The 72089-nt window shown below is 40.0% G+C and overlaps 1 long non-coding RNA gene across 1 annotated transcript; it reads left to right on the top strand.

Annotated features, from left to right (window-relative positions):
* Positions 1–35105: 35105 nt before the first annotated feature.
* Positions 35106–62560, top strand: LOC122559387. The gene is made up of 3 exons (XR_006314416.1): positions 35106–35615; positions 49934–50041; positions 62527–62560. It is a non-coding gene; the product is annotated as an uncharacterized LOC122559387 (long non-coding RNA).
* The last annotated feature ends 9529 nt before the right edge of the window (positions 62561–72089 follow it).

The following is a 72089-nucleotide window of genomic DNA, read 5'->3' as shown; positions in this document are numbered from 1 at the left end:
CTTACATGATAACGGCCTCCCATCCAAAAACCCCTCAAAATAGCTGTGTTCTACCAATTTTAGCTCTTTGTGCATTACCAATTATAACTAATCTGTCATTGATAGCTGTATTTACGCTTGCTTACTTACCTCTTTGAAGATACTCCTTGAAAACCTTTTCCATTTTATCAAACCTTTGCTCATCTGGATCAACAGATTGAATTTTACTGGTTGCTGGGTGGCAGGAAGTGGGGAGGGGGTGCGGAAGAGGGAAAGGCAACAATTTAAATCAGTGAGGAGTTGTATCATGACATTCCCTATTATTGTCTCATCATTGGAGGAGTTTTCAAGCAGTGGGTAGAAAGCAGATTTGCTGACCATTCCATGGAGACAAATAGTTGGCTTGTAGAGTTAAGGGCTTGTAGAGTTAAGAGTAGCCTGCACTGTATGGGCAGACTAATTAACCCAGAAGAGGGCTGAAGAAATGTAGGATAGCCCTTGGAGCTTTGATGAAGACTTTCTCCTCTGCTTTGGCCTACTGCCCTTATTTAGAATTTTTGTGTACATGCTGGAGAGCACTTCCATTGGGGTCCTGCAGTAAAAAAAACTAAGCCCAATGTTTTCTTAAATGCCTAATCATGATTAAAATCCTGCAAAGTAGGATAATGAGGCAAGACGAGAGCAATTGGTCTAAGACCTTGCCATTTACCCCGTTGGTGGGAGTCCAAGGATTTAAACCTGGGACAATGGACTCCGCTTTAAGGCCTGGGACAATAAGGACATTTTCTGCCTGGGAGACTTATTTGAGGGGGAGGTCCTGATGTCATTTAGTCAGTTAAGTCAGAAATATGGATTGTCTAATAGGGACCTTTTCCGATATTTCCAGGTAAGGGACTATATATAGAGGAAGTCCACGCTCCTGGCTTAGTGTTACAAATCAGATATGGAGAAAAGAATATTCCGGTGTACAGGTGCTCTTTCACTCAGTACTTTATATCATTTACAGAAAGGCCGCGCCCTGGGGGGACAAGGAAGGACTCTGTAGGATGTGGAATCAAGACTTAGGAGAGGATATTTCATCTGAGGTATGGGAAGACATCTGGGGGAATGTAAGGAAAATTTCAGTATGTAACAGAGTGCAGGCCATGCAATTGAAGATCTTACACAGGTGCGAGAGAGGCTAGCTAAGTTCAAGAAAGGAGTATCACCATGATGTCCCAAATGTAAAATTAGTATAGGCACTCTTACATACTGGTCCTGTTTTAAGATCCAGAGATACTGGAATGCTATAGTAAGTGAGCTAAAGGTAGATGAGAGTCAAGTGAGGGAAGATGGTGCATGCAATAGTGAGAGTCTTGTCAGGATCTGGCTAAAGTAGCAGAAATAGGGTGACTGTGAGGAAATTAGATGGTAGCACTTATCCTTATCAAATGCAAAACGTCATTAACTTTTTCCCTTCACTGCTTGGTGTTCCTGTGGACTATGGAAATGACACTGACCCAAGTGGTTACTTCAAAGCAGGCTGGCAGCATCTGGTATCATGGTCTCGTCTGCAGAGATAAAAGGATGGCTCTCCACCCAACCATCAGGACCTCCAGAACCCTTTGAACAAAGAGCAAAGCAGTACACGGTGCACTCATAATGAGGTGAGCTGCATAGAATTGTGTGACTAAACTTGCCAGGCCTCACAGAGAGAAAAGCCCTCCATGAAGGTTATACAAATTGCTTCTTGGGCTGAACTTTACCAGCAATCAGATAACAGATTGGCAATAGCGATGTAACAGTGTTGAGAATTCTTAATCACGCACTCCCTTAGAGAAGTAAAAACTTCTTAGGCACTTTGCAGGATTATTCCCCCTTCAGAATTATTCTCCTACCTGCCTTGCAGCATGTTGCCTGCAATTACCATAACTGACCTCCTCATTGACCCCAGCATTGCAATGGCCTCTGCTAAATCCCCTTGACTTTCATTGACCAGATACCCTAGTCTGATCCTGGCCCACACTGACTGACTGAATAGACAGCCCCAACCAATGAATGGCTAGGCCCCTGACTGATCCCTGTACCGCTCACCAAAGGAATACCAATAATTCGTAGACTGATTGAACTAAGCCTCCACGAGTGACTGTGACACACTCTCCAGCTGGTAATGTTACACTATCCCTGATGCTGGATATCCCAAGGAGCTGACAGAACATATTTAAGCCTTTGGACTGCCGTTGGATGATGTCCTTGACTTACTGTGCCAGGACCATCCTGACAGAGTTGACTGAAAACTACTCCCATTAGACTTTGAACCAGGGCCCATGCAATGAGTTTACTGTGTGAACTGGTACAACATACTGTAGGTGTGACATTAACATGACAAAGTGGCATACAGCAATATGTCCATCCCCCGACTAATTTTTTTTTGCCTCTTGGTAGTAACTGAAGCCCACAGTTTCCACTTTCCCATTGCCAATGGTAGTAACTCGCCTCTTAGGCATTTATTGGTTTAGTTTTCATTAAGCAGCATTTTGAAATTATGGCATGGTGGTTCAATGGTCAATAGTACTGCCTCACAACACTAGGGACCTGGGTTTGTTTCCACCCAGGTCCCTAGTGACTGCCTGTGTGGAGTTAGTACATTATCCCTGTGTAATGTGAGTTTCCTCCAGGTGATCCGGTTTTCTCCCACAGTCCATAGATGGGCAGGCTAGGTAGATTGGTCATGGTAAATTGCCTATAGTATCCAGGGATGTACAGGCTGGGTGGATTAGTGATGGGAAATGCAGGATTACAGGAATAGTTTGGGGGGGAGGGGTGTCAGGGTGGGATCCTCTTTAGAGGGTTCATGTGGGCTCAATGGGCCTAATGGCCCACTTCCACACTGTAAGGATTCCATAATAATTGGTTTTTCATCTGCCAACTGCAGAACCAAAAATTCTCTCCAGCATAAAATAAATAGTGTCAAAATGTATAATTACAAATACATACAAAAAAGGTAAAGATAGACCCAAGCTTCGATGATTGTATATTCATGTTGCCAGCTGTAGTCATAATCCTAACTTAAGTAAAAATTGCAATAGTGAAGTGGTAAGTTGGATTCAAAGAACAACATTGTGATATCCGTTTTCAGGATTGGTGCTCATTGGTGTATTACTGAATTCTGCCATGCCATCATTAGGAGATGCTGGGAACTGTGGACGCTGGTGGTCCTTACGCTCAACTGTAATGCCTCCCATTTGGAAATAACTTACTAACGCTCATTTTGGAGGAATTGCCATTGAGAATGAAGTAATGACGAGTCTGAGAGTCCATTCCTAAGCAACTCTTTAAAAAAACGAGAAGAATTTGAAAAATAAATCAACTCTACAGTTAGAGAAACATTCTAAATAGCTGATAAATAAAACATGATTGTAAAACAAATAAAATATTTGATGGCTTTAATAATACAGTAGGAAAATGCAGAAGCAAAACATCATTGTTAATTGACCACATATTTATTGATAGGATTAATTTGCCAGCAAAATAAGCCAAAGTGTTATTAAACAACAGCAATGAAAAATGATGTTGATTTTGTTTTCAGAAGGTATTGAATGTGAGAGCATAGCTTTCACAACATTCCTTTATAAATAAGATAAATGGCAGCAAAATCTGGATTTTTGCAATAAATTTCCTCTTAATGTATTGCAAAACATAGTCTACTGAACTGTTTATGATCATTTTAGATGCAAGCAGAGATTTAATCAATGTTAAATATGTACCCAAGTATAAATCAAATAAAATAGGAGTACATGTTTATGAAAAACATCACATCAACACAGCTGTGATAAATTAATAATATCGCTGATTGTTCTTTGGTACTGTATTGCTAACTACAATACACCAATTTGATTTGAGGTAAAAATAAAATCTGGTGTCATACTATTTCTCAGGCTGAATGCCCTCTTTTTGTGATATAACAATTCTATTTGTTAATCTTCCAAATTGTACATCCATATTCACTTGTATTGATTGCTGCCAGAATCCAGATCGGTACACACCTACTTCAATTTTAATTGAACCTTTCATGGAGATCTGGATGTCACTGTAATTTGTTGCCTATCCTTAACTGCACTTGAATGTAATAGCAGGTTCAGCTATTTCAAAGTTGAGTCAATACATTAGTGTGGATCCAGAGGATCATTTAGGTCAGACCAGTTAAGGATCGCTGATTTCCTACCATGGAGCATTTTTTAAATTCTGTCACAGGATGTGGGTGTCACTGACTAGGCCAACATTTATTGCCTGTCCCCGAGTCAACCACATTGCTGTGGTTCTGGAGTCACATGTAGGACAGACCAGGTAAAGACAGCAGTTTTGTTCCCTGAAGGGCATTAGTGAATCAGATAGGTTTTTCTCATGACAGTCAGCAATGGATTCATAGTTATCAATAGACTCTTAATTCCAGATTTTTTGTTTAGAAATGAATTCAAATTCACCATCTGATGTGGCAGGATTCAAACCTGGACTGTTAATCCAGAGATTAACAGTCCAGCAATACCACTAGGCCACTGCCTCCCCCTAGTGACAAGATTGGTGAACCAATTTTTTGCCATGGTCACCATTACTGAAACTAGCTCTCAATTCCAAGTTTTATGAATCAAACTTGAACTCATACTTCCAATGCATTAGCTTGTTGTTCTGGATTACTATTCCAGTGATGTGAACATTATGCTACCATCTCCCTCAGCATATAGTGAACAATTTTCATCAATGCCACAGCAAATGAATGTTTCTGCTACTGAAATTGTTAAAAATGTGTAATTGTTATATATTTTGTAAAGAAAGCGAATCTCTCTTTAAAATAGACTCACTGAACCTCACACGTAGTTCCCAAAGCCACAGGACCACTTTTTCTAATTCAATTGCAGCCAAAAGCAGGCAACTAAACTGTGTTTTAAAAAAACCAAGATGAACTGTGGATGGTGACAATCAGAAATGAAAACAGAGATCACTGGAAAAACTCAGCAAATCTGGTGGCATCTGTGAAGAGAAAGCAGAGTTAACATTTCAGATCCAGTGACACTTCTTCAGAACTAGTTTATTTAGAAAAGTGTTGGGGTATATATGCTGAAGATGTGTGGAAGAAGACATATGCAGTCTGATAGGGGAAGATATTCCCTATTCAAAGGCACTTAATACTTGTCCAAGGGACTTAGCAATGGGAAGGAGGTGCCTGCTGAGAACAATGTCAGTGTTGCCAACACTTCTTACCAGCAACTCATTAATCCACTGTCTCCAGAGCTGTGGCCTGAGATTCAGTGGCAGTATTGACTGAATCCCAGGTAGCATTGTGGTTCAATTGACCTGACAGCCTTCAATTGGAAGCTAACTCTCAACAGGTGGGACTCCCGTCCCAGAGGTCCTTAATCTCAAGGTAAGCCAGAAGAAGAAAGTCAAACCAGAAGGAGCATGTAAAGAGAAAGGTGTTAAGACACTACACTATGGAGTTATGTTCAATACGCTGTAATATAGTGAGTGTTCTAGAGCTGAAGAGAGCAAGAGAGTCTTACTCTCCTACAAAGAGCAAGCAGCCTGAAAGAATGTATGGTTTCTTAGACATGAGTGCATATAGTTTCTCTAAGAGGCCTGCCACATTTCAGAATGAGAATGGAAGAGAATTTTGACAAGAATTTCCAACGTTATTCAGATGTTTGGTCAAATTAAAGCAAGAGAACCCCATTTCCTTGCAAAAAGACACTAAGCCCATATATCTCTATGTTCCAAGGAAAATTCCTCATTCTTTATAGTAAAAGGTGGAAAGTTAGATAACATGACAAAAAGTGGGAGTTATATTGCTAGTGACTACTTAATACAGTGGTAATTGTTCCCAAACCAAATTGGGAATAAGATTGTAGAAGGATCCCAATCAGTTAACAAAGGAACGCAAAGAGAAATCAATTTCATCAGTCTCCAGCAGCGAAGCCAAATTAGCGTGAAGCAAGTTCTTTACCAGATCACATGTAAACAATGATTTTGGCTATTACATATACATGACAAGTCATGATTGCTGCCTTCATCGCATCAATTGGATGATATTGTTTGAACTATGTCCTCTAACTATGTTTCCTTGAGAGTCCATGCCAGAACTTTTGCAGAATTCTTGAAGGCAAACAAGGACCCATTTGCCAACTGGATGATATCCTATTGCATGGCCTAACAAAAAGTGAAAGTGACCCACAGGTCAGCAAAGTGTTAAGAAAATGAAGTCCTTATACTAAACAAGAAATGCCAGTTCTCAAAAACAACAATAACATTTAGGGCCATAACAAAGAACAATGGATCAGAGACCTATCAGCTAGCTCTAAAATGCATAAATGATGTGCATTGCTTCTTAAACATGTTGAAGGTCAAGTGAGAAATCTCATCCCTATCTTAACCAGTCTCATTTGATCCATAAGAAAGCTTTTGAAAAACAGCCAGATATGGGATTGTAGACAGGAAGAGACAGCAACCTTTCAGAAAATTTAGGTGAAGTTATTCTCCACTGATTTATTAGCTTACTATAAACCAGGTTTATTTACCATAATCAACATGGATACAACATCTAGGAGAAAGTGAGGATTGCAGATGCTGGAGATTGAGAGTGTGGTTCTGGAAAAGCACAGCAGGTCAGGAAGCATCCGAGGAGCAGGAGAATCAACCCTTCAGGCATAGACCCTTCATCAGGAATGATGATTACAGGATATCAAAGCTGGGAGTTAAATATTTAGGGATATGTGACTTTTCAAAAGGACAGGAACGAAGGGGAGGTTGTTAAGTTAACATTATTGGTATGGCACAGAATAAATATGATAGCAAGAAATGATTTTGAATCAAAAGGTATAGAATCCATAAGTGTAGAGGTAAGAAATAAATGGGGAAAGAAAACACCAGAGAAGTAGACCATTGACCTGCCTAACAATAGCCATTTGATGAGAAAGAGAATAAATCAGAAGATAATGAAGGCATATAATAAAGACAGTTCATTAATCATAGGTAACTTTAATCTTCATGCAGATTGGGATAGACAGTTTGGCTTCCTAGAACAATATGTAATGGATCCAACCAGGAATAAGGCTATTTTGAATCTGCTGATGTGTAGAGAGACACATTTAATGAATAGTATTGGGCTAAAAGTCCCCTTAAAAACATTGACGATAACATGGTAGAATTTCAATTTCAGTTTGAGAGGGAGGAACTTGGGTCAGAAACATCTGTGTATTAGTTGGCAGGAGTGGAATGGGAAAACAGCAAAGATGTTTGAGGAACAGTTGCAGATGTTTCAGAAAATAATTCATGTCCCACAACAAAGACATATTCCAGTGAGCAAGGAAGATTTTAGGAAGGAGATAAATAAGCCATCATTGTCCAATGAAGTTAAGGATAGTGTCAGATTGAAAAAATATATACAATTTAGCAAAGGTTCATGGTAAGACAGAGGATTGAGAAAATTTTTAAAATTGTGATGACCAAAAAAAAGGGAGAAATAAACATTGAGGTTTAACTTGCAAACAATATCAAGACAGACAGCAGGAGTTTCTTTAAATATTTTTTTTAAAAAGGAAGACAAAAGCCAAAGTAAGCATAGGTCTTTTAGACACTGACCAGGCGATAATAATAGGGAACCAGGAAATAGCAGAGTTGTTGAACAAATACTTTGCATCAGTCTTCATAGTAGAAGACACTAATAGCATTCCAAAATTACTAAATATTCATGAGGCACTAAGGAGGAGAGGAAATAAATACAATAACTATCACAAGAGGAAAAAAAATGAGGGAACATGATGGGGGCGAAGAGCAATAAATCCCCTGGATCAATGGGATGCATCCTAGGATATTAAAGGAAGTAGCTATAGGAAGCTCTTGTAGTAATCTTTCAGGAATCCTTGGATTCTGGAAAAGTCTAAGAAAATTGAAAAACTGTCCATGTAGCACCTTTATTGAATATTGAATATCCAGACTCACCCCATCCCCTTCCTCACTCAGCATCTATTGACTGAATAAAGATATGGAACAATTGAAAAAGAAGCAAATATGGAAGTTGCTGGAAAAGCTCAGCAGGTCTGGCAGCATCTGTGAAGAGAAATCACTGGACCTGAAGCATTAACTCTGATTTCTCTTCACAGATACTGCCAGACCTGCTGAGTTTTTCCACAACTTCTGTTCTTGTTTCTGACTCCCAAAATCTGCAGTTCTTTCAGGTTTTAATTGAAGAAAAATGGTGTTGGCTGTTCCATGGGGATGTCAAATGTTTTCAGATTTCGCTGGGATTAAGATCATTAGCCACAGATAACATTATTTGGATCAAAAGGAGATCATAAAAATGCCATTTTGAATGAAAAAGATCAGGCTGAGACTAATGAGGCATTACTCTGCATCTGTTTTGTTCTAGGCAAGGCACAGGTAATGGCTGATACACTCAGCAGCATTAGTGGAACAAGCCAACAAAGATGATTTAATTCTTATTAAAGTGATATCATACGGTCGGATTGTCCAAGCAATAAGCACTCTTACTCAGATTGCCACTCCCCTTTTTTTATAGAATCTCTGCATTTCTGACAGGGGATTCCGATCAGGGTTCCATCACAACTAGAGAGCTGTACTTCCATTCTTATAACTTTCTCATGATGCAGGTCAGTTGCAGGAAAGGCAATCCATGGCCACTTTCTACAGCAAGCAGTTGTGGTTTACTGAAAATGAATGATCCAGAATCACAGCCAACCACTTTGACAGCTGCTGTTGATTGGTAAGTGCATTAGGCTGGGAGAAATCCAGTGTAGTGGGAGTGGGGGGAGGCTGGGTGTTGGGTTTGGGGAGGAATGGTTAGGTCCTGCAGGGAAGAATGAGTCCCATCATAGGCACAAGCAGAGGCAAATTAAGTTTGATACTGTGTAAGAAGGAGAGAAGGTCCAGGTGGGGGAAATGGTGGGTTTGCCTTAGGGGAGGGTGGGGGATGGTTGCTGGGGTCTGCTCGCAGACTGTGAAAGGAGTCAGCACCCAGGGGCTGAAGTGGAGTCAGGTCCTGAGTGGGGAAGGGGATGGAGTGAGTCTGGAGCACAGCAAAAGTTGGGGTATCGGGTACCAGGGATATCAGATCAAGTTTTGAGGGGTGTAAGCAGGAGGTCAAATTGGATGTGCATGTATAAGGTAAGTATGGGGTCTGTTAAATAGTTATTCAAGAGTTAGGCAATGTACTTAATAGTCTAACATCTCTTGAGTAACTACTTACAGAATTTCATCTGAACCCTTTGAATTCTTTGATTTTAATGGAAACTTTCAGCAGGTTCCAGAAAGAGGGGAATTAGATTAGATTACTTACAGTGTGGAAACAGGCCCTTCGGCCCAACAAGTCCATACCGACCCACCGAAGCGCACATACCCAGACCCATTCCCCTACATTTACTCCTTCACCTAATTGCCCAATGGAATCTTCAAATTCCAGGATATTTCCTTCAGAGTTGGCTACTGTCCAGCAGTTCAAGTATTGGAAAGTTATCATAACCAAAAATGACACTTAATTGTCATGGGAGACTTAGATTAAAGATTTCAAAATGATTTGACAGCAGAACACTTGTAAAACAGTGATATATTGGACAGTATCAGCATGGATTTATGAAAGGGAAATCATGCTCGACAAATCAATGACATTTTTTGAGGATGTAACTATTAATGCTGATAAGGAGTAGCCAAGAAATCAGACCAAGGCTAGTCATCACAGGATGTGGGGCTGTGGCACCCCTACTTCATTGAATGCTGTACAGAATGTAAAGAATGGTAAAGCATCATTAATCTCAGACAAGAACCAAGCAAATCAGATCAGGGTGCCCAGTCAAAGTTGCAGATTGTCTCGACCTGTTAGACCTCATCCTATTGGACTTTGGGGGAGTGGGGCATAGTGATATTATTGACTATGCAAATAATTTAAAACAATTTGCTTGAGAATGTTTACTGAGTAAGAGAGAAAGTGGGAGTGAAGTGGGAGAGATGGATTATATTGGGATAGGGAGAAAGTGAGGACTGCAGATACTGGAGATCAGAGTCAAGAGTGTGGTGCTGGAAAAGCACAGCAGGTCAGGCAGCATCCAAGCAGCAGGAGATTCAACACTTTGGGCATGGATTATATTGGAATAGGCAAGTGATGATGGAGTAACTAATGATGTTACCCTTAAATCAGAAGAAGCAAACACCAGAATAGAAGGAACACGTAAAGAGAGATGTCTTAGACATTGCATTGGAGAGCAATGTACAATAGCCTCTAACATATGGATACAATTAAGGTATTGCAGTACTGAAGGAATAAGAAAGCCTACTCCAGCAAAATGAGCCAGCAGCCTCTAAGACTGTATATACAAACACCCACAGATATTAAGCAGAACTATCTAATGATGCTCATAGCAGAGTTCACTTAAAACATAGAAGAAAGCATTTCAAATGACTAGCCTTTGGTAAAGAGCTCCTGCTAGTGTTCTGAATGGCAGGCAAGGCACCTGTAACTCCCATTAAATTATGTCCTCCGTTCATCTGAGCCTGGTCTCTCAGACATTCGAGCCTGTTTTTATCCCAGCAAAATATCTTCAACAATCAGCATTTGGAGATGCCGGTGTTGGACTGGGGTGTACAAAGTTAAAAATCACACAACAGGTTATAGTCCAACAGGTTTAATTGGAAGCACTAGTGTTTTGAGTGCTGCTCCTTCATCAGGGGTTGTCACAATCACCTGATGAAGGAGCGGCGCTCCGAAAGCTAGTGCTTCCAATTAAACCTGTTGGACAATAACCTGTTGTTGTGTGATTTTTAACTTTCAACAATCAATATCTCATATTCTGGAATTCTGTTTTAATGACCATCTGCCTGTCCACATTCCTGCTGGAAAGGTACCCTGTTCGATCAAGCTTAAGGTCACCACCTTTGGCTCAGCATCAGTTTTGCCTTTAGCCTCTGTGAAGTGGCTTGAGAATCATTAATATTTAAAGATATTACATAAATATTGATTGTTGTATATGTCTCTTTTTGAAAATGCCCAGACTGCCTGGCCTATGTTTCTTTGTCGAATGTTTTTTTGGCTCTGGTGCGACAACCTTAAATACAAATTTCTTTATGTCTTTTGGTCTTTCAAAGAGGGATGCACTGATCTAAAGAAGAAATAAGTTGCTTTTTAAGAAAAACAGGACCTTAATAGAGAACAGTTCTTGATGATTTAAAATGAACCATATTTTCATTATATCCAGAGTATACGTTATTCTGCATATATGAGTTTCAAGTGCTTTTCATGCCTTGGTCATTGTTGAATCTGCTAAAAGGCAATGGATCAACATGAAATAATATGGCACATTGTTACATCTAAAAACATTTGTAGAAATTTTACTCAGCTGTTTGGCCAGACCTACATAATTTGTGGTAGATTCCTGTCAGACTCCTGTTGTGGTATATTCTCACTGGTAGGAATACTTTTGGAGTAAGTCAGAAGGCAGAAGGGGCTGACATGGAAATCTTGGCTGCTGTTGGCAAGAATTAAGTCCATGATTAATCTAACTGAAACCCATTTTCCTTGAGCCTACATCAATGCAGTGGTGGTTACATTGGAAGTAATTCCAATCCTTGCCATCAATCCCTCTGTGCTCATCTCCCATTACCACTTTGACCCTCACCTCACCCTCACTCACCTTTGGCCTGGAGTCTTTCAATGATCCTAGGTCTCTGGTGGATGCTTTGCTCGCAACTGGCACTGTTGCCAATAAAACAGAGGGTAAAGGAGAACTGCTAGCCTTTCAGTGGAGCAGGATTTCCATCATTTTGGTCTTGGAGCCTGTGGAAGACTCAAAGGTGGCCACTCAAATACCAGTTATCCAACTGGTTAGCAAGACTCCCATCGAGTGGTTAATTGCCATTCAATTTGTTTATTGATTCATGATTCCAATAATTAATGAAATGCTCATTTGTCATTATATTTGTTATATGAACATGATCTCCTGCTATCTTTCCTTTAAAAACACTGAATCACTAAGACTACTAGATCTTTTCCTAGCTAAAATGTCGAGATGGTAACCATTTTCCTGTGTGCTCTCTTTACACTGAATTTTCCACGCTAAGTCACTTTTTGTACTTTACAACGTATGTTTTGGGGACCGAAGGGAGTTAGAGAAGTTCCTGTATAGTGGTCCATTAACCCTTAATGTGCTGAATAAAATGCTCTAGATGGTTAACAGAATAAATGCTGACACTAGTATTCTGAAATGTTCACTATCATGACTGATAAATAGAAATTTATATAATTTTGTAAGATGAAATTATTTAGAAAGTAGACATTAATTTCGAACATGATTGAAAACTAATTTGAAAGATGCATCTTGTTTTACAAGTTATTTTGGGTTAATGGCTTAAGAATTTTAAAGAAGTCAAATTCATGCTTTCAGAAAGCTTGGCAACTTTCCCAAACCCATCTGTCTAATCACTTCACAGAAGCAGCCAAACAGCTTCAGCAGCCGAAATTACATTTATTATTACCTTCTAGTTAGTCAATAAAATAGCTGCCTTACATAAAATTTTCAAAAGCTTGACTTCAATCATTTATAATTCTTTAAAGAGACAAATTCTAAATCTCCTGTCAGTGCCTTTTCACAAACAAAAATGTCATTAGCAGCGTAGAAGAAAAATAGGTTCTACTTAACTGCAACATATTTTCTTTGCTAAGCTTCCCTGGTTCTGAGCACAAACCTAACTGTATAAAGGCACACTTGTGCTTTTGTTCAAGAAATTTCTTTCTATTTAGAATGTATATTTCAATGACCTACTTCAACAATTAAACTGTGATAAATAGCTTTGCAAAACTGTAATTCTTCAATAGCTACATCATAAAGGACTGAAAGTACAAATAAGTGAATTGAATTTGACCATTAAATAGATTGAAATATGAACGATTTTAGATTTGGATGTAGTCACTTCTCTAATCAGTGCCAGAAAACATTTGGCCAAATGTTGCTGGAACAGGGCCTGAAGTGTCCCATTATTTAGACTTGTTCATGTATGTTTAGATTTGAAAACTTTTTGCCAACAAAGCTGCTTGAAGTGGGAGTTGGTAATAGCATAGTGAGGTAAACAGGGACCTGGGGAAATGATAAGACAAACAATATATCTCCTTAATAAGGATATTTAATGACAAGAAACAAATAAAGGACTGTGTTATGAATTTGGTCAAGACCAGAAATAAATCCAAAACGCTAGTTATTCACTGAAAGAATTAAGCCACAAAATTCCACAGTTCAAACAAAATAAATTCAACAATTGAGGAGTCAAAGGAAACAAACTATAAATCCTATCATAGCTAGCCCTTACACTCAAAACATAGAATGAATATAGTTTAAATGCATGGACAGGCAAATGTATAATTATACATTAAATAGCAAATACAAGTAGAATATCTTATAAATTGGCTCAACACTCCATCCAGTATGTCATCTATCTCATTGATAAAGTCTGTCAAAACTTTGTTTTCCTCACAAAGAATTTCAGCTACTTTTCATTTAGGATTTAACATGGATCCTCAGCAGTACACAAGCAACTCAAATTCCATAACCATGATCTTCACCAAAAATGGCACACAGGTGCAGACCCTCCTCAACTCTGCTTACATTGGCATAAGTGCACAAATGTTACTTTCAGTAACTAAATCAGCTACACCAACAATATCTTTATTTATTTTTAGCTTCTGCCTTAGCCACCTGCCCCTCAACAACACCCTCTGCTTTAACTGGGGCCCAAATGACAGGTCCCAAATTGCAGAGTCTATTCACCTGGTGGTGAGGAACCAGGTCCATCATTGTGTCCTCCTCTTCAAAGTAGCAGTCCTCAGAGTGACCACACTCCCAGTGGTGCAGTTGAGGTTGTACTAATTAATTGGTGGCCACTAACTATATACAGGCCCAAGTTCCAATGATGGTACAAGGTTCCACTAAGACCATGTTAGTAGGACTCCTGCCACCAGCCCTAAATCCGGCCCATTTTCATTTTCTGCAGCGACATTTAAAAAAAAACACTCAATCATGGAATGTGGATGTTGCTGGTGAGGTCAGCATTGACTGCCCATCCTTCCTTGCCCTTGAGGAGGTGTTGTGAAATATTTGCTTCAACATCTGAATATTTTGTGATGAAGGATAACCACAGTGCTGTTAGATTTGAAGTTGTTTGAGATAGGAAATGGTTGTAATGTATGTTGGCCAATAGATAAGATTTAGGATGCCTGTAACTGTGGCACAATCATCTTATGTTAGAGAGGTGGATTTTGTAGAGCTGACTGACCTTTGTAACATTCAAATCCAATACTGAGTGGCTGTTCTATTTTAGGTTAAATGGAAATGTTGTAGCCATTTTCTTGCTAGACCTTTTCAAAAGGCACTGAAGACTGAGCAGGGTTTCAGAAGATCTAAAGTCACATCTAACTCAGTTGTTTTCCTTCCTTAAAGGACATTAATCAACTGAATGGATTTTTATAACAACCCAATAACTTCATGGTCATCATTCCTGATACTAGTTATTATTCCAGAGTTTTTAAATTAACTGCATTTAAATCTTCAAACTGTTATAGTGAGATTTGCAGTCAAATCTCTGGATTATTAATCAAAAACTCTTATGTGATTTCAGCTGCCAATTATAATGCTCACTTTTTGTGCAAGGGAAGCTGATTAATAATCATTATCAATTATCATGTAGTTAAAACAATTCTTATCTTGTTAATTTGTAGAATTACCTTTCTTTGGGAGTTTTTGGGCAATTCTGTGCAAAGTGAAAATCAAAGTGAGATTAAATAGGACATGCCAGTTGTACCAGTATAAGTCAGTCAATGAACCTGCAGTAATTCACAATTAACATGGTATATCTTCCTTATAACAATGTGTTGGCTAATTTGTGCTCTGTTTAGGTGTTCTCATATTATCAGCAAAATCTGGCAATTAGCTCGAGGATAAACTGATTTGTCTGACATATATGTACATTTCTATTTTTGCACACTAGTATTTACCTGTCTGGAAATTAAGATTCTCAAATAAAGACAGAACAATAAAGATTTGTTTAAAAGTTTGAGTGACCATCTAATCCCTGACAGTCCAGAAAAGGAAACAAAATCTAATCACAAGTCTAGTGAGGGCCATCCAATCCCTGGTGGACATGTGGTGAAAACACCTTTGAGACATTTGACAATAAAAAGTATCAACAGGCATCCACAGCAATAGTACTGCCAATTTTCCCTGGAGGTATCCTCAGAAAGGGACCAGATACAGTCCTTTGTGGGCTGCGCCTTTCCTTTCTGTGCCGTGAGTCATTTTCTGTATCCTTTGTATAGTTTCAAACTGCTCCTGTTCTCAAGTGGTTCCAAATTCATTTAATACCTCTGTCTCCCCAGAGCACACTGCAAGTAGACACACTCCATTGGTAGCTACTTGTAGCTTTTGGATGGATTATGGCATATTCTTCAACCCATGCCCCAGAGTCTTAAACCACACTGCAAAATGGTAAACAGGATATTTCAGGGATACTTTTACAGAGGCCCAGTAAGAAAAATAAAATTATGTTCCTCACATCAATTGGAAGGAAATTGAGCACAGTTTTCTTATCCTGCTCAGAGAAAGTGTTTTTACATCATTCCAACCTTGCAGTCTGTGGATGAAGTGTTTGGCTTCAGTGTTCCATTTAGATGAATTATTTCTTTAACTTTCAAGGTCAGAAAGCATTTTTTTAATTTGGAAATCAACTTGTAGATACTTTATTTTAAATTTTGAGGTTAAATTTAATGACTCCTGAAGCACATGCAGGGAACACAATATGTGAATAGCTGATGTGAAACAACAAGGACAGTATAAAAACCTGCAGGTTTAAATGATTTGGCATCCAGCCAGCGCAAACAGTACTGCTATTTGGCTGAATGTTTGAGCAGTGTCAATACTGTGCCTGAACTAATTTTAAAGGGTAGGTGAATTGTGTCTAAAGGTGTTTGCGTTCCTGTGGGGAGTTAATAAATGTAAAGAAGTAAATAGAAGCAAAATACTGCAGATGCTGAAAATCTGAAATAAAAACAGAAAGTGCTAGTGAAATTTAGTCTAACAATATTTGTGGAGAGAGAAACAGAGTTAAAGTTTTCAGTGTAGCTTGACTTTTCATCAGAACTCAAAAAGAATGTTACCACATGGGAGACAATTAACCACTAAGTTTTCTGACACTGCTTTGGAGTTGTTATGGACAAAAGAAAGGAATATAGATGCTCTGTATCCAGAGTGAGCCAAGAAGACATCCAAGCACAAACAGAAATTGCTGGAAAAGCTCAGCAGGACTGGCAACATCTGGGGATAGAAATCAGAGTTAACATTTTGGGTGGAGGAAGGGTCACTTGACCTGAAACGTTAACTCTGATTTCTCTCTACGGATGCTGCCAGGCCTGCTGAGCTTTTCCAGCAATTTCTCTTTTTGCTTCTGATTTACAGCATCCTCAGTTCTTTCGATTTTTTATTTAAGATATCCAGATACATGTTTAGAAGTCAGTGGAAACGGATGTCCATGAAGGTTAATGCTACGAATCAAGTTGGGAGAACCTGGATGTAGTACCATAACTGTTTAACAGCGACACAAGGTCAATGAATGCATCTTCAAATGTCATAACCTATTAACAAGACCACGGCCTCAGAAACTGCTCAATCACCATACTAACATCTATCAGCAATCTCTATCAATCAGGATCCATTTATTTTCTCCAATGTACTCTTGTACACTTAGCACTGTTGCAAGCCTCACACCGTGTCTCTCAGCTTCAATAGACTTCCAGCTGTTCAACCATGACAGTCACATCACTCAAATTGTTTATAGCACACTCACTGACACACTTGCCTTTCTCTTGCAGGACAAGGTGCAACACAAGTTGAGGCAGCAGTGCAAGGGTACAGGCTTTCTTGCATATTCTGGTCCTACGCAAGTTGCTGGTGTCAGTCAATTACCCATGTCTGATATTGTGGCCAGTGCAGGCACTGAAGCCATTAGATTTGGTATCCATAATCCAAATTTGCCCTTTCATGTCCTCAACTTATTGTATACTCTCTTCTGACCTATAAATTGCAGAAGCTGTAAAGATGCACTTCTTACAGTCCTCCTCTTTCTTGCCATATAAACTTTTGTTTGTACATTTCATCATTCACATACACAAGAAGAACAATCTGGTGAATGGCAAGAACAGAGTGATTATGAATACAGTAGACACCACCATCATTTGATCTCACACTTGGAGTCACCAGTTCAAGAACTGACATTACAAATAGACCAAACATTTATGAGCCATTCTGTGGTGGACTGGAAGTGGGATGTGGAAAGACATCTGAATATGTCCATTGTTTTCACGCTGGCATGTGGCTGCCTGTCAGAAGTCCGATTAAGCCACTTCAGTGGCAATACAGGTGCTCTCCTAACCTCCATGTGCATTTTGCACAGATCAGGAAGGCCAGACCTTGCTTGGAGAAATAATCCAGTGAAACCTGCTGAGCTCCCAGTGGGCTCTTTTACATCACTGTAATTCCCAGGACATTGTGAGTTACTGTTGACCAGAAACTGAACTATACCAGCCATCGAAGTGCCATGGTTATAAGAGCATATCAGATGCATAGACCTTGTAAATGCTACAAACAGGTTCAGAAAATAATCAAGAAAGCTAATAGAATACTGGCCTTTACATCTAGCGGACTGAGTATCAGGACACAGGCGTAATGCTGCAACTATACTAAACCCTCTTTAGACCCACTTGAAGTACTAAGAGCAGACGTAGTCTCCATGTGTTAGGATGGATATATTGGTCTTGGACGGAGTACAAGGCATCATAGAATTGTTGCGGTTCTGTTCGCCGAGCTGGGAATTTGTGTTGCAGACGTTTTGTCCCCTGTCTAGGTGACATCCTCAGTGCTTGGGAGCCTCCTGTGAAGCGCTTCTATGGGTTTCCTCTGGCATTTATAGTGGTTTGAATCTGCCGCTTCCGGTTGTCAGTTCCAGCTGTCCATTGCAGTGGTTGGTATATGCCTAAGGGAAAGATAACAGAATGAGGACATGCCACAACCCAAAGAACTAGCCACACTACCATACATCAAGAGCATTTCCGAACTGACAGTGTGAAGCGCTACTGTGATGCTTCCTCCGGCATTTATAGTGGTTTGTCTCTGCCGCTTCCGGTTGTCAGTTCCAGCTGTCCGCTGCAGTGGTCGGTATATTGGGTCCAGGTCGATGTGCTTATTGATTGAATCTGTGGATGAGTGCCATGCCTCTAGGAATTCCCTGGCTGTTCTCTGTTTGGCTTGTCCTATAATAGTAATGTTGTCCCAATTCAAACCACTACAAATGCCGGAGGAAAGATCACAGAAGCGCTTCACAGGAGGCTCCCAAGCACTGAGGATGTCACCTAGACAGGGGACGAAACATCTGCAACACAAATTCCCAGCTCGGCGAACAGAACCACAACAACGAGCACCTGAGCTGCAAATCTTCTCACAAACTTTGATCATAGAATTATAGAATCCCTACAGTGTGGAAGCAGGCCGTTTGGCCTGTCGAGTCCAAACCAACTCTTTGAAGAGCATCCCATTCAATCCCATCTCCCCAGCCTATCCCTGTAATCCTGCATTTCCCATGACTAATCCACCTAAGCTGCACATCCCTGGACACTATGGGCAATTTAGCATAGCCAATCCACCTAACCTGACCATCTTTGGACTGTGGGAGGAAACCTATTCGCCCAGAGGATACCCGTGCAGACACGGGCCAAATGTGCAAACTCCACACAGACTGGGACTGGAATCGAACCTGGATCCCTGGCACTGTAAGACAGCAGTATGTTTACAAACAATGATACTTGGACTTCAGGGGTTGAGTTATGAGAATACATTATCCAAATTAGCCTTAATTTCTCTAGAATTTAGAAGTTTAAGGGCTGATCTGAACAAATTCTTCAAGTTATTAACAGGAAAAGACCGGGCAGATCAAGGTAAACTATATCCATTGGTAGGGATTCTAAAAGTAGGGGGCACAGTCAAGGCCAGACCACTCAGGAGAGATGTTCGCAAGCAGTACAGCACACAAAGAGTATAGAGGTTTGGAATTCTCTATTATAAATGGCAGTTGATCCTAGATTAATTGTTTGTTTTAAATCAGAGATAGAAACATTTTTGTTTAGCAGCAGTATCAAGGGATAAGGGCCAAAGGCAGATACATAGAGTTAAGCCACAGATCTGCCATGATCTCATTGAATGATGGAATAGACTCGAGGGGCTGAATTGCCTACTTCTGTTCCTTTGTTCCTACAAGACTGGGGATTCTGCAGTGAATAAAAATGCCTTTCTGACTCGCCAAAGTCTGTCCACCATCTAAAAGCACAAGTCAGGCATCTGATGAATACTTTCAACTTTTCTGGATGAGTGAAGTTCCAACAACACTAAACACCATCCAGAGCAAAACAGCTCACTTGAGATATATCCTGAATGTCTTGAAACAAATTTCCAAATTAATTGAGGTGTGATCTGCCAAAGAAGCTGTGTCTTCTGGGTGTTCCAATGGCTCATTATGAAAATGTACTGATGCTGTGGGAAGAAGTGATAAAACCAGTGAATTTGCAATTATAGTTAAATAGTCATTCTGCTTCCATTAAAAATAAATGTTTTGGAAACATTACACTTACTTTTTTTACCCTGAACATTTAAAAAAGCTCTGGAATCTTCCTAGAAATAGTTAAAAAAATACACATTGTCTGAACAGAAAACAACTTTGAAGAGCACTTGTTTTCAGAAAAAGCTGCTGGTTAGACCTTTTTTTAAAATTTATATTACTATGATCTGAAGACTGGAACTCTTCCCAGTTCATTAAAACTGGCATGGATCATTATCCTTCATAAGGAGTGCAAGGATTTACTATTGCATAGAAACCTTTGCTCAGTCATTGCTCACTTGAAGGCATCCAAATAGGTAAAATATTTTTCAGAATTTCTCTGTGCAAATGATAGTTGACTTTCCTGGATAACTGCTCTACTTCCACTAATGGACATCAATCTGTAATAACTCCACAGAAGCTGGTATCCTGTCACCAAGTCACTCTCTATTTAATGTGGAAAGTCCCTGACACTGATCCAGCTCCCTCAGAGCCAGCTCTCAATGTGAATAGAACCTCTGACACTCCTGTTTATATATGTCAGTCAGCTCTCCCTGATTTGACCAGATTAACAGCCCCAATCAGGGAACTCATATTCTATGAGGTCTACCTGGTTGACCTTGTTACAATCACAACATCCTTTCCCCTTCAGTCCATGGATATAGGCCGGTTCTTTTTTTTTAAAAATAGTGCCTCTTGGGGTATTTTAGCATTGGGTCAGATTCTGCCTCTGATAAGTATGATGTGTAACACATAATAGCTTGCATCTTGCACTGGGAGAATTGCGGAAGAAATTCATTCTCTTCTTCAGGGGAAAAGACATCAAGGCAGAGACATCCACCGTATCCATCGCAGATTCCAAGGTATTTTCAATGCTTGGTGGAGAGAGAGAAGCCACTGGTTCTGGAACAATAGGAAAAGCTATCAAGGAGAAGGGCATGCTTGGCTCCCACACCATTTGTGAGTTTGCAGCTTTCATATGGTCCACTTGCTTGTTCAGGACCATCACATCTACCCAAACTTTATACATCACTGGTCCTAACCTTGCGTTGACCGTGCCCCTTACACATGAGGAGCCACTCCTCCACCAAACTTTATCCTTGAAATAAACTGTCTGTTTTGCTTAGTGGAATCTTCTTTTCCTCATGCTGTTTCCCCCTCCCCTCAGGTCTGGGAAGATCAGATTTAACCTGGTAAATAGTCTTTTTCCCATTAGCAACTTTGCTGCAGCTATCCCTGTAGTAGCATGGGGGTGGTCCGATAATCAAACAGGAACTGGCACAGTTTAGTATCTAGTGAAGTTGTAGAATGTTTCTTTAAACCTGCCTTCAAAGTTTGGACTGCTCTTTCTACAAGACCATTGGATGATGGAGCTGTCCTTACATGTTGAATGTGATTTTACTTGAGGAAATACTCAACTTTCCTGCCAGGAAACAATGGCCCATTATCTGTAACCAATGCTTCTGGGAGTCCGGATATTGCAAAAGATGCGTGCAGTTTTTCAGTCATCGTCCTCATGTTTGATGAATGAAGCCTATGCAGGTCCAGCTATTTTGGGTGGGTGTCCACAATAGTTAAGAACATTGAGCTTAAAAAAGGACCTTTGTTGATGTGTAACTGAGTCCAAGGTTTACCCAGCCATTTGTATTAATGTGGGGGAGCTGCCGGTGGTATTTGTCCTTGCTGGCACTCTGGGCATTGCCCCACCAATGTGGGTATACCTGCAACCAATCTTTGCCCCCAGACATAATTTCTCACCAACACCTTCATTTTGGGAAACTCCTGGATGACCCTGATGGAGTTCAGCCAGTATTTGGCGGCAACCTTTGATGGTTACATCATTAATCCCATTCTTGTCGTCACTGAAATAAGTCCACAGAGGCTGATATATCGTCACCAAGTTACCCTTTATTTACATGTGGAGAGTCTTTGACACTGATCCAGCTCCCTCAGAGTTAGCTCTCAGAGTAAACAGAACCTCTGACACTCTGTTCTTATCTGTCAGCCCAGGCTCCTTAATTGGACCAGATTAACAGCCCAAATCAGCAAACTACCCCATATTCTATGAGGTCCACCTGGCTGACCTTATTACAATCACTACACAAACAATTTAGTTCTTCATAGTTACAAGGCAAATTACAAGGTATAATTTCAAGGCATTAAGAATTGATAGAAAGTTAAAAGATAACTGCCTGATGAAGAAAAACTGAACAATATACAGACTATCAACTTGACAGATTAAAGAATGAAAAATGTAATACACACGTATTAGATTTGATTCCCTACAGTGTGGAAACAGGCCTTTTGGCCCAACAAGACCACATCAATCCTCCGAAGAGTAACACACCTACACTCACTTCCCTCTGACTAATGCACCTGGTATTATGAGCAATTTAGCATGGCCAATTCACCTGGCCTGCACATCTTTGGATGGTGGGGGGAAACCAGAGTAAAACCACGCAGAGATGGGGAGAATGCACAAACTCCACACAGACAGTTGCCTGAGGCTGGACTCAAACCTGGGTCCCTGGTGCTGTGAGGCAGCAGTGTTAACCACTGAGCCACAGTGCCACCTCCTATCTTCCAACAAAAAAGTTTTCAAAGTTCAAAGTTCCACTTCCAAAGCTGATAACATCCCAGGACGGTTTACAGGACAATAATTGGAAATAATTTGCACTGAGTGAAGAAGTGGATATTAGGATGAGGGTCAAAAGCCTTAAGGTGAAGAGGAAGGTTTTAAAGGATGAGAGAAAGCTGGAGAACTTAAAGGTGAGTAACTTTACATCTAATTCTAGGAGGATTATAGTTATTATAAATAAAGACATGTACAACATTGCAAAAGGATTCAACACAAGGATGAGAATTGTCAAATCAAGGTATATGTGGACCAGGATCCAATGTAAATCAACCAAAAGAAGAGAATGATGACTGACTGATCTTGCACTGTCCTTTCTTTACCTTATTTCATTGATCTATACGCAATGCCTTTTGCTGCTGCATCGTATGACAGACGGGTCAATAAACATTTGGGGTTGTTGACTGCAAGACATGATTTGGAATCTGTTAATCCAGAAGTCAATTGTTATCTTGAGCTGGTCTTTGGGATCTCTTTTGGATCTTGGTTGTCCATGGAAATAGTGGTTGTGTTAATTCCATGAAGCCCTTCCTTGCCAATCGTAAGTAAGATCTTTAGAACTCATTCCACAAGATTATGTATCACTTGATCTGCAAAATGGAACTGCATGGATTGTTTAAACAATTGTAATTCATTAAGGGTATTGCAGTATTCACAATTTATAATGAGGTTTCTGCTATCTGATTTCACTTTAAAAGCTTTACACTGCACCACTTTAAGCTGTACATTCCTGACTTGCTGCCACTAAATGCCAAAGTGGTCCTTCCTTAATAGCAAGTACTTTGCAATTAATGTTATGAAAAATTGTTACTTATCTATCAACAGAAAAGAACAGAGTGATCTATCTTTTCAGCTTTCTGCACTGCATTTTTCTAGCCTTGTATCCAAGCTCAAGACCATAAACCATAAGATATAGGAGCAGGATTAAGCCATTCAGCCTATCAAGTCTGATCCACCATTCGATCATGGCTGATATGTTTCTCAACCCATTCTCCTGCCTTCTCTCCATACTCTTTGATCCCCTTACTAATCAAGAACCTATCTATTGCTGTCTTAAACACACTCAACGACTCGGTCAACAGCCTGCTGCAGCAATGAATTCCACAGATTAACCACCTGCTAGCTGAAGAAATTCCTCTTCATCTCAGTTCTAAAGGGTCACCCCTTCATTCTGAAGCTGTGCCCTTGTGTCCTAGTCACTCCTACTAGTGAAAGTACCTTCTCCATGTCCACTCTATCCAGGTATTCTGTAAGTTTGAATTAGATCCTCCCTTGTCCTTCTCAAGTCCATCAAGTACAGACCCAGATGTCTCAACCACTGCTCATATGACAAACCCTTCATTCCCAGGACCGTTCTCGTAAACCTACTCTGGACCCCCTCCAATGCCAGAACATCTTTCCCTAGATCCTGGGTCCAAAACTGCTCACAATATTTCCAGTGTGGTCTGACCAAAGCTTTATACAGCCTCAGCAGTACATCTCAGCTTTCGTTTTCTAGCTGTCTTGAAATGAATGCTAACATTGCATTTGCCTTCCTAACTACCAAATGAACCTATATGTCAACCTTAAGAGAATCCTGAACTGGGACTCCCAAATGCCTTTGTGCTTCAGATATCTGAAGCCTTTCCCCATTTGGAATATGGACAATGCCTTTATTCTTCCAATTAAAGTGCATAATCTCACACTTTCCTACATTATAAACCATCTGTCACTTCTTTGTTGACTTCCTAGTCTGTCCAAGTCCTTCTGAAGTCTCCTCACTTCTTCAACACTAGCTGCGCCTCCACTTATCTTTGTGTCATCTGAAAACTTAGCAACATTCTCCTCTCCGTTCTTTCATCTAGATTGTTAATGTATAACATGAACGGTTGTGGTCCCAATAAGGACCGCTGTGGAACACCACTAGTCGCTGGCTGTCATCCTGAAAAAGACCACTTTATCCCTAATCTCCGCCTTGTGCCAGCCAGCCAATCCTCTCTTCATGCCAGAGCCTTGCATCTTGGGCTCTTACTTTATTTAGCATACTCCTGTCTGGAAATTCATTCTGGAAATTCTTTTTATATTTAAATAAGGGAATTTTAGAAATTGCCCCCATTTTGGAAAACACTTACATTTTAATTAATAATAAATAAGCTCTGTTTTCTTAATTAGCATTGCCCTGTCTACAGATCTAGAAAGTTGTTGGTGCTCACAGAAACTAAGGCTACTGAAGGGTGAAATGCTTCCCCTTTGTTTGCGAATTCCACTGAAAAGTAAATTGCTGCCAATATTCCCTGGAGGAGTTCTTGGAGAAGGATTAGATACAATACTTACCCCATTTATCCTAGACATACTTCCTGATCATTAACCTAATGAGCAATTAGTGTGCAAATGCAGCAACGTTGCAAAAAGCACAGGGCGGTTACACATAAAGTGCCATTTTTGTGAAGCTTATGGCAAAGCTATATTTTGTTTGTTGAATGGGAGCAACGTTATGAAAGATTTAATTGTTCTTGAGGAGGTCGTGGTGAATTTTTTTTTGATCTGTTGCAGACTACATGATGCAGGTGCTTGCACAATGCTACCAAAGAGTGATTTGTAGATCTTTAACCCAGTGATGGTGCAGCCAACTAATATAATTTTTGGTTACAATGGTGTCAAGCATCTGCTGCCCTTGTTATTCTCAGTAATAGAGGGAGCAGGTTTGGAAGGTGCTGTCAAAAGAGTCTTACTGAGTTTCTACAGTTACCTTGTAGATGTACTGGTGCACTATTGCTGATGTGCACCAGTTATGAAAGGAATCAACATTTGATGTGGTGGATAGAATGCCAAACATGTGGGATGTTTTATCCTGGATGATGTTCAACTTCTTCAGCGCTGATGAAAGATCTTTCGTACATTTAGTTTTTCGCTAAAACTTGGCTCTTCAGCTCTCAAAGACTTTCCAGTGATTTCTTTGGACCATATTCAGTTTGGTAACAACAAATATTTGTACAGAATCCATGGAGTGGGAGAAAGTGAGAGAGAGAGTTAAAATTCAAACAATAAATTGAGGACTATAGAACTGGGATGGTTCTTCACAGAGCAGAGAATATCAAGATAAGATTTACTGGAGTCATTCAAAATTCTGAGTGATTTTGATAGAGTGATTAAGAGAGTTTATTTCCAGTGGGGCTGGAAACTAAAGGCCACAAGTTTAAGATAACTGACAAAAGAGAAGATTGGACATGAGGAGAATTTTGCTTTAGATTGAATTGTTATGATAATAACTGCACTGTCTGAAATGGTATTGCAAACAGATTCCATAGCAACTGCAAAAGGAAATTATACGTGTGTATTGTTACAATTACCATAAAGACCACTGACGTTTAAAAAAGATTTGAATTCCCAGTGACTGACTTAAAGTGTCATTTTATCCAAGACTTGTTCTTACCTCTTGCAATCTGCACGCTTCAGGTTTCAAATTCTTACCTCAGCCATCAAAATAAAGCAGGAGTTGAGGTAGCTAATGATTTCAATAGCCAGCTGGCCCCAGGAAATCTATATGCATGAATCCAAAGCCGATTCCAATTTCACCACTATAAAAATGCTGTGTTCAGGTGTGCGACTTATGATTTCCAAAGACTTCTGCTACTTTTGCACAATATTAGCAGTCTTTCAGCTGAAAACTTGGCTCAATGTCAATTTTGGGGAGTTTGATGCAGGATTTCTCCATGAGTCCAGACAGGTTACCTCAGGTAAATCCCTTTTGCTCATCTCCTTATATATGCACTACAATTCCATGGCACCACTCTCTTGGCTTAACAGCAGCAGATATACTTGCCACTGTCAGGACCCCAGGATTTCTGCTGTCAGGGCCTGCTTTATAACCCAAATGTGAGCCAGGTCACTCACTGCTTGCCTTGGATAGTCCCTCACATTACACATAATGGCAGGAATGAAAAGGAAAAGCTTTTGAGGCACTTAGATGGCACAGGTGACACCCTAGAGATCTGTGGAAAGCTAGGGAAGTGATTGCTGGACCTCTTACTTAGATACTTGTATCATCGATAGTCACAGGTGGGGTGCAGGAAAACTGGAGGTAGACTAACATGGTGCCACTATTTATGAAAGGTGATAAGGAAAAGCCAGGGAATTATAGACCAGTGAGCCTGACATTGGTGGTAGGGAGGTTGTTGGAGAGAATCCTGATGGACAGGATGTACATGCATTTGGAAAGGCAAGGACTGATTAGGGATAGTCAACATGGCTTTGTGCGTGGAAAGTCATGTCTCATGAATTTGATTGAGGTTTTTGAAGAAGTAGCAAAGGACTGATGAGGGCAGAGCAGTGGATGTGATCTATATAGACTTCAGTAAGGCATTCAACAAGGTTCCTCATAGTAGACTGGTTAGCAAGGTTAGATCTCATGGAACACAGGGAGAACGAGCCATTTAGATTTAGCCATCTAGCCATTTGAAGGTAAAAGACAGAAGATGGTGGTGGAGGGTTGCTTTTCAGATTGAAGGCCTGCGACCAGTGTTGTGCCAAAAGGATCTGGTGCTGGGTCTGGGTCTGGTCTGGGTCTATATAAATGATTTGGATGTAAACATAGAAGGTATAGTTAGTAAGTTTGCAGATTACACCCAAAATTAAAGGTGTAGTGGACAACGAAGAAGGTTACCTCAGATTACAATGGGATCTTGACCAGATGGGTCAATGGGCCAAGGTGGCGAATGGAGTTTAATTTAGATAAATGCGAGGTGCTGTGTTTTGAAAAGGCAAATCAGAGCAGGACTTATACACTTAATGGTAAGGCCCTGGGGAGTGTTGCTGAACAAAGAGACCTTGGAGTGTAGGTTTATAGTTCCTTGAAAGTGGAGTCGCAGGTAGATAGGATGATGAAAAATGCTTTCCTTTATTGGACAAGCATTGATTATAGGAGTTGGGATGTCATGTTGAGGCTGTACAGGACATTGGTTAGGGCAGTTCTGGAATATTCCATGCAATTCCGATCTCCCTCCTATCGGAAAGATGTTGTGAAAGTTGAAAGGATTCAGGAAAGATTTACAAGGATGTTGCCAGGGTTGGAGGATTTGAGCTATAGGGAGAGGCTGAATAGGCTGGAGCTGTTTTCCTTGGAACATCGGAAGCTGAGGGGTGACCATATGGAGGTAATAATATCATGAGAGGCATGGATAGGGTGGGGGAGTCCAGAACTAAATGGCATAGGTTTAGAGTAAGAGGGGAAAAATTTTAAAGGGACCTAAGGGGTAACTTTTTTATACAGAGAGTGGTGCATGTATGGAATGAGCTGCGAGAGGAAGTGGTGGCAGTTGGTACAATTATAGCATTTAAAAGGCATCTGGATGGATATATGAATAGGAAGGGTTAAGAGGGACATGGGCCAAGTGTTGGGCAAATGGGACAAGATTAGGTTAGGATATCTGGTCGTCTCGGACGAGTTGGACCAAAGGATCAGTTTCCCTGCTGTACGTCTCTATGACTTTGTGACTCACTTGCCACTTTTCATCATCAACTTTGTGACTGCTTAGCACTGAAACTGCAGCCATGAGAGTGAAGCTACATAGGTTACCTGTCATTAGAGCTATACCGTGTTAGAATCTTAGGGAGTGCTGCTATTTCCCTAATGTGCAGCATTGTATAATATTTTATCATTGTTCAGAACGAACTGTTGCTCACTTCTTATTGACTGACTTTGAAGGACAGCCCCCAACTGTTGAATGACCAGATGCCTGACTGATTACTAACTTACCACGAACTTCTTGACTCATTGCATTTGACCTCCATATAGACAACACTGCTTCCACATTCAAGTCTGCAGTCCAGAGGACCCGAAAAATTTAAACAGAATGTACTAATCTCACAAAGCATGGGATCAGTAATGATCAGAAATTTGTAAGAACTGTGCCTGTTTATTTATGAGCTTCTTGAAGTTGTGGACTGAAATGAGAAATTAAAACCAATGTTATGAAATGTATGTTTGGAAATACATATAACCTGACACTCCTGACAAGCATCATAATTGCTGTTTGAACAACAGTAATTGGAACAGTTGTAGATGAATTAGAGCTGAGGGGCTCCATGTACAGCAAGAAGTTTGCAGCAAGTTGACTGAACCATAGACTAGTGACCAGTTAATGATGACAATTCTTGTCAGATTGCTTTTCAGAGACAGTTTGGAGCTGAGAACAAGTTATACAGAAGAGTTTTGATCTCCAGCAGTTCAGTTGCTGCCTCTCTAATCTCTGCAGTCAAAACTCACTTTACACCTGAAGAAACCCAGTTAATTTTCCTTTCAAGAGTTGCTATAAGCTGTGACTTTTAATTGATATATCAGAGACATTTTGCAAGTCAACCAGCCACCATGCGTCGCTTGCAAATCAATGGGAGCATTTGGAAACGGGAATCCAGGTAGAAACTTTTCAATCAACAAGAACCAACTCAACAGTTTTTGTGGACAAAGACTGAATTATCTTTCCAGATTTTCCCTCCATCCTATGATTTTCCCTTGTCCTTGTGTCTGTCTGTCTGTGTGTAAAGGAGAGTTGTAAGGTTAATAACATTCTAATTACCAGTATTATAGGTTGATGGCTTGTAACCATTAACTTGTAGCTAGAGTCAAATTATTTGTGATAAATAGTGACTCTTGCTCAGTACAGAAACCTGGTCCATGCTTTTTATCAACCTGGGTCTGAAAATCAGGTAAAGTGGACAATTTTGAATGCAAATTTTAAAATGTTTAACTTTTGTAATGACTCTGGGAATAGCAGGATTTGATTTCCGCTGTGCTACCCCAGTAGTTTGTAACAATTTTAATCTGGAAACAAATTCTACGCATATGAACTAATGCAAGGTTAGGAAACCTTGAGCAATAGGTTTCGTGAATGTTCTGCAAAACTTAATTCCAGGTCTCCTTAAAGGTGGATTCTCTGACTGACTGACAGGTTGGCGTTCTTTTGGACCAGAGATCTGCTTCATAAGGTTGAAGCCTACAAGAATATAGAAAAGAACAAAGAACAGTACAGCACAGGAACAGGCTATTCGGGCTGCTAAAATTGTGTTGATATATGATACCTTTCTAAACTAAAAGCCTTTTGCCTTTACATGATCTGTTTCCCTCTATCCTTTGCCCAATCATGTGTCTGTTAAGATGCCTCTTAAATGTTGCTATTGTATCCACCTCCACTATTACCTCCTCTGGCAGCACATTTCAGGCACTTACCATCCTCTTTGTAAAAATCTTGTCTCTCGCATCTCCGTCAAAGTTACCTCTTTTAGTTGAAACCAATGTCCCCTAGTAATTAACATTTCTACCTTGGAAAAACAACTCCAACTATCCATCCATCTCATAATTTTGCAAACTTCGATCAGATCGTCTCATTCTTCAATGTTCAAGTGAAAACAAACCACGTTTGTCTGATCTCTCCTCATAACTAATATCTTACAAAGCGGGCAATGTCTTGGTAAACCATTTCTGTCCCCTTTCCAAAGCCGCCACATCTTTCTGGAAGTGTGGCAACCTGAATTGTAGACAGCATTCCAAATGTGGCCAAACTGAAGTTCTATACAGCAACAATGTGACTTTCCAATGTTTATAATTTGTGTCCCGAACGATGAAGCCACTCATGCCATATACTTTCCTGACCACCTTACCCACTTACATTGACAATTTCAGGGATCTGTGGACCTGTATGCCTAGATCTCTCTGTATGTTGATGCTACTAAGGGTACGACCATTTACTGAATATTTCCCTCCTGCATTATATCTCCCAAATGAATCATCTCGCATTTGTCCAGATTAAATTCCATCTGCCATTTCTCTGACCTGGTCTCCAGCCTATTCATATCCTGCTGTATCAGACATAGAATCAGGAGATGTAGAGTCAGTATGGATAAAGCTGAGAAATTCTAAGGGTAGAAAGACCCTAATGCGAGTTATCTACAGGCCCCCAAACAGTAGTCTGGATGTAGGTGTAAGTTGAATAAGGAGTTGAAATTGGCCTGCCTCAAAGGTATTACGACAGTTGTTTCAACATACAGATAGATTGGGAGAATCAGGATGGTAATGGACCCCAAGAAAGGGAGATTGTGGAGTGCCTCCAAGATGGATTCTAAGAACAGCTTGTACTGGAGCCTACAAGGGAGATGACAATTCTGGATCTGGTGGTTGTGCAACGAACCGGATTTTATCAGGGTCCTCAAAGTAAAGGAGCCATTATGAGGTGGTGACCATAATATGATAAGTTTTAATCTGCAATTTGAGAGTGAGAAGGGAGAATTGGAAGTATCAGTATTGCAGTTGAATAAAGGGAACTATGGAGCTATGAGGGAGGAGCTGGCCAAAGTTCAATGGTTCAATACTCTAGCAGGGATGGCAGTGGAACAACAATGGCAGGTATTTCTGGATATAATGCAGAAGGTGCAAGATCAGTTCATTCCAAAGAGGAAGAAAGATCCTCAGGGGAGGCTGGGGCGGCTCTGGCTGATGAGGGAAGTTAAGGACTGTATAAAGATAAAAGAGAAAAAGTATAACATAGCAAAGATGAGCGGGAAGCCAGAGGACTGGGAAACTTTTAAAGAGCAACAGAGGATAACTAAAAAGGCAATACACAGAGAAAAAATGGGGTACAAAGGCAAACTAGCCAAAAATATAAAGGAGGATAGTAAAAGTTTTTTTAGGTATGTGAAAAGAAAAAAATGGTTAAGACTAAAATTGCCCCCTTGAAGACAGAAATGGGTGAATTTATTATGGAGAACAAGGAAATGGCAGAAGAATTGAATAGGTACTTTGGATCTGTCTTCACTGTGGAAGACACAAGCAATCTCCGAGATGTAATAATAGTGTCTGAAGCACCTAGGGTAATGGATGAACTGAAGGGAATTTATATTAAGCAGGAAATGGTGTTGGATAGATTGTTAGGTCTGAAGGCTGATTAGTCCCTGGGCCCTGATGGTCTACATCCTGGGTACTTAAGGAGGTGGCTCTAGTAATCGAAGATGCATTGATAATCATTTTCCAATGTTCTATAGATTCAGGATCAGTTCCTGTGGATTAAAGGGTGGTTAATGTTGTCCCACTTTTCAAGAAAGGAGGGAGAGAGAAAACAGGGAATTATAGACTGGTTAGCCTGATGTCAGTGGTGAGAAAGATGTTGGAGTCAATTATAAAAGATGAAATTCCGACTCATTTGGATAGCAGTAATAGGATAAGTCAGAGTCAGCATGGATTTACGAAGGGGAAATTGTGCTTGACTAATCTTCTGGAATTTTTTTGAGGATGTAACTATGACGAAGGACAAAGGAGAGCCAGTGGATGTAATGTACTTGGACTTTCGGAAAGCCTTTGATAAAGTCCCACATAAGAGATTAGTGAGCAAAATTAGGGCACATGGTATTGGGGGCAAAATACTGACTTGGATTGAAAATTGGCTGACTGTCAGGAAGCAAAGAGTAGTGATAAATGGGTCCCTTTCAGAATGGCAGGCGGTGACCAGTGGGGTACCACAAACGGTTCTGGGACTGCAGCTGTTTACAATGTACATTAATGATACAGATGAAGACATTAAAAGTAATATTAGCAAATTTACTGATGACACAAAGCTGGGAGGCAGGGTGAAATGTGAGGAGGATGTTATGAGAATACAGGGTGACTTGGACAAGCTAGGTGAGTGGACAGATGTATGGCAGATGCAGTTTAATGTGGATAAATATGTGCTTATCCACTTTGGTGCCACGAACAGGAAGGCAGAATACTATCTAAATGGAGCTGGAAATATGTTGCTGGAAAAGCGCAGCAGGTCAGGCAGCATCCAGGGAACAGGAGAATCGACGTTTCGGGCATAAGCCCTATCTAAATGGAGTCAAGTTGGGTAAAGGGGAAGTACAATGAGATCTAGGTGTTCTTGTACATCAGTCAATGGAAGCAAGCATGCAGGTACAGCAGGTAGTGAAGAAAGCTAATGGCATGCTGGCCTTCATAACACGAGGAATTGAGTATAGGAGCAAAGAGGTCCTTCTGCAGCTGTACAGGGCTCTGGTGAGACCGCACCTGGAGTATTGTGTGCAGTTTTGGTCTCCAAATTTGAGGAAGGACATTCTGGCTACTGAGGGAATGCAGTATAGGTTCACAAGGTCAATTCCCAGAATGGAGGGACTAGCATATGTTGAAAGATTGGATTGACTGGGCTTGCATATACTTGAATTTTGAAAAGTGAGAGGAGATCTAATTGAGCCGTATATGATTATTACAGGATTGGTCACTCTGGAGGCAGGAAGCATGTTTCCGCTGATGGGTGAGTCCAGAAACAGAGGACACGGTTTAAAAATAAGGAGAAGGTCATTGAGAACAGATTTGAGGAGAAACCTCTTCACCCAGAGAGTGGTGGATACATGGAATGCTCTGCCCCAGAAGGCAGTGGAGGCCATGTCTCTGGATACTTTCAAGAAAGAGTTGGACAGAGCTCTTAAAGATAGTGGAATCAAGGGTTATGGGGATAAGGCAGGAACAGGATACTGATTGTGAATAATCAGCCATGATCATAATGAATGGTGGTGCTGGCTCAAAGGGTTGAATGGCCTAGTCCCGCACCTATTGTCTATTGTCTATCACGCTTCTGTGCTTCTCAAGAGCTAGAGAACACTGCCACCTGTGGTTAAAAATAAAAATCACACAACGCCAGGTTATAGTCCAACAGGTTTAATTGGAAACACTAGCTTTCGGAGCGCTGCTCTTTCATCAGGTGGTTTTTAGATTAGATTACTTACAGTGTGGAAACAGGCCTTTCGGCCCAACAAGTCCACACCAACCCTCCGAAGAGCAACCTATCCAGACCCACTCCTCTACATTTACCCCTTCACCTAACACTACGGGCAATTTAGCATGGCCAATTCACCTAACCTGCACATTTTTGGACTGTGGGAGGAACCCGAGCACCTGGAGGAAACCCACGCAGACACGGGAAGAATGTGCAAACTCCACACAGATAGTTGCCCAAGGCAGGAATCAAACTTGGGTCTCTGGCACTGTGTGGCAGTAATGCTAACCACTGTGCCACCCAGTTGTGGAGTACACAATCGTAAGACTCAGAATTTATAAATTTAAATTTAAAGCTCCGATAATACTCCAACCACCAATTCAGGGGAAGTAAGATCTGACCTAACTCTCCTCTAATAGCTCTTATGACAAAACTTACTGTGGTAGAATAATTAAATCTGCAGTCCACTCAGGTTGAAAAACTTGATATGGTCTCAAAATGTGATGCAGATGTTAGTATCAGTTACATACATGAGGATAAATCTGCCTTGAGCTTGACAATACCTAAGCTCAGTAGCAGTGCGGAATATTTTTAGTTGAGGAAGGATAGGCCCACTTTGCCAAGGCAGGCTCCTTAATTATACTCTTTGATTGAAAGCAACACAATTTTTACAATGAAAGCTAGAAAATAATAAAACTTAGTCATTAGAAAGGAGAAAATGCATGAACCGGATCAGAGAAAGTACCATGAAGTTAAAATGGCAAAATTGCAAAAAGTGGGCATAAGCATGAGAAGCTGAAAATAACAAAGTTAAGGAAAACATAACCTTACATTCCCAACCTTTATGACCTTTGTAATTAAAACAGTTTGTTTATGAATGAAGCCAAAACCGATGCCCTTATATTTAGCAAAACTCATGTAATGCAAACTTTTAAAGGTGCTCTCATATTCTTAAGTCAACTTTAATGTCATGTTTGTGAACAGCACTTTTTTTGCCATTTTGCATAAAAATGGACCAGGTGTTACTATGCACAAAGACCACTAGGGAAATTTGGTTGGAGATGTAATTGCATGGTGGCTAGATTGTAGTTGAATGCCCGTCAGCACTTATATCCATGTGTTTCTAAAGAACATGAGCAAAGTCCCAAGGATGTTGTACATTTCACCTGATATTTCCAAAGTTATTCTAGAGAAAGAAATTCATTGGCAGTCCTCATTTGTAAGGGGACTTTCAAATACATCTTGTAACACAGCAAAACAAAAATAGCTCCCAGATGAGGAGACACTTCCACTATTATTGGTCTCAAGGTATTTGCCACAGACTTTAGTCACTGGGGCAGATCTTCTCGTGCTGTGTTTGATGTGTCCCTTAGTTCAGAGCTGACTCTTGCACCAACCATCCAGAAGGAATTGTGCTCATTTATACTTCTAAACTGTAACAAATTTGCACAAAATAGTACATTTCTTCCAGCACAATGTACTATAAAATCAAAGAAACAGGGTAACTAATCTATGCTATGAAGTTGGTAAACATTTAGCATTTCTCTGCTGTTAATTGTCACACATTTGTTCCTGATAAACTGATCATTTAGTTGGAAAATAAATTCCCATCTGTTCTGATGTATGTCTTATTATCTATGAGTGTCTTGTTTAGAAATGCAATCTGCACATGTGAATAATTAATTCTGAAGACAAGTAGACATTGTTCAATTCACAGCTGACTGCAATTAGCATCAGGAAGTTTACATATGTTGGCAATAACACAGATTATCCACTAAAGTGCTTGTTAAAAAATTTTAACCTGAGGCTGCTCGAGCAGACCTCCCTTAATGAAGCTTTAAATGTTGTTGATGAAATAATCATCAATTTTCTTATAGAAATAGTAAATTTAGAATTTTCGGTCTAATTAACTCTGCCACAGATCACATCACCTTGTACATTTCACGTTTTACTCGTAATGAACTGTGCAGATCACTTTAGTATTGTACACAACACTCTTTGCTGACAAAGCATAGCTAAGTAGCCAGGAAACAATGTCTTCACAGCCAACAATTAAAGAGACAGCAGATGTCTCGTGTCTAACCGTTTGATTTTTTTTCCCAGTTCATGCTCAAAACAATAAAAGGACAAGATGACTGAATCTAGTCAAGATTGTGAGATTAATGTTTCTACAAATTAAATAAAAATAGGCTATTCCTTGAGAGAAATGGGGTATATCTGAATCACAAAGTATTTTGCAAGTGATGGGTTTACCCACAAAATGAACTTTCAGAGAATTGTAACTGGGCATCGCATCTTTTTATCTTTTTTCTTTATTTTGAATTGTGGACAAAAACGAGAAAATGTTTTAAATCAAGGACTATAGGAGGACTTGCTGCCTTTCTAAAAACAATTTACTGGAACTCATTGTGAGTTTTGTTTACATTGCTGCTTTGTTCAAGCAGTGGGACAAGATGTTTGACACATTGGAGTTACCTGTTGATTGGGGTTTAAATTCAGACAATTGTGTGGATCAGGAGTCATCAGCATGAAAACAACTCTCTGACTGGCTCCTCAGCAGGTGGACAGCTTGTGTGTGAACAACAGGCAAAAATTTTCAGATGGTAAGAGACAGCATTTCTCTTTGCAGTGAAGTAATCAAAATCTGAAAGGTAAATAGCTCCCTCTCCCAACATTTGCTTTAAGCTGTGGTTGACTTAGAAATTGACCAAATAATGTGTTAAACCCCTTCCCTGCCACACCACAGTCCCACCTCTCAAAACATTATGCCTTCAGTACAGAACTGAAAGGACTTGGAAATGAAGATCAAAGGCCATTCAGCCCATCAAGTCTGCTCAGTCATCGAATAAGATCATGCTTGATATAATAATCCTCAATTTAACTTTCTTGTCTTTACACTAAACCTTTAATTCCATTCCTCATTAAAAATCTGCCTAACTCAGACCTGAATATACAGAGAGCTCTCTTTGGAGTTCCACAGATTCACTGCCAGCTGAAAGAAGATAACCCTCCTCATCTCTGCCTTAAATATATGACTCCTTACTCTGAGATTATGCCTCCTGATTCAAGATACTACCACAAGAGGAAACAACTTGCACATCTATCCTGTCAAATCCCCATGTCTAAATCTGAGCGATTTGGAAGACAGAAGATGATCACCTGTTTGAATGATTTGCTACTGAACTGTGTTGACCAATATTTTGTCCTCCACTTATGGCATTCACGTTCATTTGTTTGTTCATATCTGTCTGCAGCTATGTGTAAGAGTTTAAGAAGAGATTAGAGTTTCATCTAGTATGTTAATAATGCAGTTTTTTGTTTGCTTGTGATTTATTTACATTGATTTATTTCTAATAAATGATAGTTCATGTAAACGGCAGAAACCTGGTCAGCATTTACTGTTAACTTGAGTCCACCATATAGGTTAACTGGGTACTTATTTGATCAAATTTTTGAAGACCCCAAGAGTAATGGAGCTCATCAAATTTTTCCCAAGTGTGTCAAGACATCGTAAAATGTTTTTATTTTATAACACGAGCAATATGTTCAACAAGAATACTTCATTGAGGTGAAGATTACATTGTCTGCTGTAGTAGTAGAGGTAGAGGTCACATAACAATGGTAAACTAAGACAGGCATTTATGCATGCTTGCCTCTCAATCAAACATTATTGTGTGCATTTTTAGTTACCGACTTTATGCAATTACTCTTCTCATGCAATTTAGTATTTCAACTGTCTCTGTATAAGCATTGCCTTGAAATCATGTTGTTATCTTAATGGTGCATGTGCATGTTCTTGTCATTGGCTATTCTTGGCATTCCTTGCCATTTTTTCTTGCTGTGGTAGTCATTGTTAACCTATTTCTGTTGTTAGCTTGCTATGGACTTCTGTGTCTGACAGTTGACCTGTTGTCTGTGTAGATGGCATGTTCAGCTCTTCCTGATCAGTAACGTGCAGTTAAGGAACAATACCTGCAGTTGAGCATACTTGTGGTTTCGATGGCACATAAAGTCATAGAGTCATAGAGATGTAAAGCATGGAAACAAACCCTTCGGTCAAACCTGTCCATGCCAACCAGATATCCCAACCCAATCTGGTCCCATCTGCCAGCACCCGGCCCATATCGCTCCAAGCCCTTTCTATTCATATACTCGTCCAAATGCATCTTAAATGTTGCAATTTTACCAGCCTCCACCACATTCTCTGGCAGCTCATTCCATATACGTACCAACTCTCTGCGTGAAAAAGTTGCCTCTTAGGTCTTACAGCCGCAACATGACCTCCCAACTCCTGTACTCAATACTATGACCAATAAAGGAAAGCATCCCAAACGCCTTCTTCACTACCCTATCCACCTGCGACTCCACTTTCAAGTAGCAATGAACCTGCACTCCAAGGTCTCTTTGATCAGGAACATTCCCCAGGACCTTACTATTAAGTGTATTACAGCCGCAACATGACCTCCCAACTCCTGTACTCAATACTATGACCAATAAAGGAAAGCATCCCAAACGCTTTCTTCACTACCCTATCCACCTGCGACTCCACTTTCAAGTAGCAATGAACCTGCACTCCAAGGTCTCTTTGTTCAGAAACATTCACCAGGACCTTACTATTAAGTGTATAAGTCCTGCTAAGATTTGCTTTCCCAATTCCATTGTATATGATCAGGGTGACAACCACTTCATTCAGGTCCAAGTTGCCAGTAGGGCTGGCCTTTTTTTTTTAAATTGTTGCATGTTTGTATCCTGATTGTCTTGCTAATGCTCAACTGTAGCAATGGTTCTTGTGAAAAAAAAAATTGGCTTTCTGTTTTATCCCCTTCATTTTTAACTCACACCCATTTCTACCTCTGGCTTCAGAATTTTTGCTAGTGGGAGAGCAATTTGTGTGCAGTGTGACATTAGTCTTTGAACTGGAATATTTTCCATGCAGTATGTATATATATTTCTGTAGTCACGGATTGTCTTGCATACATCCATGATGTATGAAGAGAGATTGGATTATATTCACTGGAGTTTCAAAGATTGAGGGGTGATTTCATAGAAACCTATGCATTTCTAGCAGGACCAGATGGGCTAAATGCAGGAAGAATGTACTGGGGAGTCCAGAAACAGGACTCACAGTCTATGGATATGGATAGGCTGTTTAGGACTGAAATGAGGAGAAATTTCTTCACCCAGAGACTGGTTAGCTGTGGCAATTCTCTGCCATGGAAAGCAGTGGAGGCCAAAACATTAAATGTTTTCAAGAAAGAATTATATATAGTTATAAGGGCTATAAACAAAAATGGAAAGCAAGCTGGTACGGGGTGGCAAGTTGGAAGATCTGCCCTGATCATATTGAATGGGAGAGCAATCCCGAAGGGCCAAATGGTTTACTCCTGCTCCTATTTGCTATATTTCTGTGATTTGCTTGATTTCTTTGATTCTTTTGGTGACTTTCACTGCTGACTCAGCTTTTCCATTCCACTGAGGTAATGTAGAGATGATGTGTGGTACACAATTTCCCAAACTTTCACTAAGTGATTCAATTCTTTACTCATGAACTGAGGGCCATTATTGCTCATGACATTATCATGAATATCAGATTGGCTGAAGTATGATTTTAGCCATTTGACAATCTCAGCAACTGTCATCGAAGCCAACTTCATGGCTGACAATATTAGTCCACATTGATAACCAGTGCCTGCAATTGTGAAAATACCTAATTCCAACTGCATCCATGGTCATTCTGAGGTGTCAAGTTTCATTAGTGGTTCTCCAGTTTGCATAGCGTCATACTCATGCACTGCATTGGTTGTTGTGGTCCTTGACTTAATTAGATTAGATTAGATTCCCTACAGTGTGGAAATAGGCCCTTTGGCCCAACAAGTCCACACCGACCCTCCAAAGAGCAACCCGTCCAGACCCATTTACCCCTGACTAATATGGAAATGTGTTGCTGGAGAAGCGCAGCAGGTCAGGCAGCATCTAGGGAACAGGAGAGGGGAGAATGTGCAAACTCCACACAGACAGTCACCCAAAGTGGGAATTGAACCCGGGTCCCTGGCGCTGTGAGGCAGCAGTGCTAACCACTGAGTCACTGTGTCACCCCTTAATTGCTCACGTTGGGCCAGAAGAGTACATCACTTGCCTTCTTCAGACCTAATTTGGCAGCTTGTACGGACATGCTTTAACATCTCCCCTCTCAACTCATTTGGGACCATTACTGTATTTTCTTTGTACATCAGCTGTCAATTTATTTCCAATATGCTTTTATAGCAACAGGCACATCCTTGATGCTCTCAGGCCATCCTTTTATCACTACGTCTTGCAACAGTAGGAGATTTGCATCCTGTTGGGTAGTTTGCTTCATTAAATAAGGCACTGGTCTGTCATGTTGAGTCTGGAAGGCACCACACTCTGTTGTAGTTTCCTTCACTTCATTCATTGGAGGGCTGCTCTCAACAAGATGTTTATCTTATGCATGTGTCTCACATCATATTAAATCATATCCCTGTAATAACATCTTTGCAGATGCTTTGGAGCAGCTAATAGTGGCCTGATGTTGGATTTGACTGTCAATTTATCTCTTGTAAGAAGGTATTGTTGAAAATGTTCACAACTGAAGACAATGACTCAGCACGCATTCTCAATCTGGGCATAACATCTTTCTGTTTGTGGTAGTACTCTGGATGCAAATAAAGCTGGTAGTCCTTGCTGTATTAGAGTAGATTCAATTCCTGGCTCATTGACATCATCATTTACATGATGATATTTCAGCACTCACACTATTGCCACAAGTTGCTTGACTTCAGTGAATGGTGCTTCTTGTTCTGTGTTCCCAACACTGCCTGTCCTTCGCTGTGAGTTGCCATCACGACCCATATTCTAACAGCAGATTGGGAAAGCATTTTGCCAAAGAGGTGCTGAATCCAACAAATCACTTTTACATCTATAAGTTTCTGCTTCGCTGTTATAGCTCTCACCTTTTCAGTGTGCAAGTAAATAACTTTTGCTGTCAGTACATGGCTGAGGTGTTTGACTTCAGCCTCTTAAAGTAAAATTTATGCCTTTCTCAATTTCAGGATCACTTGGTAAGCTCTGTTGAGCTGTCGTACTGGATTGTGTCTCCAAATCCATAAACAAGCAGGTTACCCGGCATAGTTTCCATTCCAACAAGGTTACTAACCATCTCATGTTGCATGCATTAACATTCTTTTGGAGCAGTGGACATGCCAAAAGGTATCCACAACCAGCTCTAGCTCCTTCAGTTTTTCAAGTAGTTAGGAAGCTGCTGCTTTCATCCTGCTTCACTTCCCAATAACCATCCTTCACACAGAGAGTGCTGAAGATTTTGTTATGGACCAGGTCAGACCCCCTCAAAACATTTCAAGAAAGTAGCCCAATCCTAACTTTGCCAGCTGTTTTAAGCAGTTGTAAAGTGGATATCCCAGGAGACATGCAGCTGGTCACAGAGTCATAGAGTCATGGAGATGTACAGCATGGAAATAGACCTTTCGATCTAACTCGTCCATGCCGACCAGATATCCTAACCTAATCTAGTCCCATTTGCCAGCAGTTGACCCATATCCCTCCAAACCCTTCCTATTCATATACCCATCCAGATGTTTTTTAAATGTTGCAATTGTTGCAGCCTCCACCACTTCCTCTGACAGCTCATTCCATACACGCACCACCCTCTGTGTGAAAAAGTTGCCCCTTAGGTTCCTTTTATATCTTTCCCCTCTCACCCTAAACCTATGCCCTCTCGTTCTGGACTCCCCAACCCAAGGGAAAAGACTTTGTCTATTTATCCTATCCATGCCCCTCATGATTTTATAAACCTCTATGAGGTCAACCCTCAGCCTTCAACGCTTCAGGGAAAACAACCCCAGCCTATTCAGCCTCTCCCTACAGCTCAAACCCTCCAAACCTGGCAACATCCTCATAAATCTTTTCTGAACCCTTTCAAGTTTCACAACATCCTTCCGACAGGAAGGAGAGCAGAATTGCATGCAATATTCCAAAAGTGGTCGAACCAACTACTGTACAGCCATAATATGACCTCCTAACTCTGAAAAACAACCCTCCTCCACCACCCTCGGTCTTCTACCTTTGAGCCAGTTCTGTATCCAAATGGCTAGTTCTCCCTATATTCAATGACATCTCACTTTACTAATCAGTCTCCCATGGGGATTCCCGTCAGGCGCTTTAATGAAGTCCCTCAGGATTGTCTCCAACAACTTGCCCAATCCCGATGTTAGGCTCACTGGTCTACAGTTCCCTGGCTTGTCCTTACAGTGTCTTAAACAGTGGCACCACGTTAGCCAACCTCCAGTCTTCCAGCACCTCAGCTGTGACTATCAATGATACAAATATCTCAGTAAGGGGCCCAGCAATTACTTCTCTAGCTTCCCACAGAGTTCTAGGGTACACCCGATCAGGTCCTGGGAGTTTATCCACTTTTATGCATTTCAAGACACCCAGCACTTCCTCCTCTGTAATATAGACATTTTTCAAGTTGTTACCATCTATTTCCCCACATTCTATATTCTCCACAGTAAACACTGATGCAAAATACCCATTTAATATCTCTACCATTTCCTACGGCTCCACACAAAGGTCACCTTGTTGATCTTTGAGGGCACTATTATCTCCCTAGTTGCCCTTTTGTCCTTAATGTATTTGTAAATACCATTTGGATTATCCTTAACCCTATTTGCCAAAACTACCTTGTGTCCCCTTTTCGCCATCCTGATTTCCCGCTCAAGTATACCCCTACTGCCTTTTATACTCTTCTAAGGATTCACTCAATCTCTCCTGTTTATACTGACATATGCTTCCTTCTTTTTCTGAACTAAACCCTCAATTTCTCTTGTCATCCAGCATTCCCTATACCTACCAGCCTTTCCTTTCACCTTAACAGGGATATACTGTCTCTGGACTCTTGTTATCTCGTTTCTGATGGCTTCCCATTTTCCAGCCGTCCCTTTACCTGCAAACTTTTGCCCCTAATCAACTATTGAAAGTTCTTGCCTAATACAGGTACACAATCCTTTATCCGAAATGCTCCGGACCAGCTGATTTTTGGAATTTTTCGAATTTCAGAACAAATGACAGTTCAACGGTGAAATTTTTAAGAAATCTTACAGAACAGCAGGCTCATTGTGAGTAATAGGCCCTGAGACAGAATTGAGGCCTGCCGGTGCTGGGCCACAGCTCATCTAAGTGACACGCATCAAGTGGGTGTGGAGTTGGGTTAACTGTTTGCATGCCAAACAACATTGTTAATGAGATGAAAACTTCGCAAAAGATCTGTTGGATTTTGGAGCTTTTCCGATTTCAGGCTTTTGGATAAAGGGTTGTCCACCTGTACTGTCAAAATTAGCCTTCCTCCAATTTAGAACTTTAACCTTTAGATCCGGTCTACCCTTTTCCATCACTATTTTAAAACTAATAGAATTATAGTCGCTGCCCCCCGAAGTGCTCCCCCACTGACACCTCAGTCACCTGCCCTGCTTTATTTCCCAATAGTAGGTCAAGTTTTGCATCTTCTCTAGTAGATACATCCACATACTGACTCAGAAAATTTTCTTGCACACTCTTAACAAATTCCTCTCTATCTAAACCCTTAACACAATGGCAGTCCCAGTCTATGTTTGGAAAGTTAAAAATCCCCTACCATAACCACCCTATTATTCTTACAGATAACTGAATTCCCCTTACAAATATGTTCCTCAATTTCCCACTGATTATTGGGGGGGGGGGGGGGTGGGGGGGGGGGGGCTCTATAAAGCAATCCCAAAAAGGTGATCATCCCTTTCTTATTTCTCAGTTCACCTAAGTAACTCTCCTGGATGTATTTCTGGAAATATCCTCCCTAAATAGAGCTGTAATGCTATCCCTTATCAGAAACATCACTACCTCTCCTCTCTTGCCTCCCTTTCCATCCTTCCTATAGCATTTGTATCCTGGGACATTAAGCTGCCAGTCCTGTGTATCCCTGAGCCACATTTCTGTAATTGCTATGATATCCCAGTCCCATGTTCCTGACCATGCCCTGGGTTCATCTGCCTTCCCTGTTAGGCCCTTACATTGAAATAAATGCAGTTTAATTTATCAGTACTACCTTGTTCTCTGCTTTGTTCCTGCCTGCCCTGAATATTTGATTCGCTTCTTTTCTCAACTGTACTAGTCTCAAATTGATCTCTTTCCTCAGTATCTCCCTGGGTCCCACCACATCCCACACCCCCAACTTTACTGGTTTAAATCCTCCCAAGCAGTTCTAGCAAATCTGCTTGCCACTATATTAGTCCCCTTCCAATTCAGGTGCAATCTATCCTTCTTGTACAAGTCACTTCTACCCTAGAAGAGATTCCAATGATCCAAAAATATGAATCCTTCTCCCATAAACCAGATCTACAGCCATACATTCACCTGCTCTATCTTCCTACTCCTACCCTCACTAGCTCATAGCACCGGAAGTAATCCAGATATTACTACTCTCGAGTTCCCAACACATTCAATCGCTTGGAACTCGATGTACCCCTCATTACATTAGAGCCAGTCTTGATACCAGAAACTTGGCTGTTCGTACTCCATTTCCTGAGAGTCCATCGCCCCCTACATTTTCCAAAACAGCATACTTGTTTGAAATGGAGATAGCCACAGGAAACTCCTATACTACCCGCCTACCTCTCCTACCTTTCTTGGAGTTAACCCATCTACCTGACTGTATCTGCGGCTCTTCTCCCTTCCTCCAACTGCCATCCATCACACCCCCAGCTCTTGTAAATACCTCATTGCCTCTGTCACTCCAACCAATCCACTCGATATGACAGGATTTGCAACCAACAACATTTATTGCAGACGTAATCCTCAGTAACCCTTAAAATCTCTCAAACCTCCCACATCTGACAAGAAGAGCATATCATTCTACTAAAGGCCATTTTGCTCCTTCCAATCAATAGACCCATAAAATAACACTGTCTTATTGGTCTACAAAGCACTGCTCCAGGCTAACTTAATACTTACAGCTTATATTTTTAAAATTTAATCAACACAGATCCCAATAAAAACACATAATCAAGAAATAACCCAATCTACTCATTGTCTTAGATTTACAGTAAGGCTATACTTAAAACTATTCACTGATATGTCTCTGTGCTGTGACCTCTCCCAAACAGGTTCCTCCAAGATCAGTTGTGAATTTCGCTGTTTGTTAAGTTTTCCTCGAACCACTCCAATGTCCAGCGATACATGAATTCAAACAGCAAATGCAGTAACTGTGCAGATTCACTGCTGTGTCAGTGGATTTCTTTCTCTCTGTCCCTTACAGACCACGTGCTTTCTGCCTTTGTCTGGCTGTTGTTTTGACTTTTTTTTCTAAAGTTCCAAAACAATTGCAAACAGCATATAAAACAGTAATTGTTGCGTCTGGAATTCGAGGAAATCATCTCCAACACATAAAATACCTCAAAAAAGGAGCAACCTGTTACAGCCCGAAATTTTTCCTGTCCTCTCCGAGATGAAAACGTTGAAATTCCCACAGGACTATGTGACAAGTTTGCTCCTGATGGAGCTGAGGAGTGGGCACATCTGCGCTGCATGAAAGCACAGCAGCTGTGGCTGTTTTTGACAGAGTAGGTTAAGCAGGGTATGAGGTCTTAGCCGGCAAGCCGCAGTCATGAAGGTGCCCTTAGCGGAGGCTGATTTCATCTAGTGGGATGTCAAACAAAACACAGTTTATTTACAAGATTACTGAATGAAACACAAATCATGAGGGGCGTGGATAGGATATATAGACTTTTCCCTGGGGTTGAGGAGTCCAGAACTAGAGGGCATAGGTTAGGGTGAGAGGGGAAAGATATAAAAGAGACATAAGGGGCAACTTTGTTTACACAGAGGGTGGTTTGTGTATGGAATGAGCTGACACAGGAAGTGGTGGAGGCTGGTACAATTGCAACACTTAAAAGGCATTTGGATGAGTATATGAATAGGAAGGGTTTGGAGGGACATGGGCCGGGTTCTGGCAGGTGGGACTAGATTGAGTTGGGAATATCTGGTTGGCATGGATGGGTTGAACTGAAGGGTCTGTTTCCATGCTGTGCATCTCTATGACTCTATGACTCTAAAAGAGAACAGAATAACGAATACCTTAACCGATCCGAAAACCCAACTGATCATCAAAACTTAACGATGCAGTTCCCAATACTTTCAACAATTCCCATAAACACCCTTGGCACAAAGGTAAAATCAAACACAAGGTCTTGCAGGAGAGAGAGAGAGAGAGATGGCAGCATGGAACACCCTCTTCCATGCAGCTGTTTCTTGGACCCGCAACCTCAAACTGAACTGACTGCTTTCAGTGAACAGCAAGACTGCTAAAACCAAATCAAACCAGAGAAAGGCTGAGCAGGGAGAACTGGCCACTCCCCTTTGATTGTACAAGCGTTTTAAAAAAAAATGGAGCCTTTTGCCTGAAGCAGTATCTGTTAGCTATAATCAAGTTGGCTCTAAAACCCATCCAAACCTAGGCATTTCAGAGCCTGTGCCTTTACAACCTCTCTGAAAAAAGCCAAGGACAGCATAGCCTTGGTAAAGGAGCAGCATCATTATACTTTGCAAGCTGTGGCAAAATTCTTTCGTTGCTTTGCATGGGATAGTGAAATGCCAGCAGTGCTTTACTAGGTTTCTTTACATCAGTGCATACTCTCAGCCTTCCAAGTTATTTTACTGTTACCCATGCTGCTAATCTCTCCTGTAGGAATTCTTGATTATTCCCTTTTTTTCCCCCCAGATCTTCCATCTTGTCTTTCAGGTTGGCCTTGAGCTGGAACTTTCTTCAGCAGCTGAATTGGTCTTACATTTTCATCTACTTCAAGATGTTATTTTTCTGGGAAACATGCTAACCCTATGAACACACTCTTATACTCACCCAGGTTGTGTTCAACAGTCAATGCTTTGGTGCTTTGTGACATTGGCAAATCTCTTTTGGCATATTAAGAATTATCAGTCTAAGCTTTGGATTTGCTATGAATTCAGGAGTGGTATTTGCTTGCCATCTATGATCTTTGCTCATCTTACTGCAATGGATTCACAGATTCCATTGCATACTGTATTTATGGTATCATCATTAGGTGCAAGACCTAATCTGTTCCACCATGCATACTCTACCTGTTGATTCACAACCTTGGCATTTCTTCACTGATCAACTGCCCCACTGAGTGCCAGTTCGACTTCTCTTTGTGGGCACGCTTTCAATTTTGGAGTCCTTTTTCCTGATACAATTCCGTTTCTGATTAGCTCACCCTTTACTTGTTCAAATTCAGAGGTTTTTACAAGCTGCACCAATGAGTTTATATCTTCCCTCGTACTGAATTCATGTATTATATTCAAAGCTTTCCTTCAAAGCTTTTGATATCTCTGTCATTTTTTTTTGTCCTGAGAGATTTAGGGTAGAATATGTTTTGATTCAGTCTCTTCCCAACTGTGATCAAAGTGTGATGATTTGTAATCGTTGTGGTTTGCTCACCAGGTCTCTGAGACAACTGCATAATTCTGCCACTGTTCATGGAAAAATTCCTATTTCTGCCTCATATCCCTAATAATTTGAACAGGTATTGGTAGGGGAAACATTGTTGCTGTTTTCTCTTCAGCAAGGTTTTAACTATGATCTTCATTTGTTTTTGCTTTTCCAATGCAGTTCATAGCTCTACATAACTGTACTTTTAATTTCAGCTCGAGACACTCACCTCAGTCCCATTTCTGACATTAACTTGAGTTTACAATGCACAGTATGTTCAACGAGAGCACTTTATTTAAGTGAAGCCTAAGATGTTTGCCTCAAGGATGGGTTTTCTTCTAAAATTCATTCATGGGATGTGGATGCCACTGGCCAGGGGAGCATTTGTAAGCCATCCCTAGTTGCTCTTGAGAAGGTGAGTTATCTTCCCAAACAGCTGCAGTCCATGTGCTGTAGGTAGATCCTCAATGTTGGAAATGAGGTGATTGTAATCCTCACTTTATAACGCCCAAACACATAAATAGAAAACAGGAATTTTCAGCATTGCTTCACCTGAGGCCCATTGAAGATGTTACCTAGTAGGGTAATGAAACGTCTGGAAATTAACCTTCCAGCTCAGTGAGCAAACCTACATCCAAGATTTTCTGCATTGTCTCTTGTAGATGATACACAACACTGCTGCTGACTGTCAGTGGTGAATAGAATACATATTTGTGGATGTGATGAAAACTAAGCGGATTGCTATGTCCAGCATGGTATCAAACTCCTGTCTTGTCTCTTTTAGATGGTGGACAGGCTTTGGGGAGTCAGGAGGTGAATTACTAACTGCAAGATTCTTAGCCTCTGACATGTTGTAGCTACTCCAATTCAGTTTCTGGTCAATAGTAAGTTCTAGGATGTTGATTATGGGCATTGAGTGATGATTATGCAATTGAATGCCAAGGACCCATATTTAAATGGCCTCTTATTGAAGGCGGTCATTGCCTGGTATTTGTGTGGCATGAATGCGTGCCTCATTGTAAACATCACTTGACTATGGCAGTCAAGAAGTAATTTGTATATGATAGCATTTTAATCCAAACAACATAAACACGTTTTATATATACTTTCAGTAACTATGGGATCTGAAACTTCACTCACTGCCAACCAACTATCAGCTCATCGCAGATTTCCTGGTTTTACCACACAGTGATTTGTGTTTCAGTAAACAAATCTATAGTTCGGTATATTCTGGTACTTATGAAACACTAAAAAACAACAATCACATGATACTGCTTCAATGCTTCTGGTCTCCTTCTTGTTGTACCTCTGATCATGATATATTTAATTTCAGGCAACTAACTGAGCAACCATTTGGCTGGCATTCTATAATCACAGCTTTTACAAAACAAATGCATAGATGTTATGAAATACAGCAACAGATTGCTCAGTTTGTTGCAAGCCTCAAGCAATACATCAGTATTCAGATGGTCTTAATAAACAAAATATTTTTCTTTTGCAATTTAAGATGGCATTGGAACCTGCTGATTGTGTTAACCGTCTGTGATTGCTCCCAACAATATGCTATTTTATCTGTGAAAATGAACTTCCCAAAGCACTTCCCCCATGAATAAATAAATCTTAGATTATGTGCAGCTGTAATCATCACTCTTTTTATATTAATGAAACTGAAAATGGCTTCTCCCACAACTACTAAGTAAATTGTCCCTTGTGAGAATTTTGTTGTAATTGCACGATATATACACAACCTAACTCGATAATTTCATCAGTGTCTGTTTCACAGCAGCCCTACTTTGTTCTGACTTCAATGCAAGGTTTAGTTCAGATGTGGTAAATAGAAATGACTTAGATATTGTGGAAGAATCTGGAAGAGAACAACCTTTTGCTTTAGAAAACTCAGTTTTGAGTCAATGTTGAACAAAGGATTTTTTTAACAAAAACTATCGCTACAATCTCTGAAGACTGAATAAATTCAGCATAGACAATTAAGACAAATGCATTTTACAGACAGTCTGAGTAACTCCCTGATGGAAAAGAACTGCAGGGAAAATAAGATCCTCAGCTCTGGTATATGTTGAAAATGCCAATGAGATAAGGGAAGGAACACCCAAATGTGTCATATAGCAAAGCAAAATCAATTCAATCCAGGTTCAAATTTAATTCTTTTAGCACAAGTATACTGACGTTATCAGATCAGTGCCCAGCACCACTTATAGTTGACCCTGATGGAAAAATGGAGCATAGATACTGTCTTTCATCTTCATGTTAAGTGGCAGATTCAGAGCCAAAAATGATGCAAGGTCAGTAGGTACAATTCAGATATAATCACTTTTAGTATCTGCTTGGAATTGCTAGAATCTTAGCAAGGTTTTATGATAACAGCTTGCAAGAAGATTTTGAATAGATTCATATTTCAGGCTCCAGTTCAGCATGGATTTTTTTTTTTAACCAATCATTATAAATAACTTATAATCATAAATATAGTTATTACATTGATTGACCAAGAACCACAATAATCTTCTATTGAAATGTAACACTGGTACTTTAAAAGAAAGGAGAAATATTACAATTTTTAACTATTTTATTTTTCCATTATTTGTTAATGAGGCATCACTTTACTCAGGTAAGAATTATGTTTTAGCAAAAACTTTTGTTTATAGGGTGGAACATGGAAAGCAAAACCATTCCCACTAAAAGTAGACTCTATGGGTGGAATATTCCCAGTCATTGGTGAATCAAAATGATGAGATTAGCAGTAATGGAATTTTAGATGTCAAGAAAATGAAGTCACATTCTACAACAACCATGATTTGAACAGTGAGATGAAGATTCAACTAGTGAGCAGTGACCAAGCCTATCTGCATGTTATTGGAATCTAATCTACCTGCAGTGATACATATTTTCCTATTTTCCCATATGGCAGACAGAAAATAGATAGCAAAATTTCCCAACATGAAAGTCAAAGCACCCTTTTGGTGGCTCCAGCTCACTTCTTGCTCTTCCAACTTCCATCTTGTGCAGCCATCACCAACATCTCAGGGCATGCTCCACGGCAGTAACTGCCTATTATGCCCCCATCCCTCAGCCCACAGAGGTTGGCATCAGACATGTACTACCCTCTCCATATCATCATGGAACATCTCTGATACAGTTCTGCACTTCAAATTTGCATGTTGGAGTGCACCAGCATCTTTCATTTTATTTCTGCTGCCAGGACAATTTGCATGCAGGAATAGGCACCCAATTTACATGTTGGCAGTGTGCCCTGAGGGCCCATTGCTTCCTCTCTAAGCATTCATTCATTTTGTGCCTATCAGGATGCTCAGAGCATTGCTGTTTTCTAATTTTACAGTTAGTACCCTCAGTCAGAGCTAAACATTTAAATTCTTTCTGTCTTGACTTGTCTTTCAGCACAGACACAAAGCCAGGCAGTTTGCATTGGTTGCCAGCAGGGATCAATCTATCAATGGAGTGCACATGTTGCAGTATGACCATTCTATATCAACGTCGCATCCAACAGTAAGTGCCACCAGCTCGTACAGCAAACACTGCACTTGCTTTAAACAAATGGCCATATCTCAAAGTCTAATGGTTTGGTCCTCTGTCAGGACAAGTGAGACAACCTTTATTCAAAGTGTCCGTGCACAGTAAATCAGGAATATCAACCAATATCAGTCCAGGCAATGGATACAGTCTGTTTGCTGCTTGGGATAGTCAGGGTCAGGGGACTGTACCTCTACAGTCTGGAAAATGAGTCACGTTCCCTGCAGATCAATTACAAACCAGGGTCTGTTTTTGCAAACCTGGGGCTCAGATAAAGTGGGAGAAATGGTTAAATAAATGGGTTGGATAGGAATGTAGGGAAGATCAAAGCCAATGTGTTTGCAGGGATGGCAGCCAAAAAGTGAATATCAAGATTTGGGGAATCACCTAGATTGAGCAACTGAGTCTGTGACTCACTCTGTGAAGCATGATTGCTATTTTCCTCTGGCCTCACCTAAACACATGTGTGCAATAGAAATGAAAATGGCTGCCTCTTTCTTTGAGAGAGGGGATTCCAGTTTTTGTACAATATGAGGCCTTTCAAAGGGCAACAGCATTTAATAGGTGAAAGACACATGTAGATCACAAAATGGTTATGTGCACTTTACGTATTGACCAACTGTGTTGACTAAACATTCAAGTCTGAAGCACTCTTGACCACGTCCTGAAACAATATGAATCAATTTCACCCTTTGCTGTGAGTCATAAGCAATGTCTTAATTGTCAAAGTGATAATAACTTCCAAGGTCCCATACCCTGCACAAAGGGCAGGAGTAATTCACTTCATGAAATGTGCACACCATTGTCCCATATGTAACGTTGTCTTCCTTGGGTTTGGGGGCGGGGGGGATGTCCTCATTATTACTTCCACACTTTTTATCTCCGACTATCAGTTTGCAAAAAAGTTTGAACAACTAATTTTTCAGCCAGGGCTACAATGTATAATGTCCATGTAGAGGACACATGTTGGCACCCTTCCCCTCTCTGAGCTCTTTCATTCCAATTGATCATAAGATCTAGCAGTAGAAGAAGGCCATTCAGCTCATTGAATCTGCTCCACCAATCATGGCTGAACTGAAAATCCTTGTCTTTTCACCTCAACCTTAGAATTTTAATCTGTAAGGAAATCAATCTCAGTCTTCAATTCACTTAACGACCCAGCCTCTTTATCTTCTGCAGTAAAGAATGCCACAGATCCATTAACCTCCTGCAAGTACCCTGTTATACACACAAAGAATCAATAAAGTATCCTCTCATTCTTCTAAACTCCAATTAGTATAACCCCAATCTACTCAGTCTCCCCTCAAAAGAAAATCCCTCCACACCTGGAATCAACAGAATGAATCCGCTCTTGGCTGCCTCCAAAACCATTATCTCTTTCCTTAAATAAGGGGAACAAAATTGTTCAGTTTTCTGGGTGTATCTTGTCTAGTGCCTTATGTAGTTCTAACAAGACTTCCTTATTTCTATTCTCCATTTCCTGGAAATAAAGACCAACATTTCATTCGCCTTCCCTATTACTTACCAAACCAGGGTGTTAAATTTTTTTTGTGATTAATGCACAAGAATTCAATTCCCTTTGTGTTTCAGTTTTCTGAAGTCTTTCTCTATTTAATCAACGTTCAGCTGCTCTATCCTTCTTGCCAAAGTATTTTGCCAAACCTCTTATTTTCCCACTCTATATTCTATTAGACAAGTTTCTGTCTATGCCCTCCTGTACGTTTTTTGTGTTATCTTCATCGCTTACCTTCCCACCTATATTTGTCATCCACAAAACTTGATGATAGTACATTCACTTCCTTCATCCAATTCAGTTACATTGTAAATAATTATTGTGAGCTGTTTTTTCCTGGAATGAGACAAAGGAAGGGATTGAGTCTTTTTTTCAATTCGTTGATGAGATGTAGGTATCATTGGCTAGACCAACATTTATTGTTCATTCCTAATTACCCAGAAGGCAGTTAAGATGCTACAGTGTTGTGGGTTTGGAGTCACATGTCAACCAGAACTGATAAGCACGTCAGATTTCCTTCCCTAAAGAATATTAGTTATCCAAATTTATTTTTATGACAATCGATGGTGGTTCCATGGTCATCATTAGGCTAACTTTTTATTCCAGATTTATATTGACTTCACATTTTGCCATCAGCCATGGTAGGATTTGAACTTATGTCTCCTGAACATTAGCCTGGGCTTCTGGATTACTTATCCATCTGAGATTATGACTACTTCACTGTCTTCTCCATGTGACTGAGATGAAAGTGCTTGGAATAGTGCTGGTAAAGATAACGGAAAGGTGTTCCAAGTGAGTGGGTAGGCAGTGCAGAGGCTGGGCAGTGTTCGTTATGTGATAGGCTGGGATGGATGATAGAGAGTGAGGATAGATACTGCAGGAAATAGTGAGAGTGGCAGACCTGAGCAGAGAGAGACTGAGTGTGATGTAGCAGGCAGTTGATGATCACAGAGTACAGAAGGTCATTGTCCTTCTTGCGGCATTGCTGAATATTCCTCTGAAATGTGGATCCTTGCTGACTCAGGTGGCAACGTTGGAGAAGACTAGCAGGATCTGGCACTGTAGTCACCGCTGGCAGTCCTGTGTGAAGAGGACGGTCCTCCTCTGTATCAGCACTTCCAGCTCCCTGTCAAAAAGTATGAAGCTAACTTCTCTCTGTTTGCTATCTGTGGGGCAATTCACAGGCACCGTACCGAGTAGCTCCACAAGGACGGTGCTTGACTTGGCACACTACTGCTTTTTAAAATGGTGCTGGTGCTGGGAATTTCAGGAGTTCTCTTAAGAGTTAAGTCCTTGTGCCATTGCTAAGCACACCACAACATGAGCAGGGTGCCATTGAGGCATGGTGCATAGCTCATAAGGCGAGCTGTGGAGAAGTACAAGACAACCTGCTGGGGCTAACAGAGAGCTAACAGGGAACTCCTCAAAACTGGCACTTCGATTCCTGGCAAAATTCATCCTTTTATGTTAGGAACAAGTCAGTATCCTGTTGCTGACCTGCCTGCATTCTTATTCTATTTGAAGAATATGTATGCTGACAGTAATGCTCTTGTATAAAAGATACACGTTTCATACATACATGATGAACTTACTTCTCAAACTAGCTCAAAAGGAAAGACACTCAGCAAGAGTTTGTTGTGACAGATAGGGCAAGTCAGTGAGCAGTGCTTTGGTAGTGGGAGTAAATGTGAGGTAATAAGTGGCTATTCACTTACTAAGAAGAATGGAAAAAGCCCAGTCAGAGGCAACATCATTCCAGCACCCAATCTGTCAAGCCTGTTAAGAAGTTTATATATTTCAATTTGATCAGCTGTTAGTTTTCTAAATTTTAAGGAGTCTAGGTCTAGGTTACTCGATCTCTCCTTAGATTCATTCTGTCATGCCCGAAATCCATCTAATGAAGCTTTGTTGCACTCTATCCCCCCTTAGATAATTCTATAAGTACTCTAAATGTGATCTCACTAATGCAGCAAGATTTCCTTACTTTTATACTGTAACCCCTTTCAACATAGATTAATGTACAATTTTATTTTTTAAGGATTTGCTGTATTGCCAGCGGTATCTGTGTTGAGTAAACTTACTCTGCAATGTTTAGGTTTTAACAAGCTGACATTCCTGCAAGTAAAGCTAGACATCAGTGTCCTGACTGAATGTAACAATCAAATGTATTTCCTAACGAGAGAGAGAGGAGGTTGGATTAAGTGAGTTAGAAAGTTTAAAAAAGTTTGAATTTTAAATTTAACATCTTTAAAACATCCAATAATTAATTTCTGAAGAAATAAGACACCATATTTCAGTGCCAGAAAGAAGCCATTGGACCCATTAGAGTCTGCACTAACCCTCCAACGAAAGTCCCACCCAGACCCAGGCCCTCAGCCTATCCCTACAACCCCCAATTTACCATGGCTAACCCACCTAGCTGACACATTCCCCAGACACCATGGTCCAATTTATCATGGCCAATCCATCTAACCTGCACATCTTTAGACTGTTGAGGAAACCCATGCAGACTCTGAACAGACAGTCACTCAATGTTGGAATCAAACCTGGTCCCTGGTGCTGTGAGGCACGAGTGCTAGCCACTGTTCCATCCTTAACAAGAGCAATGTTTGGGGCTTTTATTTAGCTACCTGTCTTTTGCATGAAGTTCAGACCATTAGATATAGGAGCTGGATTAGGCCATTCAGTTCTTCGAGTGTGCTCCACTAATCATGGCTGATATGTTTCTCAACCCCATTCTCTTGCCTTTTCTGTGTAACCCTTGTCCTTCTACTGATCAAGAACTTATCTATTTCTGTCTTGAATACACTCAATGACTTGACTTCCACAGTCTTCTGTGGCAATGTGTTCCATTGATTAACCACCCTCTTGTTGAAGAAAATCCTTTTCATCTCAGTTCTAAAGCACCACCCCTTCATTCTGAGGCTGTGCTCTCAGTCCTAGTCTCTCCTACTAGTGGAAACATCTTCTCCCCTCTACTCAGGCCTGTATTTTGTATGTTTCAATGAGTTGCTGTAATATCTGTTCAAAAATAATAAAGTACAATTAATTCCATTGTTACCTTGACAGAAAAGACACACAATCAAAAGTAGATTTTAGTATGCTTAACTATAACATTACCATATAAAGAAAAAGTATATAGTCAGTTCTCCTTATAATATTGCTAAGTAAACAATGAAGAACTAGAACTTGCTACTATTACTACTTTTGTTCCTTTTATATACATCAAGCTTTAATAAGCAGTTCTGTTAAAGGCAAGCATAATATCACACAAATAATACTTTTACTTCAGTTTTACCATTCAGAGGCACGTTCAACATCATTTTATTGACCTTTGTGTGAGCAGCTAAATTGTGATTATTTCAAATAAAGGTCGATATTTAGATACATTTGTCAGTGAAAATTAGAAATGTATTCAGTGGGCAGTGGGTTCTTCAAAAGAATTTTCCAGAGAAATGCTTAGTATTTTTCCCTCATAATTTTAAATAAATCTTATGCAAGCAGTAGAGTCTAATGGAAAGTTTGTTTAATCAGTCATCGTAAAACTTTGAGATTGTAAAAAAAAAAGTTCATGGCTAAGATCTGAAGTTTTAATTTTATTGTCTATTCAATACAAAATATACTATTTTCAGCTGGGAAGCTAGTGTGATGCTATACTTTGCGTTAACACAGAAGTGACTTAGAAAATAACTGCGATTATACAATGGGAAGTTCCATGACCTTATACGTTGCTCGATGCTTCCAATTATTAGCTACTAGCACCCTGCTGGAAATTGTGAATATCAGCCAATAGTGAGATTGGGACATCTTCCTTCCCAGGAAACCAGACTACAATCATTGTCTAGTCTCATGTGTAATATAGGAGCAGTTCATGACAATTATTTATCATTAAAATGCAAACAATCTTTTGAAATTAGCATTATCTGGGAAAACCATTAAATATGAAAACCTGGTTGGACAGCACTGCTTTATATGAGAGAAAATCCATTTTAAAATCCTTTTTAAAAAATAGAAGCTAAAATCATTTTAACAATAGAATGAAATATTTTAAAGGAGATTTGCTCCCGTTTGCATGAATGGCTCAGTCTGCTATAGCTCAAGCTATTGCACTGTTCATAAATAATAGAGAGGATAAATACAATCACTTTTGTTAGATGTTTTTCTCATGTATACAAGCTTTCAAAACCTCATGCATACTTAACCAAACAAATAGCATCAATTCTCATTGATATAAGCACTTTATCATTTCATCAGAGAGTCAGCAGGGCTTTACTGGAACAGTCAATCAAGTACCATGCTTATAGTGTGAATCAAATAACTCAAAATTACTTCAGTAATCTGTAAAAATGCATTATGAAAAATTGTCAATTTAATTCTTTGTGGGGAATCATTGCCATTTAAGAGAGAGGCAGGCTTCAGACAGCTTCTTGTCATAAACATAGGAAACTGATGGGGTTTTTTCAATGCAACACTTTACAGCCACATAGTTGGAATGTTTTGCCACAATGTATTCCTTTACTTTCTCCACAAAACATGAATCCCCTTACAATTTGCTTTCCCAGCAGCTCATCCAGCATGGCACCTTTTGTGTCAAATATGATGGTACCCTTGTACTGAACCACTTAGTTTATGCTTAGCTGTTGTTTTCTGACAAAATCATGTGTTATTTTAGCAAATACATTCCTTGCTGTCAATACCAACACTATAAAGAGAAAGATCAAAGTCTGAATTTTCAGCTTCAGACAGTAACAGACCTTTTCATCCTTTTTTCTAAGTCATTGTAAATAGATGGAACAATGAATTCAGAAAAAAGCAGTACTATATCATTACTATGTACTATTATCAAAACTCACAATTATGGAAATTATACCTGGCATATCAAACACTAATGGGGAAATCAATAAGATTCTTTTGCTTTATTCTTCTTTTTGGCCTTACTTTATTAATGAGTTTGTCAGATATAAAAGAATATTTGTAGGACTAAAATGTCATTTATCTGACAGCAAATTTTTGATCAGTTTGATAACTTGTGTGAGGAATATTCTATCTTATGTATAAGCATCACGAAAATATCCTATGCATGACTTTCACCATCATGTTTTAAATAAACACTGCACACATACAAAATCATTAAAATTGTGCTCTATGAGATATTGAAGATATTAATTCTTTTTCAGTTTGTTAATTTATGATATGAGAGCGTAAAATAGAATGACTAAAAAAATTATTCAGACCACAATCAAATTATGGCTGTATTCCTAATTTTGCAACAAATAACCTCCAGGTCAGCATAACTTTGCCTTGTATTTCAAAGGAACAAATCTGGAAGTGGTGTGGAGATCTTGAATGAGAGTAGGACAGAATTGAAGGCTTTTGGCTAGCCTCCAGTGATACTATGAGTATCAAAAATTTACATTCTTGCCTTTTTTGGGAATGTTGGTAACAATTAACTTTGCTAATTGGATTTGCACAACCAAGTGAAGTTGCCTGGGGTTACAGCAAAGGCTAAAGTTAAGTAGGCAATGCCCAAATGCTTGAAACACAACATAGAATTACGATATTAAATCTAAATCTCAATGGCTCCTAATAATTTAATCGCACTCTGAATCATTGGAGATAAGAAATAACCTAATTATTTCCAGCAATGACAAAGAAGATTGCATATAAAGGAAGGCATGTTACGTTAGCCATTTTCCAGTCCTCTGGAACCATCCCTGACTCCAGTGATTCCTAAAAGATCTTCACCAATACCTCCACAATCTCCACAGCTTCGCTTTCAAAACACGGGGGTATAGTCCATCTGGTCCAGGTGATTTGTCCACCTTCAACCCTTTCAGCTTCCCCAAAACCTTCTCCTTAGTAATGGCCACATAGTCACCTCTGCTCCCTGATTCTCTTGAAGTTCTGGTATGTTACATGTCTCCCACTGTGAAGACTGATGGAAAGTATCCATTCAGTTCCTCTGACATTTCTTTGTTTCCCATTACTACTTCTCCAGCCATATTTTCCAGCAGTCTAATGTCCACTCCTGCCTCTCTCTTTCCTTTCATATATCAAAAAATCTCAGGCAATCTGTTTTGATATTATTACCCTCATATTTTGTCTTCACCCTGCTTATTGTTTTTTTTAATGGATATCCTCTGCTGGTTTTTAAAGGCTCCCCAATCCTCTGGCTTCCCACTAATCTTCACCACACAATACTCTTTTTCTTTTGTTATTATGCTGTTCCTGCCTCCCCCTCTCAGCCTGGTTGCCTCATCCTCCCCTTAGTATGTTTATTCTTCCTTGCGATGAATTTCTATTGTGCCTCCCAATTTGCTCCCAGAATCTCCTGTCATTGTTGTTCCAACATCTTCCCTGCTAGGCTCCCCTGCCAATCAACTCTGATCAGCTCCACCCTCATGTCTTTGTCATTACCTTTACCCAATTCTAATATTGTTATGTCTGACACAAGTTTAACCCTCCCTCTGCAGGATGAATTTTATCACATTGTGGTCACTGTCCCTGAGGAGTTCCTTCATGTGAAACAACAACAACAAATCCAGAACTGCCTGCACCCTAGCTGCTCCAAAACAAATCTTGTAGATACTCTACACATTGCTACCAATCTGATTTTTCTAGTCCACCTGCATCATGAAACTCCCCTATGATTATTGTAATAATGCCTTTCCTCCATGCCTTTTCTATCTCCTGATTTATTTTCTGCCCCATATCCTAACCTTTGTGAGGGAGTCTATACATAACTCCCATCAGCGTTTTTCTGCCTTCACAGTTCCTCAGCTCTGCCCATACAGATTCTATACCTTCCAACTCTATGTCCCTTCTTGCTATTGATTTAATTTCCTTTCTTATTAACAAGGCAACCTTGCTCCATCTGCCACCTAGGAGAAAATGAGGACTTCAGATGCTGTAGATTAGAGTAGAGAGTGTGGTGCTGGAAAAGCCATTCAGGCAGCATCCGAGGAGCAGGAGGATCGATGTTTTGGGCATAAGCCCTTCATCAGGAGGGTTTATGCCATAAACATCGATTTTCCTGCTCCTTAATGCTGCATGACTGCCTGTGATTTTCCAGCACCACACTCTCGACTCCTATTGCCATCTACCTGTCCTTTCAATAAGACACGTATATTTGGATATTTAGTTCCCAGCTCTCATCCCCTTGTAGCCATCTCTCTGTGATACCCACAACATTGTACCTGCCAATTTTAATCTGCATTCATCTCTCTTGATACCCACAACATTGTACCTGCCAATTTTAATCTGCATTACAAACTCATTAACCTTGTTTCATATTCTGCATGCATTCAAGTACAATACCCTCAGTCCTACATTGACAGTATCCCACACCCCACCCACCGCCCTCCCCTTCTTTTATAGTTACCCCCTAATCTATTGTGCCTGAATTTAGGTTCCTGACCTTTTCCATACTCCCTGTCCTATTACATATTCTGGAAACTTTAATAACCTTTCCTGAGTCTCCTCCCTTTAACTAATCCTTGTGACCTTGATTAACTTCAAATTATGCCATCAGTTTATTTACCCTATTCCGAATGCTTCATGCATTAATATACAAATCCTTTAAGTTTGTTCCATTATCAAGTTTCCCTCCATTTGCTTGGTTCCTTGGTACAATATGACATTCACACATTCTGTCGCTTCCACTTATTTCTGGTAACTATTAACCCCATCGCTAACTAGCAATCCTACCTTTTCTTTTACCTTTGATCTTCTAATTTTCCATGCAACTGAACCTACCTCCAACTATTTATTTTAAAGCCCTATCCACAGCCTTGTGTTATATGATTTGCCAGGCTGTGCAACTCTCATCTATTTTCTTAATTTGTTTGTTTTAAATAAATTCCTGCTGGTCTTTTCATTTGTAATCAATTAATATTCATCCTATTTACCTTCAATCTCATAATAGATAGTCAAATTAGCAACTATTATCAGCCCATGAATTTACAATTTTCCTGGTAATGTCACTCCTCGTTTTGTGCTGCCCATTACTACCCTGAACCTGAGTATTCAACTTATCCTGTTAAATAAAAACCTTTCAAACTATAAGCCAAAAAAGCAAGCAAAGTGCACTATATGCTCCCTCTCCTCTGCACTGAATTTCCAAGTTGCCTCCAATTCCCCGAACTATATACTCACACGGGCTATGTCTCACTCTAGATGTGATCTCTCTGTCTTGACAGTGCAAAGTTTACTGATCGGGCGCCTCAACAGGGCCTCTCTTTGTGTTTTTAATGACCTGATGCTAGTGGAATAAAGAACCTCTACTTCATGATAAACACAAAACACAGTAGATGCTGGAAATCCAAAGTAAAAGCAGAAAGCATGAAAGAAACTCAGCAGTTCTGTCAGCAAGAAGGTTGTTCCAAAGAAAAGTAATCCTGGACATCATAAATGCCGCCAGATCTGCTGAGTACCTTCAACATTTTTTGCTTTAATCCCTGCTACATAATCTTTGGATCATCTGTGTGTTCATATCTCATTATATTTCAAATTCTCAAATTGCTCAGTGGATCTTTTGCATTGTTCAGTTTTACTAGTTCTACTGTAATTTGCTTAATTTTTATTTCTTCTGCCTTCTTTAATCTTGATTAATTTGACTAGGGTTTTACTTCTATTTACTTATCCATTTCTGTCTTAAAAACACATAAAAATTATTGCTACTCACTACATCTGGTGGTACTACATTGTCTCTCTCTTTACACATTCACCTTTTAACATTAGCATCTATTACACCTCTACCTGAACCAACTCATCTCCATTCTGCAGCGTGCAAGAACACTGGCATTCTCAGCCTCTAACATAACTCTTACCTACTAAAGCATATGAATTTTGAGTTGCAGCGTTCAATTTTGTCATTTGAGTCCCAAATTGCTCATCAAATCATAAAAGATATTTATAGAGGTGGTTAACCTCGGTGGTTATGCCTAAAGTATATTAAAAATTACTGCCAAATCCACAATAGTCTAAATCAGGACACCATTTAGTTACCTTTAAAAAACATTTTTAACTCATTTGAAATACTTTGGCCACGATAAAAGTAATTAATCAGTGTCCACATAAGGGACCATAGTATCTCTCCAACAAAGAGACACAACTATTATATGAAAGAATACATAATTTGAGGTGCACCACTCCACACAAACAATGGGGGAAGACAAGGATGCAGCCCTCCGTGAACTACCACAACCTGTATGGAGATTGTACCCATACCATTGGCAGTATTCTGTATCACCATCTACCAACTGAGATTTCCGACAACAACACTCGGACTTTATTATCCTAAAAAAATCAAATACTTTCACAAGCACAACTCACTCATTCAAGATGAAATTATACTTTTTATGCGCAGAAGACAATGTATTAAGTCATTCCATCACTTTTTGTCTTTTATAATCTGTGCAGAACAATGATATAGTTTTATTCTCCAGCTTAAGGTAACTTCTATTAACTGGAAAAGAGAAGGCTCCAGTGGTACACTATGACGCAGATCTTTCAGACTAAAGATGACCAGAGACTGAACATATCCTGAAAGGTGCATGTTGACACCTCTCAGAAGTTACAACACACTGATTATGGGATAATTGGTCTGCAAATTTAAACATCCAATGGGCACTTACCCAGGGTCTGAAACCCTTTGATAAAATATCCAGGTGTAAGTCAGAGTCAAGGAATCTGGGGTATTCAGGATTTTTTACTTTAATAGCTAGCTAGGAAAGACTAGAGGAATTCAAATCAGCTCTAACTTTTGCTAACTATAAAACGGATTCTGTAGTTATTCATAATGATTTCCCTCAAACACTCAATCCAACCCTACTCGCTATGGACTCTTGACCATCCCTCCCAATGGAAACTGACCCAATCTTCAACAACAGGTACCCAACCATTTACCCTACCATGGACACACAGACCTCTGACCCTGTGAACTCTGACCTAAACACCCTTTCCCATTGATACTCAACCCAACCAACCAAACAACTGCCACCCATGGGTATCATTCTTGCACTCCACCAGAAACTCAAAACCCATCCCTGACATCTATCTCCCCCACCCTCTCACCCCCTAATCTGCTACCTGTATCCTTCCATCTGTGACTGTACCTGCTAAACCATCCACCTGGCACCCTACCCCTGACCTCAATAGATGCCACCTACGCATCCACTTACCTTACATCTGTACCTTCCCTCAGAAACTGTCAGGGGCTTTGGGTCCTTTACTTACTAGATTATAGCAGATACTATCATAAGGTGGGGAGTGGTTTTTGCAAGGTCCACTCTAATGTCTCTTGTGTGTTTTTCTGGACACTTATCTAACATAGGAACCTGTATCAGATACCAGCTGCAAAATTCCTGTACAGGTACGTAGCAAACATTTTAGATTACATTAGATTAGATTACTTTACAGTGTGGAAACAGGCCCTTCGGCACAACAAGTCCACACCGACCCGCCGAAGCGCACCCACCCAGACCCATTCCCCTACATTTACCCCTGCACCTAACACTACAGGCAATTTAGCGTGGCCAATTCACCTAACCTGCACATTTTTGGAGTGTGGGAGGAAACCAGAGCACCCAGAGGAAACCCACGCAGACACGGGGAGAATTATCTGATCCAGGTCAAAAAAAAGATTCCATTCCAGATTGGAAGTTTCCGGACCATTTTTTTATGCACTCCAAATACATTTCACATGGTGTTCTGGTCATCCTGTCTTGACTATGGAAATATATGTATTATTTAAAAATAGACTTTGATTTTATCATTTATACATCATGAATATTTACATTTTTGCTGCTTGTCCACGCTCCATCCCTTCAATTCTATGATATTCTTAATGCAAGCTTCTTTTTACAATTGTGTGGTGATAAGTCTGCAAATTCCTCTGCATCCCCTGTGTTGATATTTCATATTTTGTGATGCAACTTATGTTTCGCAGAGAATTATCAGAGGTCTGAAACAAAAACAGAAATTGCTGGTGAAACTCAGCAGGTCTGGCAACACCTGCGGGAAGAAAACAGAGTCGATGCTTCGAGTCCAGTGATTCTTCATTAGAATTGCTCTCCAGCATCCACAATTCTTCATTTTATAATTATCAAAGGCCTCAGTGTGATTCATTAAATCCAGACCTCAGGAGTGGAGGGATATTTCATTGTCCAGGGAATATAAAAATGATCAGCTTTCAAGCTCAGCATTTGGAACCATAAAGCCTTCAGATGGTATTGTTGACTCAGTTTTTGCTCTGATTTTCTGTAATTGTACATTATATTGTAAACCTCTGAACTGGTTTGACTGGGGTTGCAAACAAATACAGCACTTACAGGTTGATAGCTTGACTGCAAGTTATCTAATCATTATTTCAAAGCCATTATCTCATGTTGACAAGGTTTATTACCACAATAACTTTGATTTTAATTCTAATAGTAATCTATGATATAGCTTCCTCTGAGAACTTAATTTTGTCTGCCTGCAGCTGAAGGCCGCTACAACCTCTTTACCTAATTATTGGCATGCTCCCAGGTTCCTCCACCTGCCTTGCACCTTCGGAAAACCCAAACTCATCCAAACTTTCATTATTCATATCCTAACTGGGACTAAATCCTCCACATCCATTATACCTTTGTGTGCTGACTTGCACGATTCCTCACTCAGCAATGCTTAAATTTCAAATTTCTTATTTTTGTTTTCAAATCCCTCCAAGGTGCTGCCCCTTTGTATCTGTATAATCTCCTTCACCCCATCAGCTATCTGAGATTTCTGCACTCCTTCCATTCTGGCCTCTTGCTCTTCCTAATTTTCTTTTGCTTGATCAATGGTGGCTGCAACTTCAGCTGCCAAATCCCTACAGCTTGGAATTCCCTCCCAAAACCTTACTGCCTTCCTCTCCTCCTGTAAGATGTTCCATTAAACATACTTATTTGACCAAGATTACATGGCTGGGTGCAAAAATACGCTTTATAATTTGCCTGTGAACCACTTTGGAACATCAAAGGCATGACAGAAATGCAAATTTCTGTCTGTTCACGATTTTAAACTAAATTATTTCAAAAAGCAATCTTACTTTATCCTCATTGCAATTCAACTGATTAGCTTTGGTAGAGTAGGTGAAGGAGGTGCAGCACAGAGTTATGTGACAGTTAGGTATTGCTGAAACAGAAAGGAAAACAGTTCTGAAGGTAAACTAATCATAAAATCATAGAATCCCTACAGTGTGGAAGCAGGTCAGTCAACCCATTGGGCCCACACTGACCCATCCCAACCCTGTAATCCTACATTCCCAATGGCAATCCACCTAGCCCGCATATCCCTGGACACTGTGGGTCATTTAGCATGGCCAATCCACCTAACCTGCGCATATTTGGACTGTGGGAGGAATCCCACATGGACACAGGGAGAATGTGCAAAGTCCACACAACAATCGCTGAGGATGGAATGGAACCCAGGTCTCTGGTGCTGTGAACACTCACAAACTTGGGCAGTAGGGGAAAGAGCAGTTAAGGGAGTAGATTGGCTCCTCTCTTTTTTTTTAATCTGCTCTGAACTAGTTGCAGCAAACATTTACGTTTTCTCTTTTTAGCACACTGTTGTCACACTGCATCAAAGCCTAATTAATTAAATGAAAATAAAGAGACCAATTTCATAATGTTTTGAGCAAAAATGAATACCTTTAGAACTTTTTTTTCAAAGGACAGTAAACTAAAAGTAAAGTCACCACTGTCCCAGAGGCTCTTTGGGCAGTTCTTTCATTAGACAGAGACAATTGGTGGTGAGTTTAACCTGAGGATTATCTGACAGGCAAAGGCTGGACCTTAATGTAACATGAGCCTGTGTGGGATCATGGACGCCATTTCGTCCAGCTATTAAAGTCATGTGATGAAAGTTGAGTACTAATAGAAATCTTTCATTATAATCATAAAAATACCAAGAGAAGAGAAATGTTGATCACTAATGAGACAGATGCAGAGCTGGATGTATGGAGCAATGGAAAAAGAGAAAATCAGGAACTAGCACACCACTGGGCAAGAGAAGATCATCATAACAAAAAAAGAATGTGGCCAAGAGGGGATTGATATGCTAAGATTAACTGTTGTGGAGAGAGAGAGAGAGACAGAGAGAGAGAGATAAAAAATGGCCAAGTGAGTGAATATGACAGCACCAGGACCAAAGAAAAGAAAACGACTAAAGAGTTAATGGAAAGAAGGCAGGTGACTTAAACATAAAGGGATTAGAAGAGGAGAAAATGACTGACAGGAGGAGATGAAGAAAGGGGATCAACCAGCGTTGTGGTAACCCCAACCAGGAATAGGAGAAGTACAAAGAACAAGATGAAGACAAAAAAATTAAGGTAAATTTGACTAATCAGGACTATAGTAATCTGGAAATTTTGATTCTATTATCTCTATCTCTGAAACATTGCCTCCTGTTGATATTATTAGTGGGTGAATGTTTAACAATTTCATCCACAGTTTCTCTCTCCCCTCACTTTAATCGATGCATTCATTCATCTAAAATAATAAACACTATCATCTCAATTTAAATAGCAATGATCCATTAATATTGATAATTATCATTCCTCATTGCATTGCCTTATAGATTAGAAATGTTGCTGCTCTTTAAAGCTATTTTACCACTTGCATGAAACTGAACTCTACTGGATCCCTCAAAATAACTGACTTTCATTTCCACTGCTTTCTTACAATTTTAGTATTAGTCACAGAGAGGTGGAGAACTACAAGACAGTAAAGGCCCTTCAGCCCATTGAGTCTGTGCCAGTCAAAAACAGGTCACTAACTATACTAATCCATTTTCCACCAAATGCTTCTTAGCTCTGTTCACCTTGGCATCCATGACTTGGAGATGCTGGTGTTGGACTGGGGTGTACAAAGTTAAAAATCACACAACACCAGGTTTTAGTCTAATAGGTTTATTTGGAAGCACTAGCTTTCAGAGCGCTGCTCCTTCATCAGGTGATTGTCTGATCACCTGATGAAGGAGCTGCATTCTGAAAGCTAGTGCTTCCAAATAAACCTGTTGGACTATAAGCTGGCGTTGTGTGATTTCAAACTTGGTACACCTTTGCATCACAAGTGCACATCGTAATACTTTTTCAATGTTAGGAGGGTTTCAGCGTCTACCATCCTTGAGTGAGTTCCAGCTCCCACCACCCTCTCAATCCCCTCTAAACCTCCTGCCCCTTACACCAGGGAAAAGTATTGTAAGTTGATTGCTAACTTAATCAACATAACTAATTTTCACATCCTGGGACCTATTTTATCTGTTTTGCCTAGTTCTCAAAGGATGGTAACAATCCAGAGATGAGGATAGTTGCTTCACTTTCAATTGATTTTAATTTGACCACCCCCATCAAAAACCAGTACTGCTTCCAACACTGTTTTGAAAGAACCCAATTTCTGGTATACAGATGGTCTGCTTGTTTCTGGTGATAAATTAATTTCAAAATGGTTATTGCATACAATTTCAGGTTTGAAATGGCCAATACCATGCACCATGCATGCTTAGTCTATTGCAAAAGCGAGTAAGCCAAATAAAACTGGCAAAAGTCTGTCAGGCACATGTGCTACCTGAACTGTTGAGCATTTTTAGCACTTGATTTGAAGTCAAGTTTGATATGATTTCTGTGGGAACACCACCCTGCCCCCAACACAAGATATGGAAACAAATGCAGGTGTGCAGACAGGTTAGCCTCAAGAAGCTGTGCATGGAAGGAATTGAATCGGAGTTTGATGGATACCTAGCCTCAAGCTATGAGTAACCAATTAGACCACTTAGAAGGCCTATTAATGTGATTCTCCTGGCACTGACAAGAACTTGAGGTGCCATGCAATGCCCCATTGATGCCAAAACATTTCTCCTCATCACCCCACAGCCACAATTGCCATAGGGCCACAACTGTAGTAGCAGGTCATCCTGTGGAAGGGACCAGGCAACTACAGTCTCTCTGTTTTCCTAAAGTTTGAAAACCAAGCACCTGCATCTTCAGCCATACCCTCTCAATTGGATTTGCCGATTGCTGGCGGTGTGCTTATTGTTCTTTGAGCTTTGGAGATCCATCTACCACCTTTAACTAGATGGTAGCAATTGGCCGTTTTCTCCTTAATTGCCTGTGTGTCAAGTGCTGACTAGATTGGGATTCTGATCCCAAAATAGAAAGTTAGTCTTGTTCTTTTCTGTTGGAGATTGTGTTATTATGTCAGGCAAATTCTGCTTACTCCTCCAAGCTACTGACTTATTGAGTCTGGCTTGATCTTATGAAATATTTTCCATCCAATTAAATATGAAAGTTTTCAACAATTTTTCCAGTTTGACAGTTGGCTATAGTGTGTAATTTCTGCTCTGACTTCAGTTGTCAGTCATTTCGCTGGGTCAAGCCTTTCATTGCATTATATTGACTTCGAGATTTAGTTTCCATAATTCATTCTGCCCATGAAGCTAAGTGTTTCCTGCTGATATCCTGTTTTCATCTGGGTTTTGACATTGATTTTGAGATTTTTCTTACGCTGTTTAATCAAGTCTTCAGAAAAAGGAATTTAATCCATTGCTTTTGCGACTGGACAAAATAAATGCCAAAATACAAAAAAAAAGCAAGTTTTTTTTTTAGCTTTTCTGTCTCCGGCACTCTGAAAAATGCAGCCTGTTGAAGTTGGTCAAAACTAATGCTTGATCACAGGAGGTACATTAAACCAATTTTGTCTTCAATCACCCAATTGCCCCATGTAATAATCACAATCCTACCCTGGAGAGTCCTTGTTGTAAATGACAACTTGCTTCGGAAAGTTCAGATTCCACTATTGTGTTGCAGCTAGTTGGTTGTCATTGTATTAAATGTGACATTGCAGCTTATTCACAAGGCTAAATTTATACACCAGTCAGATATTGAATACTCCTGTACCAATTACAAATACTCAACAATTTCTTTGAATTTTAAGTGGTTGCACATGGCTACAAAAATAAGTACAAAAGAAAATAGTGGTAATAGCCAGTGTTTTGCAAATACAAGAGGTGTTTAATCTTATTTAGTTTGAAATAGAAATATAATCTCTCAGTATGTACACAAAACTCATTTTTTAATATATTCTTCGAAGGACAGGACCCAAAGTATCCCTACTAGAACATAATTGGCTTTAAATTCAATACAGTTCATTATTTTGATGAAACAGGTCATCCAGATGAAAGCAAATAATCACCAAAATCAAAATGGATTTTTATTACCTCTCTATGGATATAATTATTCCTCAGTGAGCATTAAATATACCAAACAAAATATCGAGAAAGATCAATCTTTCGTGAATCAGTAAATGCACAACATCAAATTACAGCCATTATTTCACAATCAACTGTGTACAGTAGAATGGGAAAATCTGAGTGGTAAAAGATTGTAATTATTGGATGATTCCTTATTGTGCAAGGCCTGCCTGTCTGCCATCCCAACCTCAAACCATAATTCACTCGGTAAGCTGTTAGTAAGCACAGTTTTGAGCAGGTTTTATGAAATGGATCCTTGCAAAGGGAACTGTCACGAATTACACATATAAATAAATGAAATAAAAATTAGTCATGGATAGTGTCCTGCTGGCTCAGGCATAAAATTGCTGTGCGTAATTGATCAAGTGATTTTCAAACTTCAAGGTCAAGAGGATTCTACCTGTGCAACATTGAGATATTTCCAGGTATCTCCTGTTTGAACTTCTAAAGAATAGTGTCAGATAAGTAATTACATTTCTGCAGAAAAAATGTTCAACAAATATGAAGCAATTGGATAAATGTAATATCTTGCAAGACTGCATGTACAGCCCAGCTAGTTTGGTTTTATAAAAAAAACTTGTGAATGAAATACATTTTATCTGTATCTAGATATGTTAAACAGCTATGCAAAAATGAAGCCCCTGCTAATTACAATTAGGAAAGAAGAGAGTGCAATCACAGAGATGTCCAGCACGGAAATACAGCCTTCGCTCCATTCACGCTGACTAGATATCCCAAATTAATCTCGTCCGATTTGCAAGCATTTGGCCCATATCTCTCTAAACCCTTCCTATTCATATTCCCATCCAGATGTCTTTTAAGTGTTGTAATTATACCAACCTCCACTATTTCCTCTGGCAACTCATTCCATACACACACCACCCTCTGCATGAAAACGTTGTCCTTAGATCACTTTTAAATCTTGATCCCTCATCTTAAGCCTATTCTCTCCAATTCTGGACTCCCCCACTGCAGGGAAAAGACCTTGTCTATTTACCCAATCCATGCCCCTCCTGATTTTACAAACGTCTATATAAGGCCACCCCTCAGCCTCCAACATTCTAGGGAAAACAGTCCCAACCTATTCAGCCTTTTGATACAACTCAAACCGTCCAACCCTGGCAACATCCTTGAAATTCTTTTCTGAATCCTTTCAAGTTGCACAACATCCTTCATATAGCAGGGAGACCAGAATTGCAGACATACCAATGTCCTGTACAGCCACAATGTGACTTCCAAACTCCTATAATCAATGCACTGATGTCCTTGAAACCCAGGAACTTTTGGAACACTGAGATCAAATAATAAAGACACAGTATAAATTGTGGTGGTTGATCTGTCAAGTTGCTTCAAATTCCAAAGCAGTATACTATTTTCCACATTTTCACACATCCCAAACAAAGGATTTCAATCAGAAATGCTCCAAATCTTTGGGCGGCACATGACACAGTGGTTAGCACTGCTGCCTCACAGCGCCAGAGACCCGGGTTCAATTCCTGCCTCAGGTGACTGACTGTGTGGAGTTTGCACGTTCTCCCCGTGTCTACGTGGGTTTCCTCTGGGTGCTCCGGTTTCCTCCCACAGTCCAAAGATGTGCATGTCAGGTGAATTGGCCATGCTAAATTGCCCGTAGTGTTAGGTAAGGGGTAAATGTAGGGGTATGGGTGAGTTACACTTCGGCGGGTCGGTGTGGACTTGTTGGGCCGAAGGGCCTGTTTCCACACTGTAATATAATCTAAATCTCCAGAGTATGACCAAATCCAGAAATGATTGCTAGGTTGGCTTCAAAAACAATGGGAACAAATTTTGCTTCATCCAACTTCCAGGCAACATTGATCTTGCATTCAAAATTTAGACTTTGATTGTTCAGAAGATAGTTATATCATAAATGTTTTGTTCATTCATTTGGGGATATGGGCATCAATGGCTGACCAGCATTTATTGCCTATTTCTAGTTGTCCTGGAGTAGGTGGTGGTGAGCTGCTTTCTTGAACAGCTCCCAACCACTTGAACTATTGACTCAGCCCACCTTGCCTTTACAGAGGGAATTCCAGGATCTTGATTTAGTAACAGTGAAGAAATGGCGATATATTTCCAAGTCATGATAGTGTTTGACTTGGAAGGGAGCTTAACGTTGGTGGTGTTCCAATGTAACTGCATTTATCTAGGTGGAAGTGATCATGTGTTTGGAAGGTTATGTCTGAGGATGAATTACTGCAGTGCATCCTGTGGGTAGTACATACTGCTGTTACTGAACATTGATGATGGAGCAAGTGGATGCTTGTGGATGTAGTGCCAATCAAGTGGGCTGCTTTGTCCTGGATAGTATCATGCTTCTTGAGTGTTGTTAGAGCGGCACTCTTCCAGACAAGTGGGGAGTATTTCATCATACTCCTGACTTGTGCCTTGCAGATGGTGGACAGGCTCTGGTGAATCAGGAGGTGAATTACTTGCCACAGTATTCCTAGTCTCTGACCTGCCATTGTAGCCATGTGCTTATGTGATGAGTCCAGTTGATTTCTGGTCAATGGTAACCCATAGGACTTTGATAGTGAAGAATTCAGTGATGGTTACACCTTTGAATGTCAAGGGGTGGGAGTTAGATTCTCTCTTATTGGTGATGTTCATAGCCTGGCATTTGTGTGGCATAAATGTTACTTGCCATTTCTCAGCCCAAGCCTGGATATTGCCCAGATTTTGTTGCATTTAGATATGGACTGTTTCAGTATTTGAGGAATGGTGAATGGTGCTGAACATGGTGCAATTATCGGCAGATATCCCCACTTCTGACCTTATGCTGGAGAGAAGGTCATTAATGAAGAGCTGAAAATGGTTGGGTCAAGCACACATTACCTTGAGGAACTCTTGCACAGATGTCCTAGAGCTGAGATGACTGACCCTCAACAACCACAACCATCTTCCTTTGTGCCAGCTATGACTCCAACCAGCGAAGAGTTTGTCCCCTGATACCCATTGATTGCAATTTTGCTGGGCATCTTGATGCCATGCGTGGTCAAATGCAGCCTTGATGTCAAGGGCTGTCACTGTCACCTCAATTATTCCTGACAATACCCAAACAATATTTTCTTTGCAGCGTTTACAATATTTAGAAACTATATAAATACCTTTTCTTTATGGTCAGGGAGTGTTTTTTTTTCCCCAAAGCATTTGGAAGAATTGCCTCCTGTCTCTTTGGCATTGTGACTTTAGCTTTGGAATTAATCAGCTGTTCAGTCAAGATACAAATCAGCGTTTGCAAAAAAGTTAAGGATTCTTTAGTAACCATCTTAAGAGACCAAATTTGGGCAGGAGCTGGTCGTAATCATCAAACTTATCAGTGTTAAAGTCAATTTAAGACATTTGTTCTCTTTCTTTCTCATATGAAATATAGTTTACAATCAAATTACACAAATATCGAATGCATTCATTCCGCTATGGGTGAATAAAGCTCACCATCTTTCAGGAGACATTATAACACAGTAATGGAAACTTTAAAAGGTACTATCTCACACACTCTCATCATTGTAAGGCTGAAAGAATTTATTAATGGTCTTATAATATTTATTACATCACATAATGCGTAACCATGATCGATAAGTGACTCTGTAATGCAATGCATTACAATCCACAGTTACGGTCAATATCTTGGTTCCTTGGCCATGGTACTGATGGCAGCAGTTGCAAAAGTTGGCAAATTCCCTACTTTGACACTTCTGGTACAATGGGAAAGAAGGAAAGCAAAATTAGAAAATGATTTTAAAATTTGCTATTGTGAGAATATATAAAAGAACATGGAAATTGCTAAATGAAACACATATGCAATTTCAAGGAGGAATTAAATAAACTAGTTTCCCAGATATTGTCTGTATCTAGCTGTAAGTGTAAACCAAAAATGTAATATTATCTACAGCATCTGATCTTTAGCAATACTTGAATTTAAGTAACATTCCAAACAGAGTTAGAATTGCAAATGCTTATCAAAATAATGCCTCAATGGTTCATATTTAGTTATCCCTATTTTCCCAGAAAATTTGAGTAGATTACAGATGCAGGAGCAAGTTTAGTTTATTCATTCTGACCTCCTAAAAGATGAAAGGAAACAAATGGGAACTTTTTCACAAGAAGCAGAATGCAAGGCATGATTTTGGATCTGGATTGTTAAACAAGACCAAAAATATCATGTGAAGTAATTTTCAAGTTGTGAACTTTTAATTTTGGTGTACAGCTATAAAAGTAGTA

This window comes from Chiloscyllium plagiosum, chromosome 19 (genome assembly GCF_004010195.1).
Source record: "Chiloscyllium plagiosum isolate BGI_BamShark_2017 chromosome 19, ASM401019v2, whole genome shotgun sequence".
Taxonomy (NCBI): Eukaryota; Metazoa; Chordata; class Chondrichthyes; order Orectolobiformes; family Hemiscylliidae; genus Chiloscyllium; species Chiloscyllium plagiosum.
Note: the sequence above shows the minus strand (reverse complement) of the source record. Positions and strands in the feature narration are given on the sequence as shown.